Below are 72,089 nucleotides of genomic sequence, written 5' to 3'. Positions count from 1 at the left end.
GCATTTCACTTCTTTCTTATGAACATTTTATCAACTCGTCTTTGAGATATTAGGCTACTAGAGTTCTTACTTTGCGTTTTGGTGTACTGAAAAATACTCTGATGTCCGTCTTTTTACCTTTTTCTGCCATTTTTCTACCTGGCTGGCTGGCTGGCCGGTCTAGCTGCACACACACACATTTACACAACAAATGCTACAACCTTTTCTAATTTTAATATAGTTTGTTTCATATTGGCTGGCTTCCAACAATAGCTGAATTTGTAAAGCTAGCGAGCACCAATTCCGTTTCTGTGGTGTTTGCTATAATCTTAAAAAAAAAAAAGGTGGAATAAAATACATTTAAAAAAGTTCACTAGCGACAATTTAGCTTTTGCAACGAGACCATTAAATATATTTAAGACAATGGTATAAGAGAGTGTAGTTCTGTTCAGTTTGGACTTCAGTTTATCGCTAACCTTATCACAGGGACTTTGAAGCACTACAGCTGCATGCTGATCTTGGAATAAACTGACGATAGCAAAGATCCCATCTTTGACGACGCCACATTAATGGAATAGGTACTAGCTAGCTTGCTAGTTAATGTTTGCTTTAGTTTGCGCGCTAGCTCTGAAAATTCAGCTAGTGAGTGAACCCTGCCAACATAAAAATTTAAACATTGCTATGGCGCGATTGACTGGATTAACCTCACGTCAGTTACGTACATGTGCCTTTCGGACAGTAGATACGAACCCTCTATTACCTTGCCAGCTAAAGAACTGGCAGTGGATCAAACCATTGTGAGGCAAAGGGCGGGGTGGTCGCAATCTTTTGAAACTTAAAAAGGCGCTATTAAGTGTCTATAATCAGCACAACTGCTTTCATTGCGTATTATTAATATTATTGAAATTACATAGTTATGTTTACAGTGATAGATTGGGGGGGACAAATCATATTTTTCCCAGGATGGGGGGGTCGTGTCCCCCCCGTCCCCCCTGGGATTTCCGCCTATGCTGTGAGTATAACAAAACTCATATGGCAGGCAAAAACCTGAGAAGTTCCACTTCCTGTTTGGATTTTTTCTGAGGCTGGTAGATTTTCAACCAAGATCCCATTGACATTACAGCGAGATATAGATGAGTTTTCACTTCCTACGGCTTCCACTAGATGTCAACAGTCAATAGAACTTTGTCTGATGACTTTAATGTGAAGAGGGGCCGAAGGAGACAGGAATGATTCACCACTGCCATGAGGTGACCACGCATTGAACACGCGTGTTCACGTGAGAGGCAGCTCCGTTCCATCGCTCAACTGAAGTCAATGTAATTTTCCAGTTGGAACGTTATTCAAGATGCATGTTAACAACATTCTAAAGATTGATTCAATACATCGTTTGACATGTTTCTACTGACTGTTACGGAACTTTTGGACATTTCGTCACGTTATAGTGGACGCGCTTTGTGACTTTGAAATTGTTTACCAAACGCGCTAACCAAAGTAGCTAATTGGACATAAATAACGGACATTATCGAACAAATCAAGCATTTATTGTGGACCTGGTATTCCTAGGACTGCATTCTGATGAAGTTCATCAAAGGTAAGGAAACATTTATCATGTATTTTCTGGTTTCTGTTAACTCCAACATGGCAGCTAATTTTACTATTGTTCTGAGCTCCGTCTCAGATTATTGCATGGTTTGCTTTTTCCGTAAAGTTTTTTAGAAATCTGACACAGCGGTTGCATTAAGGAGAGGTATATCTATAATTCCATGTGTATAACTTGTATTATCATCTACATTTATGATGAGTATTTCTGTTGAAACGATGTGGCTATGCACCATCACTGGATGTTTTTGGAACTAGTGAATGTAACGCGCCAATGTAAACTCAGATTTTTTTTATATAAATATGAACTTTATCAAACAAAACATGCATGTATTGTGTAACATGAAGTCCTATGAGTGTCATCTGATGAAAATCATCCAAGGTTAGTGATTAATTTTAGCTATATTTCTGCTTTTTGTGACTGCGATCTTTCGCTGGAAAAATGGCTATGCTTATTGTGGTTTGGTGTGACCCAACATAATCGTTTGTAGTGCTTTCGCTGAAAGGCATATTTGAAATCGGACACGTTGGTGGGATTAACAACAAGATTACCTTTAAAATGGTATAAGACACATGTATGTCTGAGGAATTTTAATTATGAGATTTCTGGTTTTTGAATTTGGCGCCCTGCACTTTCACTGGCTGTTGTCATAATCCCGTTAGCGGGATTGCAGCCATAAGAAGTTTTAACCTTGCTTTTATTCATCATCAATTGTTTCTGAAATATTACATATACCTACAACTATATGACAGACTGGAAATTGAGGCTAGGTATAGTTTGTCCCTGGTACTGTGGCTGTGATAGGATGTGTCTACATTTGTTTGTTTTGTCCTTTTTCAATAATAAAAAAGATTTAAACTTGTGTGATAACATGTCAGCTTTCCTTTTAAATCATGCCACATTGCACTTAAGACAAAATAATCCTGACCTGGAAAAAAAGGACAGGATCCACATAAAAGCAGAACAGGCCCCACATAAAACAATGCCAGCTTAAATTAGAGAAACCAGGATTAAATATTTTGTCACATTCTCTTTGTATCATCTCAGTAATGGATAATAAAACCACAAACATGCTGTTATGTAAAGAGAGTAAACAAGGACAGGGATAAACATGAAATAAAAAAACGCAACATGACAGACTAACTAGAGACTCATTACACTACTGCTCCTAATGCGGAGGAAAAGAGAGAGAACTTAATGATGACAGTGTTTAGTAGTGCTGCCACTGAACCCAGCTCAGCACGTGCGCACGCACGCACACTCACACACTACAAAGACCCATCTATCGGTGGTGGGAGTGGGACAAATGAGAGCGGAAACAGCAATGCAAACAGAGATGGGGAAACTGTAATATTGTGCTCCAACACACACTGTTATAAGCGAGGCCATTAAAACCTCTTACTGGTGCATAATTGCATGTCAACTGATTAAATTTGGTGTGTATAGTGCACTGCACCATAGCAGTCTGCTGCCCCCAGCCCACTTCTCCTCTGTGTGTTTTAGTCAAGCCCAACATTTCACTCCTATGAGGAATACAGACACGGTTACTAGTTTGAATATAGATTATACTATTTTGTACATTATTTAAGTCAAGAATAGACATTGATTTTCTCATTTGACTATAACACTGCAGCAACATTCAACTTGATTTGATGTATGGGGGAAAGATATGCTCTATATTAGGGTGTGGCAGGCTTTATGGTAATCGATGCTGTACTATCTGGGTGATATCAAGCGATAACAAAGGAATGAGGTCTGGTAAACATTGACATAACAGGAATTAAAAGCCACATGTTTTCAGAAGATATAGGCCTATAATATTATTGTTGCACAATCAAAACACGGATCACAGTAAATTAGCACATTAGGCAGTGGTGGGTGGATTTCAAACACTAAATGCTACTGCCACCATATGGATAGAACCAGAACTGCAGCTCAAGAATTAATAAAGATTTTGTTTGCAAGAATCAAATCAAATGTTATTTGTCACATACAAGTGTTTAGCAGATGTTATTGCGGGTGTAGCGAAATGCTTGTAGCTCTAACAGTGCAGTAATATCTAAATCGACAATTAGAATCCCTCCACAGCCTCATAGAGGATCTAGATGTTTTTTCTAACCTCTGGATTAAAACCAAATTATGATAAATGTACTATATTATGTATTGGATCACAAAAAAATACAACTTTTACATTACCGTGTAGTTTACCAATAAAATCTGACGGGGATGTGGACATCTCCCGAAAGAAAGAAATGATCTCGCTCCAATGCATTGTTATAGAAAGTTCGCAAAAATAGATAAGATCTTGCTACCATGGAAAGGAAAATACCTGTCTATTTGTGGGAAAATCGCCCTGATTAACTCTTTAGTCATATCCCAGTTTACCTATTTTCTTATGGTTTTGCCTACACCTAGCGACCTGCTTTTTAAATTATATGGGCAAAAAATATTACATTTTATTTGTAACGGCAAGCCAGACAAAATTAAAAGGGCCTATTTAAATAATGAATATGAATTCGGATGGGCAGAAATTATTAAATATTAAAGCATTAGACCTCTCACTAAAGGCATCAGTTATACTTAATAAATCCGAAATGGTTTTCTAGTCAATCAGAAAGAATGTCTCACCACATGTTCAAGAATGGCCTTTTTCCCTTTATTCAGATTATACAACCGCTCACTTTCAGTTATTTGAAAACAAAATAATCTCCAAAATATCGTTATTTTTTAACAAGCCATAGAAAGTTGGTTGCAATTTCAATTTAATCCACCTAAAAAGACAGAACAAATAATTCAAAAAATACTGTGGTTAAACTCAAAAATACTAATTTATTAAAAACACTTTATATTTTGATAACATATTTAAAAGAGGTATAATTCTTGTAAATTAAATAATAAATAGGATTGGTGGCGTCATATTGCACATGCAGCTAACACAGACATATGGAAATATCTGCTCTACCCAAAATTACAACCAACTAATTGCAGCATTACGACAAAAGTGGAAGGGGGAAAAGTAAGTAACTTGTCTGTTGGCCCTGCATTAAAAACCCAAATTGGTTAAAGAAAATTGTGATAAATAAAAATATATACCAGTTTCATTTAAGGACCAAAAAATTGACAGCTGTGGTATATAAATAGCCAAATAGTTGTGAAGAGATTTTCTTAGTACAGATTTTATGGCACATGGTTTATCAATTGACACGCAAAATGGCGCCACATTCAAAGCTTAGAATTTTTCTATTTAAATTACTAAACAAAATTCTTGCAACCAGTAGAATGTTATATATATATATACAGTGGGGAGAACAAGTATTTGATACACTGCCGATTTTGCAGGTTTTCCTACTTACAAAGCATGTAGAGGTCTGTAATTTTTATCATAGGTACACTTCAACTGTGAGAGACGGAATCTAAAACAAAAATCCAGAAAATCACATTGTATGATTTTTAAGTAATTAATTTGCATTTTATTGCATGACATAAGTATTTGATCACCTACCAACCAGTAAGAATTCCGGCTCTCACAGACCTGTTAGTTTTTCTTTAAGAAGCCCTCCTGTTCTCCACTCATTACCTGTATTAACTGCAACTGTTTGAACTCGTTACCTGTATAAAAGACACCTGTCCACACACTCAATCAAACAGACTCCAACCTCTCCACAATGGCCAAGACCAGAGAGCTGTGTAAGGACATCAGGGATAAATTGTAGACCTGTACAAGGCTGGGATGGGCTACAGGACAATAGGCAAGCAGCTTGGTGAGAAGGCAACAACTGTTGGCACAATTATTAGAAAATGGAAGAAGTTCAAGATGACGGTCAATCACCCTCGGTCTGGGGCTCCATGCAAGATCTCACCTCGTGGGGCATCAATGATCATGAGGAATGTGAGGGATCAGCCCAGAACTACACGGCAGGACCTGGTCAATGACCTGAAGAGAGCTGGGACCACAGTCTCAAAGAAAACCATTAGTAACACACTACGCCGTCATGGATTAAAATCCTGCAGCGCACGCAAGGTCCCCCTGCTCAAGCCAGCGCATGTCCAGGCCCGTCTGAAGTTTGCCAATGACCATCTGGATGATCCAGAGGAGGAATGGGAGAAGGTCATGTGGTCTGATGAGACAAAAATAGAGCTTTTTGGTCTAAACTCCACTCGCCGTGTTTGGAGGAAGAAGAAGGATGAGTACAACCCCAAGAACACCATCCCAACCGTGAAGCATGGAGGTGGAAACATCATTCTCTGGGGATGCTTTTCTGCAAAGGGGACAGGACGACTGCACCGTATTGAGGGGAGGATGGATGGGGCCATGTATCGCGAGATCTTGACCAACAACCTCCTTCCCTCAGTAAGAGCATTGAAGATGGGTCGTGGCTGGGTCTTCCAGCATGACAACGACCCGAAACACACAGCCAGGGCAACTAAGGAGTGGCTCCGTAAGAAGCATCTCAAGGTCCTGGAGTGGCCTAGCCAGTCTCCAGACCTGAACCCAATACAAAATCTTTGGAGGGAGCCGAAAGTCCGTATTGCCCAGCGACAGCCCCGAAACCTGAAGGATCTGGAGAAGGTCTGTATGGAGGAGTGGGCCAAAATCCCTGCTGCAGTGTGTGCAAACCTGGTCAAGAACTACAGGAAACGTATGATCTCTGTAATTGCAAACTAAGGTTTCTGTACCAAATATTCAGTTCTGCTTTTCTGATGTATCAAATACTTATGTCATGCAATAAAATGCAAATTAATTACTTAAAAATCATACAATGTGATTTTCTGGATTTTTGTTTTAGATTCCTTCTCTCAGAGTTGAAGTGTACCTATGATAAAAATTACAGACCTCTACATGCTTTGTAAGTAGGAAAACCTGCAAAATCGTCAGTGTATCAAATACTTGTTCTCCCCACTGTATATATATATATATATGGTGGATACAATCTTCCCAGCTCTGCAGATTTTTCTGCGAGGAGGCAGTCATTAGATAATTTTTTGGGGGAAATATAAAATATAAACAAATACATATAAATTCACATCAATATAAAGTAAAGGAATTAAGAATATAGAAATATTTGGGCGAGCAATGTCAGAGCGGCACAGACTAAGATACAGTAGGATATGATAGAATACAGTATATACATATGAGATGAGTAATGCAAAACATTTAAATATTATTAAAGTGACTAGTGTTCTATTATTAGTGGCCAGTGATTCCAAGTCTATGTATATACAGTGGATTGCAAAAGTATTCACCCCCATTTGCATTTTTCCTATTTTGTTGCCTTACAACCTGGAATTAAAATATATTTTTTGGAGGTTTGGATCATAAGATTTACACAACATGCCTACCACTTTGAAGATGCAAAATATTTTTTATTGTGAAAAAAACAAGAAATAAGACCAAAAAAATGAACTTAAACGTGCATAACTATTCACCCCCTCAAAGTCAGTACTTTGTAGAGCCACCTTTTGCAGCAATTACAGCTGCAAGTCTCTGGGGTATGTCTCTATAAGCTTGGCACATCTAGCCACTGGGATTTTTGCCCATTCTTCAAGGAAAAACTGCTCAAGCTCCTTCAAGTTGGATGGGTTCCACTGGTGTACAGCAATCTTTAAGTCATACCACAGATTCTCAATTGGATTGAGGTCTTAGGCCATTCCAAGACATGTAAATGTTTCCCCTTAAATCACTCAAGTCTTGCTTTAGCAGTATGCTTTGGGTCATTGTCCTGCTGGAAGGTGAACCTCCGTCTCAGTCTCAAATCTCTGGAAGACTTAAACAGGTTTCCCTCAAGAATATCCTTGTATTTAGCGTCATCCATCATTCCTTCAATTCTGACCAGTCCCTGCCTGTCACGTTCCTGACCTGTTTTCTGTTAGTTTTGTATGTGTTAGTTGGTCAGGACGTGAGTTTGGGTGGGCAGTCTATGTTTTGTGTTTCTATGTTGGTTTAATGGGTACCTGATATGGTTCTCAATTAGAGGCAGGTGGTTTTCATCTCCTCTGATTGAGAATCATATTAAGGTAGGTGGTGTCACATTGTTTGTTTGTGGGTGGTTGTCTCCTGTGTCAGTGTCTGTTACGCTACACGGGACTGTTTCGGTTTGTTTGTTCGTTCGGTTTATGTAGTCTGTTCCTGTTTCATGCGTTCTTCGTGTCATGTAAGTTCTTATGTTCAGGTGCGTCTACGTCGTTTGTTGTTTTGTAGTTTGTTAAAGTGTTTTCGTGTTTTTCGTCTTTACTTTAATAAATCATGTCATATCACGACGCTGCATTTTGGTTCAATCCCTGCTCCTCCTCTTCAGAGGAAGAGGAATATCGTTACACTGCCGATGAAAAACATCTCCACATCATGATGCTGCCACCACCATGCTTCACTGTGGGGATGGTGTTCTCGGGGTGATGGGAGGTGTTGGGTTTGCACCAGACATAGAGTTTTCCTTGGCCAAAAAGTTCAATTTTAGTCTGATCCATCTTCCGGCGCCGAAAAGAGATGGCCGCCTCGCTTCGCGTTCCTTGGAAAATATGCAGTATTTTGTTTTTTTACGTGTTATTTCTTACATCGGTACCCCAGGTAATCTTAGGTTTCATTACATACAGTCGGGAGGAACTACTGAATATACGATTAACGTCAACTCATCATCGTTCCTACCAGGAATATGACTTTCCCGAAACGGATCCAGTGTTTTGCCTTCCACCCAATACAATGGATCTGTTCCCAGCCGGCGACCCTGTGCGACGCCGAAAAAGGGGAAAACGAGGCGGTCTCGTGGTCAGGCTTCGGAGACGGGCACATCGCGCTCCACTCCCTAGCATACTACTCGCCAATGTCCAGTCTCTTGACAATAAGGTTGATGAAATCCGAGCACGGGTAGCATTCCAGAGAGACATCAGGGATTGCAACGTGCTCTGCTTCACGGAAACATGGCTAACTCAAGGGACGCTAACGGAGTCGGTGCAGCCAGCTGGTTTCTTCATGCATCGCGCCGACAGAAACAAACATCTTTCCGGTAAGAAGAGGGGCGGGGGGGTATGCCTTATGATTAACGAGAAGTGGTGTGATCATCATAACAACACACAGGAACTCAAGTCATTCTGTTCACCTGATCTAGAACTCCTCACAATCAAATGTCGACCGCATTATCTACCAAGGGAATTCTCTTCAATCATAATCACAGCCGTATATATTCCCCCCCAAGCAGACACATCGATGGCCCTGAACGAACTTTATCTGACTCTTTGTAAACTGGAAACCACACACCCTGAGGCTGCATTCATCGTAGCTGGGGATTTTAACAAGGCTAATCTAAAAACAAAACTCCCTAAATTCTATCAGCATATCGATTGTGCTTCCAGGGCTGGAAAAACACTAGACCATTGTTATACTAATTTCCGCGACGCTTATAAGGCCCTCCCCCGCCCCCCTTTCGGAAAAGCTGACCACGACTCCATTTTGTTGATTCCAGCCTACAAACAGAAACTCAAACAACAAGCTCCCGCGCTCAGGTCTGTTCAACGCTGGTCCGACCAATCTGAATCCACGCTTCAAGACTGCTTCGATCACGCGGATTGGAATATGTTCCGCATCGCGTCCAACAACAATATTGACGAATATGCTGATTCGGTGAGCGAGTTCATTAGGAAGTGCATTGACGATGTCGTACCCACAGCAACGATAAAAACATTCCCAAACCAGAAACCGTGGATTGACGGCAGCATTCGCGTGAAACTGAAAGCGCGAACCACTGCTTTTAACCAGGGCAAGGTGACCGGAAGCATGACCGAATACAAACAGTGTAGCTATTCTCTCCGCAAGGCAATCAAACAGGCTAAGTCTCAGTACAGAGACAAAATCGAGTCGCAATTCAACAGCTCAGACACAAGAGGTATGTGGCAGGGTCTACAGTCAATCACGGATTACAAAAAGAAAACCAGCCCCGTCGCGGACCAGGATGTCTTGCTCCCAGACAGGCTAAACAACTTTTTTGCCCGCTTTGAGGACAATACAGTGCCACTGACACGGCCCCCTACCAAAACCTGCGGGCTCTCCTTCACTGCAGCCGAGGTGAGTAAAACATTTAAACGTGTTAACCCTCGCAAGGCTGCAGGCCCAGACGGCATTCCCAGCCGCGTCCTCAGAGCATGCGCAGACCAGCTGGCTGGTGTGTTTACGGACATATTCAATCAATCCTTATCCCAGTCTGCTGTTCCCACATGCTTCAAGAGGGCCACCATTGTTCCTGTTCTCAAGAAAGCTAAGGTAACTGAGCTAAACGACTACCGCCCCGTAGCACTCACTTCCGTCATCATGAAGTGCTTTGAGAGACTAGTCAAGGACCATATCACCTCCACCCTACCGGACACCCTAGACCCACTCCAATTTGCTTACCGACCCAATAGGTCCACAGACGACGCAATCGCAACCACACTGCACACTGCCCTAACCCATCTGGACAAGAGGAATACCCATGTGAGAATGCTGTTCATCGATTACAGCTCAGCATTTAACACCATAGTACCCTCCAAACTCGTCATCAAGCTCGAGACCCTGGGTCTCGACCCCGCCCTGTGCAACTGGGTCCTGGACTTCCTGACGGGCCGCCCCCAGGTGGTGAGGGTAGGTAACAACATCTCCACCCCGCTGATCCTCAACACTGGGGCCCCACAAGGGTGCGTTCTGAGCCCTCTCCTGTACTCCCTGTTCACCCACGACTGCGTGGCCATGCACGCCTCCAACTCAATCATCAAGTTTGCGGATGACACTACAGTGGTAGGCTTGATTACCAACAACGACGAGACGGCCTACAGGGAGGAGGTGAGGGCCCTCGGAGTGTGGTGTCAGGAAAATAACCTCACACTCAACGTCAACAAAACAAAGGAGATGATTGTGGACTTCAGGAAACAGCAGAGGGAGCACCCCCCTATCCACATCGACGGGTCAGTAGTGGAGAAGGTGGAAAGTTTTAAGTTCCTCGGTGTACACATCACGGACAAACTGAATTGGTCCACCCACACAGACAGCGTTGTGAAGAAGGCGCAGCAGCGCCTCTTCAACCTCAGGAGGCTGAAGAAATTCGGCTTGTCACCAAAAGCACTCACAAACTTCTACAGATGCACAATCGAGAGCATCCTGTCGGGCTGTATCACCGCCTGGTACGGCAACTGCTCCGCCCACAACCGTAAGGCTCTCCAGAGGGTAGTGAGGTCTGCAGAACGCATCACCAGGGGCAAACTACCTGCCCTCCAGGACACCTACACCACCCGATGTCACAGGAAGGCCATAAAGATCATCAAGGACAACAACCACCCAAGCCACTGCCTGTTCACCCCGCTATCATCCAGAAGGCGAGGTCAGTACAGGTGCATCAAAGCAGGGACCGAGAGACTGAAAAACAGCTTCTATCTCAAGGCCATCAGACTGTTAAACAGCCACCACTAACATTTAGCGGCCGCTGCCAACATACTGACTCAACTCCAGCCACTTTAAAAATGGGAATTGATGGAAATTATGTAAAAATGTACCACTAGCCACTTTAAACAATGCCACTTAATACAATGTTTACATACCCTACATTACCCATCTCATATGTATATACTGTACTCTATATCATCTACTGCATCTTGCCATCTTTATGTAATACATGTACCACTAGCCACTTTAAACTATGCCACTTTATGTTTACATACCCTACAGTATTCATCTCATATGTATATACCGTACTCTATACCATCTACTGCATCTGCCATGCCGTTCTGTACCACCACTCATTCATATATCTTTATGTACATATTCTTTATCCCTTTACACTTGTGTGTGTGTGTAAGGTAGTAGTTGTGGAATTGTTAGGTTAGATTACTTGTTGGTTATTACTGCATTGTCGGAACTAGAAGCACAAGCATTTCGCTACACTCGCATTAACATCTGCTAACCATGTGTATGTGACTAATAAAATTTGATTTGATTTGATTTGATCTGACCAGAGTACCTACTTCCATATGTTTGGGGAGTCTCCCACGTGGTTTTTGGCGAACACCAAACATGTTTGTTAATTTTTTTCTTTAAGCAATGGCTTTTTTCTGGCCACTCTTCCGTAAAGCCCAGCTCCGTGGAGTGTACTGCTTAAAGTGGACGGATACTCCAATCTCCGCTGTGGAGCTTTGCAGCTCATTCAGGGTTATCTTTAGTCTCTTTGTTGCCTCTCTCATTAATGCCCTCCTTGCCTGGTCCGTGAGTTTTGGTGGGTTATTTTTATAACCCAACCCTGATCTATACTTCTCCACAACTTTGTCCCTGAACTGTTTGGAGAGCTCCTTGGTCTTCATGGTGCTGCTTGCTTGGTGGTGCCCCTTGCTTAGTAGTGTTGCAGACTCTGGGCCTTTCAGAACAGGTGTATATATACTGAGATCATGTGACAGATCATGTGACACTTAGATTGCACAAAAGTGGACTTTATTTAACTAATTATGTGACTTCTGAAGGTAATTGGTTGCACCAGATCTTATTTGAGGGCTTCATAGCAAAGGGGGTGAATACATATGCACGCACCAGTTTTCCCTTTCAAATTTTATTAAACAAGTTATTTTTTTCATTTCACTTCACCAATTTGGACTATTTTGTGTATGTCCATTACATGAAATCCAAATAAAAATCTATTTATATTACAGGTTGTAATGCAACAAAATAGGAAAATTGGCAAGGGGGATGAATACTTTTGCAAGGCACTGCAGCAGCCGCTAATGTGCTAGTGATGGCTATTTAATCTTCTGACCTTGAAAGAGAAGCTGTTTTTCAGTCTCTCGGCCCATCTTTGATGCACCTGTACTGACCTCACCATCTGGATGATAGCGGGGTGAACAGGCAGTGGCTCAAGCGGTTGTTGTCCTTGATGATCTTTTTAGCCTTCCTGTGACATCGGGTGCTGTAGGTGTCCTGGAGGGCAGGTAGTTTGCCCCCGGTGATGCGTTGGGCAAACCGCACCACCCTCTGGAGAGCCCTGCGGTTGCGGGGGTGCAGTACTAGGCGGTGACACAGCACGACAGGATGCTCTCAATTGTGCATCGGTAAAAGTTTGAGGGCTTTAGGTGCCAACACAAATTTCTTCAGCCTCCTGAGGTTGAAGAGGCGCTGTTGCGCCTTCTTCACCACACTGTCTGTGTGGGTGGACCATTTCAGTTTGTCATTGATGTGTACGCAGAGGAACTTGAACCTTTCCACCTTCTCCACTGCGGTCCCATCAATGTAGAAGAGGGGTGCTCCCTCTGCTGTTTCCTGAAGTCCAAGATCAGCTCCTTTGTTTTGTTGACATTGGGTGAGGTTATTTTCCTGGCACCACACTACCAGGGCCCCCACCTCCTCCCTGTAGGCTGTCTCATCGTTGTTGGTGATCAGGCCTACTACTGTTGTGTCTTCTGCAAACTTGATGATTGAGTTGGAGGTGTGCGTGGCCACGCAGTCATGGGTGAACAGGGAGTACGGGAGGGGGCTGAGCACGCATCCTTGTGGGGCCCCAGTGTTGAGGATCAGCAAAGTGGAGGTGTTTTTTTCTTACCTTCACCTTCACCACCTGGGGCGGCCCATCAGGAAGTCCAGGACCGAGTTGCACAGAGCAGGGTTCAGACCCAGGGCCTCAAGCTTAATGATGAGCTTGGAGGGTACTATGGTGTTGAATGCTGTGTCAATGAACAGCATTCTTACATAGGTATTCCTCTTGTCCAGATGAGCTAGAGCAGTGTGCAGTGCGATGGCAATTGCATAGTCTGTGGATCTATTGGAGCGGTAAGCATATTGAAGTGGGTCTAGGGTGGCAGGTAAGGTGGAGGTGATATGATCCTTGACTAGTCTTTCAAAGCAATTCATGATGACAGACGTGAGTGGTACAGGTTGATATTCATGTAGTTCAGTTACCTTTGCTTTCTTGGGTACAGAAACAATGGTGGACATCTTGAAGCATGTGGGGACAATGGAATGGGATAGGGAGAGCGAATATGTCTGTAAACACTCCAGCCAGCCGTCAGGGCCAGTAGCCTTGCAAGGGTTAACAAGCAAGACGTCAGTGTCTGAGAAGTGGCTAGTATTCCCTTTGTAGTCCGTGATTGGCTGTAGACCCTGCCATATATGTCTGGTGTCTGAGCCTTTGAATTGCGACTCCACTTTGTCTCTATACTGACGTTTTGCCTGGTAATGAATATGAACATTTCAAATCAGTAGGTCTACAATTGTAGCGACAATTTAAGATAATTTGCTGATTTTGGAGGACATGTATTAGTCATAGGAATGCCTGAAATAGCATAGGACTGCTTTTTAACATTATTACCTCAAAACGTAACAAGGACATGTAGAAGTACTTTCTTCTACTTGATATGTTTTTAAATTTAGTGGGAAGACCAATCGACAAAAACTACTTTGCAACATCGAACGCGAAGTTGTGGATTTGACCGGGTCATGGCTAGAAGTGATCCAGCTTTTGTCAAATAACGTCAGATTTGACTTTTCGTAGCAGGTTAGGATAATTAACGTAGCTGGTTAGGGTTAGCTAAAACGTATTAAATTGACAAAAACTGGATCCCTTCTAGCTGTATCCCGTTGTCCGAGGTGACTAAAACGTGTATTTATTTTCTGACTACTCATCATCTGAAACGTACTGCGCATGTCAGGTTGGTTGACAACAAGAACTGCATGACCTGAAAGGATTGCTAGGAAAAACACAACTCGTTTTCTGGTAAGACGGACAATAATAATTTCACGTCACCGTAGAATAAATAGTTAGTATGCTGTTAAATACATTTTATTCCAGCGCATATAGCAAACAAGACTGACCTGCTTTGCTGATGCTAGCTAGCAGCGGGTGGGTATGCTTTGGAACGTTCCAACAGGAATCTGTTCCAAAAACTAAATAACAAGGTTGTATAGCGGCAGAATAAGATACCGGGTAGGGAGTGGGCTATTTCATTACGTTTTTCACTCACCACGTTTATTCCGAAAAAAATGTCTGTCATTACTCTGGTAGCCTATGGACAAACATTAAGAATAGGCTACGTTGTGAGTTGATGCCTATTCGGCAGCTAGTTAGCTAGGCGAATTGAGCATGCTACTTTATATATGCGTTGTTTGTTGGCAACCTTGTACTTTACCAAGTTTTTGGAACATATTCCTGTTGGAACGTAACACAATTTATACCCACCCGCTAACAGCTGCTATCGTTAAATAACCTCCTAACGTTATCCTTTTGCTTCCATTTTCTGCTAGCTAGTTATCCAGTTTGTTATGATAGTGCATTTACTAGCTAACTTAGTTTACAAACAAGTCGACAGTCAACTGACTTTCTTGCTAACTGATGAGTAATTTTAATTAATGGCAATGCCATATAACTAGCTAGTTAGCATAATTGGCACGATGAGGAGTGGAGCAGTGAATTAAACAAAGATTAACTTGCCCGTTTGTTAGCCAAATCCCGTTATCATGTTAGCTAACTTATCTAGCTATAGACCTTGTTATTTGGCAATTTCTTGTTGACTTGAAGAAGCCAGCCTGCCAATGTTACCCAATCAATGTCTAGATAGCTAACTAACTTCTATTTCTGCCTTAGTTTGTCAAATCCCGATTGATGTGTAACGTTAGCTACGAGCACATCATTGGTTGGCTAACCCTCCTCCTGGAGAGCTACTGCTGGCTGTACAGTAAAGGCTTTTTTATTTTTTTTTATCTAGCCCTGTTCTAATAGGCATCCAGTAAGACAACATATAGGGATGAAAGCCGTCACTTAGTTAACGAACATTTTTGAAAACATTTATTGTGGGACTTTTCCCAACAAGGTACTCTTGAAGAAAACAAAGGTACAGTATATGATTTAAAATGCTTTTATTATCGTGGCATTTCGGTATGTGTATATACAGTTGAAGTTGGAAGTTTACATACACTTAGGTTGGAGTCATTAAAACTAGTTTTTCAACCACTCCACAAATGTCTTGTTGCCAAAACTATAGTTTGTTAAGTCGGTTAGGACATCTACATTGTGCAGGGTACAAGTAATTTTTCCAACAATTGTTTACAGACAGATTATTTCACTTATAATTCACCGCATCACAATTCCAGTGTGTCAGAAGTTTACATACACTAAGTTGACTGTGCCTTTAAACAGCTTGGAAAATTCCAGAAAATGATGTCATGGCTTTAGAAGCTTCTGAGAGGCTAATTGACATAATTTGAGTCAATTGGAGGTGTACCTGTGGATGTATTTCAAGGCCTACCTTCAAACTCAGTGCCTTTTGCTTGACATCATGGGAAAATGAAAAGAAATCAGCCAAGACCTCAGAAAAAAAATTGCACACCTTCACAAGTCTGGTTCATCCTTGGGAGCAATTTCCAAACGCCTGAAGGTACAACGTTAATCTGTACAAACAATAGTACGCAAGTATAAACACCATGGGACCACGCAGCCGTCATACCGCTCAGAGATTAACGTACTTTGATGCGAAAAGTGCAAATCAATCCCAGAACAACAGCAAAGGACATTGTGAAGATGCTGGAGGAAACAGGTACAAAAGTGTGTGTATGTATATATATATATATATATATAATCAGTAAAATGCTCAGCAAGGAAGAAGCCACTGCTCCAAAACCGCCATAAAAAAGCCAGACTACGGTTTGCAACTGCACATGGGGACACAGATTGTACTTTTTGGAGAAATGTCCTTTGGTCTGATGAAACAAAAATAGAACTGTTTGGCCATAATGACCATCGTTATGTTTGGAGGAAAAAGGGGGAGGCTTGCAAGCCGAAGAACACCATCCCAACCGTGAAGCACGGGGGTGGCAGCATCATGTTGTGGGGGTGCTTTGCTGCAGGAGTGACTGCAGGAGGCATGTCACAAAATAGATGGCGCCAGGAAGGAAAATTATGTGGATATATTGAAGCAACACCTCAAGACATCAGCCAGGAAGTTAAAGCTTGGTCGCAAATGGGTCTTCCAATTGGACAATGACCCCAAGCATACTTGCAAGCAAAGTTGTGGCAAATGGCTTAAGGACAATAAAGTCAAGGTATTGGAGTTGCCATCACAAAGCCCTGCCCTCAATCCTATAGAAAATTTGTGGGCAGACCTGAAAAAAGCGTGTGCCTGACTGAGTTACACCAGCTCTGTCAGGTGGAATGGGCCAAAATTCACCCAACTTATTGTGGAAAGCTTGTGGAAGGCTACCCAAAACGTTTGACCCAAGTTAAACAATTTAAGGCAATGCTACCAAATACACTCAATTAGTATGTAAACTTCTGACCCAGTGGGAATGTGATGATAGAAATAAATCACTCTCTACTATTATTCTGGCATTTCACATTCTTAAAATAAAGTGGTGATCCTAACTGACCTAAAACAGGGAATTTGTACTAGGATTAAATGTCAGGAATTGTGAAACTGAGTTTAAATGTATTTGGCTAAGGTGTATGTAAACTTCCGACTTCAACTGTGTGTGTGTGTATATAAACGCAGCAAAAAAAGAAACGTCCCCTTTTCAGGACCCTGTCTTTCAAAGATAATTCGTAAAAATCCAATAACTTCACAGATCTTAATTGTAAAAGGTTTAAACACTGTTTCTCATGCTTGTTCAATGTACCATAAACAATTAATGAACATGCACCTGTGGAACGGTCGTTAAGACACTAATAGCTTACAGAAGGTAGGCAATTAAGGTCACAGTTATGAAAACTTAGGACACTAACGAGGCCTTTCTACTGACTCTGAAAAACACCAAAAGAAAGATACCCAGGGTCCCTGCTCATCTGTGTGAACGTGCCTTAGGCATGCTGCAAGGAGGCATGAGGACTGCAGATGTGGCCAGGGCAATAAATTGCAACGGCTGTACTGTGAAACGCCTAAGACAGCACTACAGGGAGACAGGACGGACAGCTGAGCGTCCTCGCAGTGGCAGACCATGTGTAACAACATCTGCACAGGATAGGTACATCCGAACATCACACCTGCGGGACAGATACAGGATGGCAACAACTGCCCGAGTTACACCAGGAACGCACAATCCCTCCATCAGTGCTCAGACTGTCCGCAATAGTTTGAGAGAGGCTGGACTGAGGGCTTGTAGGCCTGTTGTAAGGCAGGTCCTCACCAGACATCACCGGCACAAACCAACCGACGCTGGATCAGACAGGACTAGCAAAAAGTGCTCTTCACTAACGAGTCGCGGTTTTGTCTCACCAGGGGTGATGGTCAGATTCACGTTTATCGTCGAAGGAATGAGCGTTACACCGAGGCCTGTACTCTGGAGCGGGATCGAGGTGGAGTGTCCGTCATCATCTGTGGCGGTGTGTCACAGCATCATCGGACTGAGCTTGTTGTAATTGCAGCCCATCTCAACGCTGTGCGTTACAGGGAAGACGACATCCTCCCTTATGTGATTTCTTTCCTGCAGGCTCATCTCCAGCATGACAATGCCACCAGCCATACTGCTCGTTCTGTGCCTGATTTCCTGCAAGTGAGGAATGTCAGTGTTCTGCCATGGCCAGCGACGTGACCGGATCTCAATCTCATTGAGCACATCTGGGACCTGTTGGATCGGAGGGTGAGGGCTAGGGCCATTCCACCTCAGAAATGTCCGGGAACTTGCAGGTGCCTTGGTGGAAGAGTGGGGTAACATCTCACAGCAAGAACTGGCAAATCTGGTGCAGTCCATGAGGAGGATATGCACTGCAGTACTTAATGCAGCTGGTGGCCACACCAGATACTGACTGTTACTTTTGATTTTTACCCCCCCTTTGTTCAGGGACACATTATTCAATTTCTGTTGGTCACGTGTCTGTGGAACTTGTTCAGTTTGTCTCAGTTGTATAATCTTATGTTCATACAAATATTTACATGTTAAGTTTTCTGAAAATAACCGCCATTGACAGTGAGAGGATGTTTCTTTTTTTTGCTGTGTGTGTTTGTCTCAAACATGACAAACAAACGCCAACCGGTAACCTCTGACCCTCCAAGCGTCACCATGGGGAAAGCCCTCTCCCTCCTGCCCAAGCAGGCATGCCACAAAGACTCCCAGGACAGCCTGACCACCAGCCAGGAGGATGATGGGAAGAGAGAGGATGTGTCCCAGTTCCCCTACGTAGAGTTCACAGGCCGGGACAGCGTCACATGTCCCAGCTGCCAGGGCACTGGGAGGATACCTAGAGGTGAGAAACACACACACCTATGTACAGACCGGATACCTAGAGGTTAACAGGATTTAAGATGCTATACCATTTGAATGAATATGACTGGGTAAGAGTTTTGTTCTGTTCAGTGTCATAGTCAGACTGCAGTTGATGTGTGTGATAAAACCACAAAGGTGCTCTCTTGTGGATAATGGATAGTGTGACTGAATCACTCTATTAGCTTGAGGGAACCAATGACTGAATTTGGCATATGAATGACTTATGCTTTGCCCGTAAACTCACTGTAATCAAAGCTGTGTTATTTGTGGTTCATGATTTTTATCCCCGGAGCCTGGTGAATTTCCCCTCTGATGGATAATGTTGTACAGTATTGCATAGGGATGTGAATCTCTTCTTTCAAGCAGGACTCAATAAGTATCTAGATAAATACATTAGCTCTGACACAATACGGGAACGATACTTTTAGTTTGGAAGGATTCGGTTTGATAAGTGGAACGAATCGATTCTGTAAAATTAAAATCTGATTCTGATGGAGGTCAGGAGCTGGACCTCTTTGAGCTGGATCTGTGAGATTTGGTCTGTGTGTGTGTCAGAGAATTAATTATATGGTGTGCAGGCAGCTGAGCTGAGCCATAGGGCAGACTGAGCATTTAGGCCTTTTGTCCCCCCCCTTTTATCTGAAATCCCCATCATCCACTGATTAACTTGTCATTTTATCAGATCAAAAATGTTTTCAGAAAGTAATATGTTTATATTTATGTATAGAACTTAGCTACGATTTTTTTGGTAGGACAAAATGTACCGATATCAATATATATCTGCCGATTTATAGCCTACTGTTTTTACAGTGAGGAAGAAGTGAAATTTTCCCACTAAGTTCTCATAAATTGCCATTGTGCTCCAAATGTTAATTTGTGACATTGTGACAATGAGATATCATAGATGTCATAGTTGAAGTGTACCTATGATGAAAATTACAGGCCTCTCATCTTTTTAAGTGGGAGAACTTGCACAATTGGTGGCTGACTAAATACTTTTTTGCCCCACTGTAGCTATATTTCAGTAAAAGGCCAATATCAACCGATGATATCGGTGAAACTACATATCGGTTGAGCCCTAAGTTTATAGGCTATCAGTTGGTGGTTCAAACCAACTGCTAGAGCAGGCTGTCTCCACTGGTGGGTGTGATGTGACATGCCGTAATATCCTCAAACAAGTGTATGAATATCTTGTTCCAAAGTTCAAATACTTTTCTGTTTTGTGTGCCAAAACTATGGGTTCCGCGCTGGGCTTTGTAGCCTAAGGAGAAACTGTCAGGACAGTAAGGCTGTTTTGAATATAGGTGATTCTGTTGGAACTTGTATTCCCTCTCCCTTTGACTGTCATAATGCCAATAATCATTATATACCTATATTCACAACAGTCATTGATTATTTCACAATTTAATGAAACAAGTCTTATGGATAATAAACTATTTTCTAGATTTAATTGTTTTCCCTCCCCCACCCAAGGCTACACAGGTGCCAATAGCATAGGAGAAAAATCAACCAACACCTAGGAACACCACATGATGAAACACAGACCAAAACCCACACACAGATTCTGACACAACATGAACACAAACATGCACACACCGGCACAGTTATTAAAAAACCCTGGGTTTTAAAGGAAAAACACTGCAGCTGTGAAGTCACTCCTTCATGTCTGTATAACAAATAACTTGACTGTGCTACTTCACAGCTCTGTTCTCTTCCCTGAAGCACATGCATATTTGGAACCAGGCTAGCTCTGAGGTTTAGCTGAGTGTTTTCCTGCTATCCTGTAATAACCTCTTCTTTAAGCCTCCTAGCCTTAATGATCAAGTAAAAAAAATAAACTGTCCTTTCTCATCCAATTTATCGAATATTGTCCGATTTCGATCAATTGGTAAAATAGCCTTATTCGCCAATAATATTGGTGAAATTATTTATCGGTCAGGTTCTTGCTGTGAATTAATATAACACAGCTTCAGATTTCATTAGAACTTTACAGAGGAGAGCTGCTCTTCTCCCGCTCCGACCATAGGCCTACAGTGCAGCTCACAAAAATGGTGTTCTTGTTATGAAATTACAACTCCCCCCTGTTCATGTAAAAATGACCAAATGCACTGACTGTTAAAAGCAAAACTATTTTATGGTGAACCTGGCAATCGGAAAGTCACCCAACTAATAAAGCCTATGATTTTACATTGCCAAAGCCATTTTACAATAATGTGAATGCTGAAGGTGCTGCGCAGATATTAGAGGCTCTCGTTGGTGCGAGCAGCTGAGCTCTGTACAGTTATCTGACTTGGAGGTCAATGACTGACATGCTTATTTAAATAGCTACTGAAGGAGAGGCCGCATCAATTCGGTCACAAAAGTTTGAGGTATTTTTGTATAGGGAAATAATATGTTATGAGTAAAAAACATTAGTGAACCGGCAATTCATAACATTTTAAACGGTTTTCTGACTGATTCATGCCACGTTTGGATCAGTTTAGGCTCCTGCGAACCGATGCACTCGTATCTTAAACCATTGAACCAGGGACTGATGCCCATCAGTGAATCGTTACATCCCTAGTGTTGCTGTTATGTTGTGCTGTAGTTGTATCCGATGATTAGCCTAAGTGTTGTAAATGTTTCCTTGCATTATGCAGGCCAGGAGAACCAGCTTGTAGCATTGATCCCATACAGTGACCAGAGACTCAGGCCCAGGAGAACGTAAGTGGAATGTCGTTGTTGGGTTGGTATCTCTAGGCTAAACATCACAATAATGCTTGCAGATGCAACTGTGCAAGTAGCTATTCATTTCTTGTTATAATGTTCTTTGTACCCTGCCATTGTCAAACTGCTATTTAACTTCTGACCCTGCCTTTTGTTCTCCCGCCTCTCCACAGAAAACTGTATGTGATGTCCTCGGTGGTTGTGTGTCTGATGCTGTCCAGCCTGGCTGTCTTCTTCCTGTTCCCTCGTACCATAGACGTCTCCTACGTGGGCGTCAAGTCGATCTTCGTCACCTATGACGAGGACAAGAGGATTGTCTATCTCAACGTGACGGTAAGCCTCTCTCCTCTGGTCTAGCCACATGATGATTTGGTTCACATTGTGGACAGTCACAGGAGGAGACTGCTTTTCCTTATCAACTTGTACTATCCTCCTAAAGTTGGCCATGTTTGGGCAAATGAGTTTGGTCACAAATGTTGCAAGTTCTAGGTATCCTGCCATCCCCTGTAATTTTGTATTAACTCCTAAACTTCCGGGTTTGCTGCACTGGCTAACTCTGGCTTCAAACTGCTCAGTGTGTGTGTTTCTCTGAGGGTAAATTTAAAAGACAAATTTCTGTGATTATAAAATGACAAAGTATTCCTCTTCCTTCCAGAACACTCTGAACATCACCAATAACAACTACTACAGTGTAGAGGTGTCCAACGTCACAGCCCAGGTCCAGTTCTCCAAGACGGTGATCGGGAAGTCCCGCATCAATAACATCACTGCTATCAGTCCTCTGGGCATGGAGCAGGTACACAACTCTGTAATAGCATGGTAACAAGGTGTTAACAGGGCGCTAGCAACAATGTAAAAAATGGTGGTAACAACTTTGTCATCATTATTGGACATGCAGCAGAAAGTCCAGTTTCTCTAAATTCAAGAGCCAACAAGCCATAGCAAATTTTTAGTGGACTCAGACCTCTATTCCTGGTCCTAAGTTGCTCAACTTGTCACATTATGTATTTTGGCACTTCAAGTACTTTCTCCTAGTCACCTTTTTGATCATAACCCTGTGTGTTGTTCCCAGGTTGACTACATGGTTCCCACCATTCTAGCAGATGAGATGAGCTACATGTAGTAAGTACACCACACCCCAGCACACCACACCACACCCCAGCCCAGCACACCCCAGCCCAGCACACCCCAGCCCACCCCACCCCAGCACAGCACACCCCACCCCAGCCCAGCACACCCCAGCACAGCACATAGCTTTTTGAGAACACTGAACCTGATAAAGACCCTAATGGTCGAGACTTTGTTTCAATAAATCCTATGGGAGTACAGATTGCAGTGTGCAGTCTGCTTTTAGTTCTTGCTTAACCTCGTCCCCAGGCTCATATAGAGCCTGGAAACGGTGTGGAACAAAGTCAGACTTGAAAGGGGCATGTTGTAACTGAGGCGGGAGAGGGACAGCCTGCCATTGCTGGATTAGATGAATTTGGGCATATGAAGTTTATATGTGAAAACAAATTCTTAGATGCATACTTTCTGATTTCCCCAACTCCCTTCGTACATTATTTAGCCAATCACTTGTGCTGCTCCTGCTTTAAAATCCACAACATGGAGGGGAGGTTCAAGGGTTACGCTAGATGGTGATGGACTGAGAGATCAGCCAATGAAAATCCAGCGGGACCTTTTCCCGCTCTTGCCATAGGCTCCATTCAAGTCCCTTTCTGAAACCCAATGAAACCAGACGGTTCGACAGAGTAAGAGCCGGCTGGTGGACAAATGTAACTTTTTGCTCATCACATGAAACTGACTGAAGTGTCTGTTCTTCTGTGTTCTAGTGATTACTGCAGCCTGCAGACCATAAAGGTGCACAACATCGTTGTCATGATGCAGTAAGTACCTCTCTTTTATCATTCTCACAGGACCCCGAAGCCTGGCTCCCATGTAATACGTATTAATGTACTCAGAACAGTTAGTCAACCTTGTTCTGTGTGGTTAATGACCTCCCCTTATTAATAAGGAACTTTTCTGATACCGTCTTCTATCCTTCCAGAGTGAAAATTGACCTAATCCAATATCCTCTTCTGTATGTTTCTATATTGACTGGATGTGATCACATCCCTGCTTGTTATTGTCCTAAAGGGTACAAAAAAAAGCCAATTAAGTGAAATCCTCTTGTTGTTTCCAGGGTGACGGTGACGACGATGTACTTTGGCCACATGGAGCAGGTCACGCAGGAGATGTACCAGTATGTAGACTGTGGAGGTAACACCACCACTCTGAGGGGTGCCCAGCCCAAGGTGTCTAATGCCCCAATACCCCCAGAGTAACCCCTTTGCCCTACCTGACCTGACCTGACCTGGAGAAGGTCCTTGGAAGCTAGTCTTACATCAGAGATCTGGCAGAACTACTGGTTGTTTAGGCTTCTCTAACACGGCTGGTCAGTTGAAGAAGGTATGTTCGAACAGGGATACGCGTTTGCACCCAGTAGCTCTCCTGGAGGAGAGTTGGCCACCCCAGCCGTAGATGGATTACTGTGTTTCTCCCTCCACCACCCGTCTACCAATGAAGACCCCACTGTAGATGTCATGTATTTCTGTGTTCGCTTACCATTGTGTTGGGAGTATATGCCAGGTGTGCAGTGGAAGGGGAAAATGTGTCTACTGACAAAAATAATTGTTTTTAATGTCTAAAAAACACCATAATGTTTCAGTACCAAACCATTATGCACTTTATTAATGCATTTAACATTCAACTTCTCATTGTGTTAATGGAAAATGTTATGAAGCCACTCCACACTCCTCCAAACCACTTGTCTGAACTAATAATCCTGTCTATGGATGAGGATAACCTCAGAGTTCTCTCAGTAATCTGGTCTCAAATCTGTATCTCTATGATAGTCGAAGGAGTTGAACCAACCGATCTGGGACCAGTCAACTAGTCTCAAAGTCAGACCTCACGTAACACATTAATAATGTGTATTATTATGACAGGTGAATCTAGTGTATTATTTAATTCTGCTGAAAAGTCAAAGGCACAGTGAGCCAAGTCTGAAATGACACCTATGACTATAGAACACACTACTAGGACTCTAGCCAAAGCTAGTGCGCTATATAGGTTTCTCAAACTAAACTCTGGACCTCGAAGCCAGTTCCACTGTGTTTTGTTCCCTTCTAATCTGGGACTGATTTTAGACCTGGAATACCAGGTGTGTGCAATTTAATTATCAGGTAGAACAGAAAACTAGCAGGCTCCGGACCTCGTAGAGAGAGTTGAATACCCCTGGTATAGGGGATAGGGTGCTGTTTGGTTTGAAGCCAGAATGTGGCATTTCTCATATGTATAAGCTTGTAATGACCGGGCTCTCCTCTAGAGGGCTCTCTGTACAATCTGGATTTGGACCAGTTGTTTACTAATATTACCCTCTGTTGGGTGATCCAACTGTGTTAATGTGTGATCCATTGATTGAATTGAAAGGCTTATGTCCCTAAAATGGAGTCATTTGAAAGAAATTAAGATATTAAAAGTTCCTTCTACCACTCTGTTCCCAATTGGTACAATAACAAGATTGATTGATAGTGATTCATTATCAGAATTTGACCTCTTCCTTCTGAGTTCGTGCCTACGAGGGACTCGCATAATGTTTTGTGATACCAACCTACTGCTGACTTGAATTCGACCAACTTAGTTTTTACATGCATAAAGAGGATAACCTGCAAGGGACTTTGTACGTTTTTGATAAATGACTTCCCTGCATATCAAACTCAGTTGAAGAGTTTAGAACTACCTAGATTTAATACCACATTTGTAATATGATTCCTTCCGACATTGCGGAAAACCTTTTTGAAATGTACAACTCAAATAAACTACCCTCTGTCATAGAAATATACCTTGAATATCTTTATGAATTCTCATAACGGCAAACTACTAGGTATCTAATTAGCCGTTTCCTAGGTTATCGTAGAGCACAACATTTAACATGTGTACAGTCATTTGTTCCTAATCAATGAATCTTGTATGGAAGAGTGGATCAGCTTTTGAATGAATGTTAGGATTGAGTGAAGACTTGCAGTACTACTGACACATCAACTAGAAGAGTGGTTTATCTGATTAAGTTGTTCTTTCCTAATGTCTACTTCTGCTGTGGGGGTACTGACATTTATTTTGATTAACGGTATTTGACTAAATGTAAATACAAGCATTTTTTTAATGTAGTTGATGTGTTTTTATTGTTTGCTTTTCATCATGATACATTCAAAATGGTTGATCACGATTTGTCCTACCTAGTTTTATTGCGTGGTTACCCTTTCTGAAAGTGTGAATAAAGTTTTCGACATCTCATTTGTCTGTCTTGTATTTTCTTCTGTCTTCGTTCATGCCTTTTTATTTATCCAGCCTCAGAGGAACTGGTAAGAAATGGAACACTCCCATGCAAATTAGCACATGAATCAGTGTGACATCACAATTCACTCACAATGCACTCATGAACCCATAGAATTGTAATCATACTGGAATTCTGACTCTATGCATGTTTGCAAAACTTGTCTCCTGAGCAGAAGTGAACTCACACAATGTTGCCATGGGGACAGTTGACAGCCAGTGGGGACAGTTTTTACATCATAAACACCATATGTGACGTCAAACACCTGTCTGCATAAATAGCCTGTTTGGGTGGCATTTGGCACATTTAATTTCCCTAGGTGGCTGAAGGTACGTTGGTAACCATGCACTTTCAGCCCAATTTGGAAGATGATCTTCCTTTTGCCTTACAGCTAGAACATGGTAAGTTGATATTACTGATGACATGTTGATGCAAACTTGTTTCGTAAATGACTTGTACACTGTCAGATGAGCTGTAACATGGCTGTAGCCTCAAGGTTGTTTGGCTTGACAGCAATGGAGCAAGAGTACCAATAGATCCTGGACCAGGCTAGTAACCAGAGTTTGAATCCCAGGGCAGACAGGGAAATCTGGAGGAATTTGCATCCAGAGTGTAGCTGGCTTCAATTTAATATGTTCTATACCCAGGACTATTGTGCCCATGGGCAAAGCACTTACCGCCAGCTGACCCTATGCTGCTCCCAGCCTGTCGTGTGTGTGGTGCGTGTGTCAGGTTGGGTCTTTTGCTTTGACAGCAAATATGAAAAGAATGTTTCTGTGAATAGTATTGTATATTACACATATTGTAGTTTATTTTTGCATTTTGTATATGCAGGATCAGCAGTGACATTACTTGTGAACAATGCTGCCCCTGCCCCTTACAGTGCAGGTGGGGTATACCAGATGTACCACGCAGCACCATCGGCCTCCTGGCACGGTCTTCCTGTGTACCAAGGTCCCCCACCTCACCAGCTGGCCTTGACCACTTCAGAGATACACGGGGAGACTATTCCCATGGGTCCTGTTGAAACACCTGAGACAAGCCAGCATCAGGACGTTTTAGACTTGAGCCAGTGTTCAGAGTCTTCTGAGCCACCCAAGAGGAAGAGAAAGAAAAAGAAGAAGCATGCTGCACCTAAACAGAGGAACCCACATGGCAGCTTTGATTGGACCAGCCAAGAACACAGCACTACAGAGAAGTACAAGAGGATAATGTCACTGCTGAGGAAAGACGGGGTGGAGGTGGTGGATGAGACAGGTAATAAGGGACTAACAGACACTGACAGTGAGTCTGACCAACATGTGAATCAAATGAGGAGAAAGAGAGTGAGTAAAAGAAAAAAAACGAGCACCAGAGGGAAAAAAGCAACGGTGAAAAGTAGGAGCCGAAACCAGGCAAACCGACTAAACCGAGACAATGATTTTCAGCAATCTGACATATCCTCATCTCTGCTGGAGACACAGGCCATTGGGCCTGCACTGGAGCGGTTATTCTACCTACCAGCAGGGGGCAATGATGAGGAAGACCTGCTCGCCAAAGTGTTGGAAGAGCTCTCAGGGGTTCCAAGATACCCAGACCTCTCAGAGGAAGCTTTGAGCAACATGACCCTTTCACAATATGCCACTCTCATGAACATGTTCCCCCATCCGCAGCTTCCGCCCTTACCCGTACCCTCCTTCCTCCCTCTGCGACCTGACGTCGGCCCAGTCTATAGAGAGACTCCAGAGTTAATCACACCATCTACCCACTGCGACTGGGTCACCCATGTCAACCCCAGTGATGCCAGCTACACCAATACAGTTGGCCATTTTGAGGACCACTATCCTGCCTCTCCAGAACCTCAGCAGCCAGGTGATTCCGACTACACCAATACCTACAGCCGTTTTGGCAACCCTTTAGCTATAACTCCAGAACCCCTGCAGCCAGGTGACTACACCAATACAGGCAACCATTTGGAAGACCAATACATTGCCTTACCTGACAATGTGGTTAGCCAGTTTTTGGAGTGTGACTGTATTTCCCCTGAGCCTGCCTCCTCCACAGAGCCAGAGCTTCAGCCTTTAGTGCTGAGTGTAGAGAGAGAGCCAATGAAGAGAGAGGCCCAGAGACTGAGGCAGCAGACAGCCAGGATGACGTTATATTGCCTGGACCACAACCCACTGGCCGACAGAGAGGACTTCACACTGGAACGCTACCTGGACATGTTCACTGACTGAAACACAGTGACTGTGACTACAGAACAATAACCTCAGGAAATTGTATTGGGATTTTTCACCAATAAACATTTGGAATAAAGGCAACGCTTTGCTGTTGTTAATTCTAATCTAACGTACATTTGTTTGCACTTTATATAATCTGTTGTAGGGAATATAATAGAATACCATCCTAATAGATTAGCTAGTGTACATACCGTCCCACTGTTGGCTAGTTAATTTGCTAGTCATTTTGATATGTCCATGTCTCAGGGAAATGAAATGTAGTTGGTGGATTTACAATTGATATCAGGCAGCAATGATGATAACATATCAAGATAAGGGAGAAAGACAAAATGCTAGATTTATCTCCGCACTCGTTTTCTGCTGTTGGAACAGTGGCTGTTGTTCGAAACAGTCCTCTGATTTGAAGGCCTGTGTGTGTAGGCCTTGTCCTCTTAAGGCTGAGCGCCCCAAAGGACACAACAGGACAGGGCAAGACTTTTGTTCACATGAAGACCCAATACGAAGACATAATATCGAACCCAATCAAGCACATGATTCACCTTGTGAAACATGCTGACTCAGAAGAAAGCCTAAATGTCCTTAATAAAATTGATTACACTCAGTGGTGAAAAAAGTACCCAATTGTCATACTTGAGTAAAAGTAAAGATAACTTCATAGAAAATGACTCAAGTAAAAGTGAAAGTCACCCAGTAAAATACTACTTGAGTAAAAGTCTAAAAGTATTTGGTTTTAAATATACTTAAGTATCAAAAGTAAATGTAATTGCTCAACTACACTTGCGTATCAAAAGTAAAAGTATAAATCAGTTCACATTCCTTCTATTAAGCAAACCAGACGGCACAATTTAAAAAAAATAGTTTTTATTCACGGATAGCCAGGGGCACACTCCAACACTCAGACATAATTTACTACATCATAGCTAGTTATGGTAGTGTTATCAGTGCTTGACATGGACTGAAATAGGTGCCGGTACTCATTTCGGTTGCTGGTACTGTTTATATTTAGGTGCAGGAGCTTCACAATACTTTTTAACTAATATTCTAGAAGAGGAATAGGGGCTCAAGCAGTAGAAAATGTGAGGTGCAGGAACTCTGCTCTGGTGAGCTCCTACCCAAGTCGAGCACCGAGTGTTATGCCTATTCAATGGGTAAGATTCAGTATGGTGATGTTTGGAGTTTAGCTGGTATTTATGATGTCGTAGTTGTTCTTTATGAAAGAAGGAATTAAACCTCTCAAAGATCCAATTCCCAGCAGATGTTGATGTTCCTTTCTACCCTTTAACATTGAAACAGTGCCAATAAGAGGTTATTGAATTCCAGTAAATGATTGATTTAATAATGAGCCATCTAAAATACTTGACTGAGAACTTGGTTGCTTAACTGCACGTAATCACTAACTGGTGGAGACATCACAGCCTGTCTTTGACTCTAACACAGACTTTTACTGCGCTACATTTCAATGTACTATTTCTTGTAAACTTCCCCTAAATGGCCGACCTTGACATTAACATTGTAGGCTACGCCACCAGTGTAAAGAACATACTATGAGAAAATAACAATGTAAAGCTGAAGAGCGTCTTTTTAAGTGACACTGATGTTTTGGTGTATAATGCAGATAGAGTAACAAAGAGAATTGACACCCATAGCTTGCACTTTGATATCGGATCCACACCAAAAACAGGATAGCACATGACACTGTGGTTTGACATATTGTTTATAGTGCTAAGCAGCAGCACTGTTTGCTCTATTTATTTTCTGAGATAGGTAGTATATTTTCCCTGTCCATCTTTGATATGCCCGTAGAGAATATTATGTTCAACAATACATAGAAAAATTGCCCAAATAACATATATTAATGTTTATATTTTTCAATATTAATAAATTAATGTATGAACATTGTTATTGAAACCAAAATGCTGCTCTTAGAGCAAGCGGTAAATCTTCATATGACACCACATTTTGATTTGTAGCACTTACATATCAAATATTATGGAGACTTAAAGGAGGCCAAAATGTCATAAATATGCCAACTTTGATTATTTCTCAACTATGCTTTTAGATACAAATATCAACTCTATGTCAACAATCCTTCCTCCAAAGGACCATTCTACACATGACCAAAAGTATGTGGACAACTGATCGTCGAACATCTCATTCCAAAATAATGGGCATTGGTCCCCCCTTTGCTGTTGAAACAGCCTCCATGTTTCTGGGAAGGCATTCCACTAGATGTTGGAACATTGCTGCGGGCACTTGCTTCCATTCAGCCACAAGAGCATTAATGAGGTCGGGCACTGATGTTGGGCGATGAGGCCTGGCTCGCAGTTGGTGTTCTAATTCATCCCAAAGATGTCCAATGGGGTTGAGGTCAGGGCTCTGTGCAGGCCATTCAAGTTCTTCCACACCTATCTTGGCAAATCATTTCTGTATGGACCTCGCTTTGTGCACGGGGGCATTGTCATGCTGAATCAGGAAAGGGCCTTCCCCAAACTGTTGCCACAAAGTTGGAAGCACAGAATCGTCTAGAATGTCATTGTATGCTGTAGCGTTAAGATTTCCCTTCAAGGGCCTAGCCTGAACCATGAAAAACAGCCCCAGACCATTATTCCTCCTCCACCAACCTTTATAGTTGGCTCAATCGATTCGGGCAGGTAGCGGTTTCCTGTCATCGTCCAAATCCAGATTTGTCCTTCGGACTGCCAGATAGTGAAGCGTGATTCATCACTCCAGAGAATGCGTTTCCACTGCTCCAGAGTCCAATGGTGCCGAGCTTTACACCACCTCAGCCGACGCTTGGCATTGCTCATGGTGATCTTGGGCTTGCTTCCAACGAACAGTTATTGTGCTGATGTTGCTTCCAGAGGCAGTTTGGAACTCAGTAGTGAGTGTTGCAACTGAGGACAGACGATTTTGACGCTCTTCAGCACTCAGCAAGAAGTTAACAAACTGCCTTGTTGGAAAGGTGGTATCCTATGACGGTGCCACGTTGAAAGTCACTGAGTTCTTCAGTAAGGCCACTCTACTGCCAATGTTTGTCTATGGAGATTATATGGGTGTGTGCTCGATTTTATACACCTGTCAGCAACGGGTGTGGCTGAAATAGCCAAATCCACTCATTTGAAGGAGTGTCCACATACTTTTGTATATATAATGTATTTATTAAGTGTTGTAAACTCCCCCAAATCATGATTTTTTTATCCTGGTTTTGTGAGCAATCAACCTACTGCATCCACCCTCACAGCTGGCCATGTCCCTTAAAGTTGATGATGTGGTTGCTACTGACAAGAAGCACATGGCTGAGCTCTTTAATCACCACTTCATTAAGTCAGGATTCCTATTTGACTCAGCCATGCCTCCTTGCCCGTCCAACATTTCAAGCTGATCCTAACTGTTATAGGCATATTTCTGTTTTGCCCTGTTTATCAAAAGTGTTGGAAAAACTTGTCAATAATCAACTGACTGGCTTTCTTGATGTCTATAGTATTCTCTCTGGTATGCAATCTGGTTTCCGCTCAGGTTATGGATGTGTCACTGCAACCTTAAAGGTCCTCAATGATGTCACCATTGTCTTTGATTCTAAGCAATGTTGTGCTGCTATTTTTATTGACTTGTCCAAAGCTTTTGATACGGTAGACCACTACATTCTTGTGGCGAGCTTGTGTCTCTGAGGGTTCTTTGGCCTGGTTTGCTAACTACCTCTCTCAAAGAGTGCAGTGTATAATGTCAGAAAATATGCTGTCTCAGCCACTGCCAATCACCAAGGGAGTACCCCAAGGCTCGACCCTAGGCCCCACGCTCCTCTCAATTTATATCAAATCAAATCAAATCAAATGTATTTATATAGCCCTTCGTACATCAACTGATATCTCAAAGTGCTGTACAGAAACCCAGCCTAAAACCCCAAACAGCAAGCAATGCAGGTGTAGAAGCACGGTGGCTAGGAAAAACTGCCTAGAAAGGCCAAAACCTAGTAAGAAACCTAGAGAGGAACCAGGCTATGAGGGGTGACCAGTCCTCTTCTGGCTGTGCCGGGTGGAGATTATAACAGAACATGGCCAAGATGTTAAAATGTTCATAAATGACCAGCATGGTCAAATAATAATAATCACAGTAGTTGTTGACAACATAGCTCAGGCAGTAAAAAGCTCTCTCATTCATTTATATGCAAGTCTTATACTCAGCTGGCCCATCCCCGGATGTTGTGTTAAATGCTCTACAACAAAGATTTCTTAGTGTCCAAAAAGCTTTCTCGACCCTTAACTTGTTCTGAACACCTCCAAAACAAAGGTCATGTGGTTTGGTAAGAAGAATGCCCTTCTCCCCACATGTGTGATTACTACCTCTGAGGGTTTAAAGCTTGAGGTAGTCACCTTATACAAGTACTTGGGAGTATGGCTAGACGGTACACTGTCCTTCTCTCAGCACATATCAAAGCTGCAGGCTAAAGTAAAATCTAGACTTGGTTTCCTCTATCGTAATCACTCCTCTTTCACCCCAGCTGCAAAACTAACCCTGATTCAGATGACCATCCTACCCATGCTAGATTACGTAATTTATAGAAAGCAGGTAAGGGTGCTATCTAGTGGCTAGATGTTCTTTACCATTTGGCCATGAGATTTGCCACCAATGCTCCTTATAGGACACATCACTGCACTCTATACTCCTCTGTAAACTGGTCATCTCTGTATACCCGTCGCGAAACCCACTGGTTGATGCGCATTTATAAAACCCTCTTAGGCCTCACTCCCCCATTTCTGAGATACCTACTGCAGCCCTCATTCTCCACATACAACACCCGTTCTGCCAGTCACATTCTGTTAAAGGTCCCCAAAGCACACACATCCCTGGGTCAATCCTCTTTTCAGTTCGCTGCAACTAGCGACTGGAACGAGCTGCAACAAACACTCAAACGGGACAGTTTTATCTCAATCTCTTCGATCAATGACTCAATCATGGACACTCTTACTGACAGTTGTACCTGCTTTGCGTGATGTATTGTTGTCTCTAGCTTCTTGCCCTTTGTGCTGTTGTCTGTGCCCAATAATGTTTGTACCATGTTTTGTGCTGCTACCATGTTGTGTTACTACCATGTTGTTGTCATGTTGCTAATTCCAGGCCCCGTTCCCGCAGGAGGCTTTTTGCCTTTTGGTAGTTTGTTTTGGTAATTTATTTAAAAAAAAGGTTAAATAAAATAAAAAATAAAAATAAATCCATGATAAAGGATCCATCTCTTGACTGTCTCCTCTTCTATCGCTCACATTAACAGACACTAAGTGGAAACTGGTGACAAGCTCCACCGACTTGAAAAAAAAATTACTTTTAGGGGGAAAAAAACTTTACAATAGTCAAAACAGATTAGTTGCACAACATTAACAGATCGGTAATCGAACACTTACGTAGTAGTTAGTAGTGAGTAGTTGTACTACACACTATCATAGTATTTCAAGACTTGCGAGGAAAATGCTTGTGAAATGTGTTGGAATGGAGCAGGTATGGCTGGTAAATCTATACGTTTCGAATACCATTGCAAAGACCTTGAACTCCCCTAAGCCATAACCTTCAGAGACCAGTCTAATATTAAACAACTGATCCAATTGTGGGGATTTCTTTTCTGGTTCTCTATATTCATAAGTGCAGAGACAAATAACCACCCACTGCTGAGCTGTGTTGAAACTACAAGATACACATCTCTATCGGCCTGATCTTTAAAGCCTAATATTATGATGTGATACATTTATTAGAGCAGCACCTTAACTGGAAATACTGAGTATGAATAGAGACAGTAATATGCATGTGTAGTGAAAACAAGTGTAAAAACCACACACAGACTGTGTGTTTGTGTGTGTGTGTGTGTACTTTGGCAGCATCTAAGACACACCCACCCCTTCTCAGCCTCCAACTTATAGCCCTGCACACTGCTGCTATTGACTCACTCCTCCCCATGACCAGATAGAGAACAGAGCAGCAGTCTGAGCTCCTCTCTCACACTACGCTCTTCTCACCACACCTGGGATCCACATCCAGCCGTCCCTCTTCTGCTTTCAGACAACCAGAAGAACCATGGTGCTCTACCACAGGGAGTTTGACAAGGCAGGCAGGGCAGCCGGTCTCCAGATATGGAGGATAGAGAAGATGGAGCTGGTCCCTGTGCCTGAGAACCTACACGGGAACTTCTATGTTGGGGATGCGTATGTGGTCCTCCACACTGTCAAACAGCGGGAGAGCTGCTTCTACGACCTGCACTACTGGCTGGGTGAGTTTGTGTGTGTATGTGTGTGTATGTGTGTGTGTGTGTGTATGTGTGTGTGTGTGTGTGTGTGTGTGTGTGTGTGTGTGTGTGTGTGTGTGTGTGTGTGTGTGTGTGTGTGTGCGTGCGTGCGTGCGTGCGTGCGTGCGTGCGTGCGTGCGTGCGTGCGTGCGTGCGTGCGCACATGCATGTGTGCTTTAGTCTGTGTTTCCTCAGGCTGTTCAGCAGGATGTCACATGCTGGATGATTTGTTTACTGACGGAGGCTTATCAAACATTGGAGATTAATGTGAACATATTTAGGGAGTGCCTCATAAATGTTAAAGTTTTATATCTACAGGCTGAAATCAACGGCATCATTTTATCATAATATTGTCATTAACATTAATAAATACATTGGCAAAAGATAAAGCAACTTAGCATCAAAGGGCATACGGTACTAACGGTGTACACATTCACTTATTTATAGATTCACATCTGTGTAGATGTATTCATATAGGAGAAGAACAGGTTGTACATAGAAGACAGAACAAGAGAGATGGTTTGGCTTCTATTGAAGAAGGAATGGTGACACCACAAGTTCAGATATAGGATGCTGAGGATGTTGAGAAAGATGGTTGAGAAATGGACACAATAATCACTCTTATGTGGTTTTCAGTTAAATGTTTCAGTTAATATTCCGTGTCCATTCACCCTCTGAATGACACACATACATAATCCATGTCTCAATTGTCTCAAGGCTTAAAGATCCTTCTTTAACCTGTCTCCTCCCCTTCATCTACACTGATTGAAGTGGATTTAACAAGTGACATCAATACGGGTTCATAGCGTTCACCTGGATTCACCTGGCCAGTCTATGTCAAGGAAAGAAGAGGTGTTCCTAATGTTTTGTACACTCAGTGTATGTGCTGTATGTGTTATTGTCCCCCATAGTAGTGTCACTGTCATTTCACAACTGTGTGAGGTCTCGAAGTGCTGTTGTCTGTTACTGTAGACAGAAGAAAGTCAACCCATCTTGTCATCAGCTGAAAACAAATGGTTTGCCTGAAGTAGGAAGTGATTATCTGGTTAAAGGCCAGGCGAGTTGCCATATCCTGACGCTTCCTGGACAATTCTCAGATGTTAAGATTCTGAGATAAGGACATTCCAGGCAGAGGTCGTAAACTATATCAGTCATCGTTGCACACATCATGGGACGGTGATGTTTTCCCTTCCTATCAGGACTATAGCCACTCTGGAAAACAATCAAGACTTTTCATGAACCTTTGAGTAACTACTCTGTTCAGCTGTCTCAGAGTACACACTACCTGAAAGTACTGTCAGATTAAGATAGATTATTGTAGAAACATGGTGTTGTACAGCTGTTGTGGTGGAGCTATGGAACCATGCAAGTCAAGACTACTGATCTGTAACACTAGCTTCCTTCCTTGACACATCTCTCTCCTCCTCTCTCTCTTTCTCTCTCTCTCCCCACTCACCAACTCCCATCTGAATACAAACATCAATAGCACCACTAAGATGTTAGGTTGTCCTTCCTCTCCTCCCGCACCCCCCCCATCATCATCATCATCATGAATCATTAACCAGTAAAGACACTAATGGGCATCCAATAGGTTTCCTTCCCATTTTGCTTGCTGCTATGGGCTTTAATTTCTTCCTCAGTTCCGCAATTCAGTCACCCATTAAATTAGAATGGCCAAATGCTATAGACTAATGTTTAATGTAGGTTAGTCACACCAAAATAGCAGGTATGACTTGGACTGTTTACCATCAGCCTACAAGGTATCACTAACAGGATGCCAGATCCTGGGATTAAACCCCTGTAGTGGTGTTTATTTTGTATTTAACCTTTATTTAACTAGTCAGTTAAGAACAGTTTCTTATTTACAATGACGGCCTACCAAAAGGCAAAAGGCCTCCTGCAAGGACGAGGGCTGGGATTAGAAATAAAAATATAGGAAAAAACACACATCACGACAAGAGAGACACCACAACACTACATAAAGAGAGACCTGACAACACATGCAACACATGACAACACAACATGGTATAGTAGCAACACCACATGACAACAACTTGGTAGCAACACAACATGGCAGCAGCACAACATGGTACAGTAGCAGCACAAAATATGGTACAAACATTATTGGGCACAGACAACAGCACAAAGGGCAAGAGGGTAGAGATAATAATACATCATATGAAGCAGATACAACTGTCAGTAAGAGTGTCCAGGATTGAGTCTTTGATCGAAGAAAGTGTTTGTTGCTCGTTCCAGTCGCTAGCTGCAGCGAACTGAAAAGATGAGCGACCCAGGAATGTGTGTGCTTTGGGGATCTTTAACAGAATGCGATTGGCAGAACGGGTGTTGAATGTGGAGTATGAGGGCTGCAGTAGATATCTCAGATAGGGGGTGGTGAGGCCTAAGAGGGTTTTATAAATACGCATCAACCAGTAGGTTTTGCGACAGGTATACAGAGATGACCAGTTTACAGAGGAGTATAGAGTGCAGTGATGTGTCCTATAAGGAGCATTGGTGGCAAATCTGATGGACGAATGGTAAAGAACATCTAGCCGCTATAGAGCACCCTTAACTGCGATCTATAAATTACATCTCCGTAATCGAGCATGGGTAGGATGGTCATCTGAATCAGGGTTAGTTTGGCAGCTGGGATGAAAGAGGAGTGATTATGATAAAGGAAACCAAGTCTAGATTTAACCTTAGCCTGTAGCTTTGATATGTTCTGAGAGAAGGACAGTGTACCGTCTAGCCATACTCCCAAGTACTTGTATGAGGTGACTACCTCAAGCTTGAGACCCTCAGATGTAATAATCACACCTATGGGGCATTCTTCTTACCAAACCACATTACCTTTGTTTTGGAGGTGTTCAGAACAAGGTTAAGGGCAGAGAAATCTTTTTGGACACTGAGAAAGCTTTGTTGTAGAGTGTTTAACACAAAATCCGGGGAGGGGCCAGCTGAGTATAATACTGTATCATCTGCATATTAATGGATGAGAGAGCATCCTACTGCCTGAGCTATGTTGATGGCAACATGCAAAGCTGGTAGACTCTGTTGCAGAGTGAGAATGCATTAAAGTATTAAAATAAAGCATACTATGAGCATTAGAGGCATAACATCAACCAGGCAGTTTGTGCTGAAGTTGTGCTAAAGTTCCTCTGTCTAAACTTGAATACTCTCTCATTTCATACGAACATTTATCATATTGTATTTAAGTACTGTACCACTCATGCTCTCTCCTCAGGTAAGGAGTGCAGCCAGGATGAGAGCACGGCGGCGGCCATCTTTACTGTTCAGCTGGATGATTTTCTTGGAGGGAAGCCTGTCCAGTACCGAGAACTGCAGGGGTTCGAGTCCACTGCCTTCACACGATACTTCAAGGGAGGAATCACATACAAAGTACGGTATTGTTTTACTGATGCATTTTATTTCAGTTTATTTCACTAATATTAGATTTATTCCTTTATCTGTGTTACTGCTATTTACTACGAGAATATATGGTGTTATACTGAACCAGAACGCACCCTTATTTTTTAGCAGTGAACATTCATTCCATTTGCCACATTTCACATTTCAGACCCTGGGCATCATATGCTGAAGGTGTGCTATTAAATAATCACTTTTTGCAACGTTTTATTTGGCCCTGACCATGGGCAGCAACAGTGACTCATGGGATGGAAAAGGAGCTTGGCGTAGAGGGAAAAGGAAAACAGTTATGTGTTCCACACATTGTTTGTTTTCTTGGTCCTGAACATTTCTTGGTTTTCTGTAATATTGCCTAATCGCTAGAAGGAAATACTTGACACGCTACCCTTGTTTATCCTCATAGGGTACTTATAGGCCCTGACATTGCCTTTTGTATGTTGTTTCAGGGATGTTTGTGTTGGGTACTACGTAACTGTGTACCTTGTTTTGTATGTGATGTATAATATGCATGTACATCTGCGTCTTGAATTGCTTTTAAACTGGGCAAGACAAATTCCCTCTTGAGGGCATTAAAGTATTCGATTCTATCCTAATCTACTCTTTTCTATTCTACTCTATTTTATTCTATTCTATTCTGTTCTATTCTAGGCCGGAGGCGTGGCCTCTGGGTTCCATCACGTGGTCACCAATGACCTGTCAGCTCTGAGACTATTCCACATCAAAGGTCGCCGTGTCGTCAGGGCAACCGAGGTCACCCTCAACTGGTCCAGCTTCAACAGAGGGGACTGCTTCATCGTGGACCTGGGAGCAGTATGTTTTCATTGATTGATCTACTGGATCAGTAGATTGTACTCTGGCCTCCCTCTATGGGAGAGTTTACCATATAGATATAGAACATGTATCAGTGATATAGTGTCTATGGTGGTAACACTGCCTCTGCCAAGAGGTCCAGACTTTCATGGCACGTATGGTAGTGCCCTCAGTGGCCCTGTAACAACAGTTAATTTGTTTGACTGTCACTTTCCTGAGAAACCTGACTGATTGTCTAGACTTCACTCTGTAAGCAAACTTCAAATTCTGCTGAAACACAAACATTGTCCGTTCGGCTTGAGTTCTTATTAAATCAAAAACATATGAAGGCCTATGGTATGTTGACTTAAGGTGGGTATCAAGATCATTTGATATACAAGGTATTCTAATGTTTACCAAATTAAATTCGAAAGCTATTCTCTTCACTCCTGTTTGAATATTGCCAGAAATCAGGATGTATTGCCACACAACAGTGATCCACTGGTTTTGAACCGGGGTTGTCTGCTTGCCACAAGATTGTGTTAATTAGCCCTCGAAGCTAAAGCCTTTATGCACCTGGAACTACATAAAGTGTGCAACAGCCCTCTTTTCAACTGAACCATATCTGTTACCTGTCTCTAGGTTATCTACCAGTGGTGCGGTTCAGAGTGCAACAAGTTTGAGCTCCTGAAGGCAGCACAGGTGGCTGCCGCTATCCGTGACAACGAGAGGAATGGCCGAGCAAAACTGGTTGTCGTGGAGGAAGGGAGCGAGCCGTCTAAGTTAACTGAGGTGACAGATGTTCATTCAACACAACATTTAACTTTCATTCCCTAGTCTAGTGTTTGCACTCTTGAATTGAAATTAACTGCAAAACTGTATGACAGTTAAGTAATCTACTTTTGTGTGCCATCATTTCGCTATCTCCATTGTCAATGTTATCTTTGTGGTTTTTGTCTTTGTGTTTTTACCTGTCAATCCTAACAGGTACTCGGCAACAAGCCAAATCTACCAGAAGGTGATGACAATGACGATATGGTGGCAGATATCTCCAACAGGAAGATGGCCAAACTCTACATGGTATGGTCACACTCTTACACAGACACACACACACATACACACACACAGTCAAACTCATCTCGTTGTTGTTCCTTCCAGGTATCTGATGCGTCCGGAGCGATGCAGGTGACCGTGGTCTCAGAGGAGAACCCGTTCTCTCAGAGCCATCTGCTGTCTGACGAGTGCTTCATCCTGGACCACGGGAAGAGCAGGATGATCTTCATCTGGAAAGGTACATATTTAAACTGCTGAACATCTTTATCTTGACAAATCATCTAAATTCCTCACTCATCCTTTTATACCTCCCACCTTTTTTGTACCTCTTCTTCTGCATGAATCATCCAACATCACCCATAAAGGCCGTAACGCCAACCCCAGCGAGAGGAAGACTGCCATGAAGACTGCTGAGGGCTTCATCAAGCAGATGGGCTACCCACCTAACACACAGGTTCATGCTCGTTATCATCCATCTAGCATCAGTCATAATTGCTATGTTTGGATCTCGTGACTCAAATATCGTGTCAGTTCATGTCCTGCTAAACTGATCGGGACTGAAGGGGAGTTGATCCCCAACCCTGACGTTCATAGGAACAACTCTTTACCTCCAGATCCAGGTACTTCCAGAGGGTGGGGAGACTCCCATCTTCAAACAGTTCTTCCAGGGGTGGAGGGATAAGAACCAGAGCGAGGGGTTCGGGAAGGTCTTTGTGACCGAGAGGATCGCTAAGATACATCAGGTGGAGTTCGATGCCTCCAAGCTCCATGAGTCCCAGAGCATGGCAGCCCAGCATAACATGGTGGATGACGGCACAGGGGACACTCAGGTACAGGACCAAGTGTTACCACCACAAGACATGGTTAGCCCACTGAGCTAAGGTCTAAGCAATAGATCGGGACACTAACACAGGCCTTCATGTATCAGGCAAGCTTCCTCATTACGCAAGTGTTACAAGGAGTGAATAAGTATTTATTTTTTATTTTATTTAACCTTTATTTAACCAGGAAGGGCTCATTGAGATTTAAAATCTCTTTTTCAAGAGCGTCCTGGCCAAGATAGGCAGCACCAAGTCATTACAAAAATTACAGACAGACATGAAAAACTACAAGTAATCTAGTAAAAACCATTGAATTCACAAGAGTATAACAAAATCAAAAACAGCAAATTAAAAACATTGACAGGTCAGGGAATCAGCCTCAAAATCCTTCATCAGTGATTTAAAAACACCAATCGGGACAAGTTCTTCCAGTTTTATATTATTTTGTAAGGTGTTCCAAGACGATGGCGCAGAGTACATAAAAGACCTTTTACCAAATTCAGTTCGGACATTTGGAACAGTTAGCAGGATAAAGTCTAGCGAACGAAGAGAGTACCCACCACATTTCTGAACAATAAAAATGCCCAAATAAAAAGGTAGTAAACCCAAAATGGCTTTGTAAATAAAAGTATACCAGTGACTGAGCCTACGAGTGACTAGAGAAGGCCAGCCAACCCTGGTATACAAAGTGCAGTGGTGCGTATGGGTTTTGCAGTTTAAAATAAATCTCAAAGTGCCATGGTAAAGAGTGTCAATTGATCTCAAACACTGAGCGGAAGCATTCATATATAAAATATCCCCATAGTCTAGTAAAGGCATAAATGTAGCTGATACTAGCTTCCTTCTGGCTTCAAAAGAAAAACAGGCCTTATTCCTAAAATAAAAACCCAATTTCAGCTTCAATTTTTTTGTAAGTGGTTGAATATGCAATTTAAAAGAGAGGCCGTCATCAATTAGAATTCCAATATATTTATATGAGGTTACAACCTCAATCTCCTTGCCCTGACAGGTAGTAATAGGTGAAAGGTTCAGAGTTCTATTTCTTGCATTAGAAAACACCATTAGTTTAGTTTTGTCAGTATTGAGGATAAGCTTCAATTGACACAAGGTATGTTGAACAGTATAAAAAGCAGTTTGCAAGTTCTGGAAAGCTTTTGTAAGAGATGAGGCACAACAGTAAATAACAGTATCATCAGCATAAAAATGAAGTTGTGCATTTTGGACATTTTTGTCTAAATCATTTATATAAATAGTGAATAAGAGAGAACCAAGTACAGAGCCTTGGGGCACACCATTCAGGACAGACAATTTAACAGACATAAGCCCATCAAATTGAGTGCACTGAGTTCTATCAGACAGATAGTTAGCAAACCATGCAACTGCATGCTCCGAAAGACCTACACTCAACAATCTCTGCCTTAGTATAGCATGATCAACTGTATCAAAAGCCTTAGAGAGATCAATAAAAAGTGAGACACAGTGTTGTTTTTTGTCAAGGGCTTCAGTGATATCATTTAAAACCTTCATGGCTGCTGTAATTGTGCTATGCTTCTTCCTGAAGCCCGATTGGTACATTGATAAAATAGAGTTAGTAAATAAAAACTCTTTTAGCTGTTCACTTACAAGGGTTTCAAGTATTTTCACCAGGGGTGACAGCTTTGAGATTGGCCTATAATTATTTAAAAGAGTTGGATCTCCCCCTTTTAAAAGTGGTAGGACAAATGCTGATTTCCAGATCTTTGGAATTTCATTACATTCCAGGGTTAGATTGAACAGATATGTAAGTGGTTCAGCTATGAAATCAGCTGCCAGATTTAAAAAGCAGGGATCCAAAAGATCAGGACCTGCAGGCTTTCTTTGATCTAAGGATTTCAGGGCTTTATGTACCACCTGCACTGAGAATGGCAAAAAGCTAAAAGTTTGACCAGCTCTCACTGGTTTATCCACACAGGGTTGTACAGAGACAGAGGACACTGGTTCATCCACACAGGGTTGTACAGAGACAGAGGACACTGGTTCATCCACACAGGGTTGTACAGAGACAGAGGACACTGAATCAAACAGCCTACCAGATTATACAAAGTGCTCATTGAAATAATTCAGCATTTCAGTTTTGTCATATATAGCAACAGAGTCCTTCAAAACACATGACGGTAATTCATTAACATTACTGTTACCAGACATAGACTTAATAGCATTCCAAAACTTTCTAGGGTCATTCAGGTTATCAGTGGTAACAGACATAATATATTCAGACTTGGCCTTCCTGAGAAGAAAATAACACTTGTTTCATAACTGCCTAAAAATAAGCCAATCAGCATCAGAACAAGATTTCCTTGCTTTAGCCCAGGCTAGATTACGGTCGTGAATAATACAAGACAGCTCAGAAGAAAACCATGGATTATCCCGCCCTTTAACCCTGAACCTGCGGAATGGGGCATGTTTGTTTACTATTTGGAAAAAAACATCATGAAAGAATATCCAGGCAGTTTCCACATCAGGGATAAGCTCAGTCTTGCTCCAGTCAAAATAAAACAAATCATGAAAGAAAGCCTGCTCATTAAAACACTTCAAATTTCTCTTACGAATAAAACGTGGATTTGTCTTTGGAACCTTAGTATTTCTAACAGCAACAACAGCACAATGGTCACTTAAATCGTTACAAAAAATACCAACCGCAGAATATTTATGTGGAACATTTGTCAATATCAAATCAATCAGGGTAGATTTATCTGGGCATTTAAGATTTGGGCGAGTGGGTGAGTTAATCAACTGGGTAAGATTCATAGAATTACAAAACATTTGTAAATCATCAGACACCGGCTTTAACCAACACCAGTTGAGATCACCAATCAAGATCATTTCACTGTAAAGAAGTTTAGACATAAGGTGCGTCAAAGAAGAAAATGCATCACCGAGAGCAGAGGGGGGTCTATAACAGCCAGTCACAGTTATAGAGAGCAGAGGGGGGTCTATAACAGCCAGTCACAGTTATAGAGAGCAGAGGGGGGTCTATAACAGCCAGTCACAGTTATAGAGAGCAGAGGGGGGTCTATAACAGCCAATCACAGTTATAGAGAGCAGAGGTGGGTCTATAACAGCCAGTCACAGTTATAGAGAGCAGAGGGGGGTCTATAACAGCCAGTCACAGTTATAGAGAGCAGAGGGGGGTCTATAACAGCCAGTCACAGTTATAGAGAGCAGAGGGGGGTCTATAACAGCCAATCACAGTTATAGAGAGCAGAGGGGGGTCTATAACAGCCAATCACAGTTATAGAGAGCAGAGGGGGGTCTATAACAGCCAGTCACAGTTATAGAGAGCAGAGGGGGGTCTATAACAGCCAATCACAGTTATAGAGAGCAGAGGGGGGTCTATAACAGCCAATCACAGTTATAGAGAGCAGAGGTGGGTCTATAACAGCCAATCACAGTTATAGAGAGCAGAGGGGGGTCTATAACAGCCAATCACAGTTATAGAGAGCAGAGGTGGGTCTATAACAGCCAATCACAGTTATAGAGAGCAGAGGGGGGTCTATAACAGCCAGTCACAGTTATAGAGAGCAGAGGTGGGTCTATAACAGCCAATCACAGTTATAGAGAGCAGAGGGGGGTCTATAACAGCCAGTCACAGTTATAGAGAGCAGAGGGGGGTCTATAACAGCCAATCACAGTTATAGAGAGCAGAGGGGGGTCTATAACAGCCAATCACAGTTATAGAGAGCAGAGGGGGGTCTATAACAGCCAATCACAGTTATAGAGAGCAGAGGGGGGTCTATAACAGCCAGTCACAGTTATAGAGAGCAGAGGGGGGTCTATAACAGCCAATCACAGTTATAGAGAGCAGAGGTGGGTCTATAACAGCCAGTCACAGTTATAGAGAGCAGAGGGGGGTCTATAACAGCCAATCACAGTTATAGAGAGCAGAGGGGGGTCTATAACAGCCAGTCACAGTTATAGAGAGCAGAGGGGGGTCTATAACAGCCAATCACAGTTATAGAGAGCAGAGGGGGGTCTATAACAGCCAGTCACAGTTATAGAGAGCAGAGGGGGGTCTATAACAGCCAATCACAGTTATAGAGAGCAGAGGGGGGTCTATAACAGCCAATCACAGTTATAGAGGGGCCCTTTGAAACCTCAATATTCAAAGCAAGAAATTCCAACTGTTTACAAATAGTTTCAGACTTTGCCACACTTACATGGAATTTAGATTTTACATATATAGCCACACCCCCACCTTTCTTAACCCGATCAGTGCGATAAACATTGTAACCACTTATACAAATATCCTTATCAAAAATAGACTTGCTGAGCCAGGTTTCAGAAAACACAATTACATCAGCATCTGTTGATTTAGCCCAAATCCTAACCCCATCAATTTTTGACAACAGGCTGCGTACATTTAAATGAAAAATACCAAAACCAGATCTTGATTTAAAATCAGAGGGGGTTTGGAGACATTGCATATCAGGGCCAGGGTTAGGTTGCACGTTACCTGATATCAACAACAGAAGAATAACTAGGCACCTCTGTTTAATAACCTTGCACGGCTTCTCTTTTTTAAGAGACCTACTGCAAGCGAATTCTACAAGTGAGTTTCCAGACAATACAAAACAGTCATTTAAAACCATTAGACTTTGGTAGTGACACAAATTCGTACTGTTCATGTAACGGATGTAAAATGGCTAGCTAGTTAGCGGGTACGCGCTAATAGCGTTTCAATCGGTTACGTCACTTGCTCTGAGACTTGAAGTAGGGTTTCCCCTTGCTCTGCAAGGGCCGCGGCCTTTGTGGAGCGATGGGTAACGATGCTTCGTGGGCGACCGTTGTTGATGTGTGCAGAGGGTACCTGGTTCGCGCCCGGGTCGGGGCGAGGGGACAGTCTAAAGTTATACTGTTACATTCACATCATGCCACAAATGCATCGGCACTTGGATGAGTGGACCGAGTAAAAAAGAGCGAGTTCCTGCAGACAAAATGTCTAATGGACGGGAGAGCACATTGTCAGATGTACTCACCCTGCAACAATGTTCGTTTTCTCCAGAGTTCAGTAAAGTCAGTGCACAAAGCAATACCACGTAAATTGGCATTTTCTCTGACAAAAATATAAGAGGCCAGCGAAGGTAAGGGGAGAGAGGGACAGCGTGTATGTGAGTCAATGTGAGTGTTTGCGCGTGTGAGTAGATTGGGTGTTGAGGGTGATAGAGAGAACGGGTTGAGCTGCCACTGACAGCCAGGCGAAGAGCAAAAAGGAGCAGCTTGGACAAGACACTCCGCGGACGAAGGAGGAACTCAGGCCAGCCAGAGATAGGGTTACTTTGGTAAACTTCAAGTAATGAAGTGCCGAGTTGAGGAGGACCCGTGATCTTTACACCAGCAAAAATACAATTGTTTGCATTACACAACAACGAAGTTACGCAACCATAAATAAATAGACTATTAGTAGGTTAAAATGTACTAGTCACAGACAAACGACTTGACATCCTGCCATCTTGGATTAGACATCATTTGAGTGTATATGCATATATGCTAATACATGCTAATGTACAAATGAGTCAGGTGTTTTATTCCACTGACAATCCCAATCACATAGATTGTTAAACAAATGATAGTAGAATAACCTGCCAGATGCATGTTTCATGTTCCAGATCTTCAGAGTGGAGAGCAGTGGTCGAGTCCCAGTTGACCCAAAGACGTATGGTCAGTTCTATGGAGGAGACTGTTACATCATCCTCTATACATATAAGAGAGGACAGATCATCTACACCTGGTCAGTCTGGTAGACCTGTACTCATATTTTCAATTAGATTGATTGGTTGGTTGGTTGATTGGATGGGTGGGTGGATGGATTGATCCCTATACTTCCTGTGGCAGGCAGGGGGCTAGCAGCACTCTGGATGAGCTCACAGCTTCAGCCTTCCTAACTGTGGAGCTGGATCGCTCTCTGGGAGGGAACGCAGTTCAGGTAGGACTAACCCAAATTAAGATGAGGATCTCTTATTGTCCAATGTCCATGAATGTCCAATGGAAATGTGTGTTCTGCTTTATCCCAACCCTTCTGAAAGACACCCACACACACACTGAGGCTGAAGAGGTTGGAGCAGATCGCCTCGGTGGAAATGTGTCAAAACTGTATAAAGTTTGTAAATTCATTTTTTTTTATATCACAGTAGTAAAGTGTGATACTAGAGGATGTCATTCTCTCCAGTCTACTGTGTATTAAATCCCCTAATTTGACTACCGTATCAGGGTTTACTTTCCATGCCTTCGGGGCAGGACGGAATCTTTTCTCTGTATGTGGAATTGGCATCCCTTAATCTGATTCAATGATTTATGACCAATAGGTAGCACAGGGTGCTGCTTGTAGAGAGACACTGGGAGATTCTCAATTGGTTTTACTAACTCCCCCATCCCCTCCATTTTTTGAAAAAGTTGAAAGGTAATCAAGAGGAGGGGAGGAAAGGAAACGTGGAAACGTGGAAACAAATTCACTTGTATGAAATGAGACTCTCCTTCTCCACTCGTGCAACATTAAGCAAATTGAGAGAGTAGGATTGTAAGGTTCTATCTGAAAAAAGATGATTCTGAGATGATTGGTTTTAACCTTTCTAGGACACACGTTCCGCTAGCGGAACCCCCCCCCAACATTCCGCTGAAAAGGCAGCACGCGAAATTCAAAAATATTTTTGGGAAATATTTAACTTTCACACATTAACAAGTCCAATACAGCAAATGAAAGATAAACATCTTGTGAATCCAGCCAACATGTCCGATTTTTAAAATGTTTTACAGCGAAAACACAACATATATTTATGTTAGCTCACCACCAAATCCAAAAAACACACAGCCATTTTTCCCAGCAAAGATAGCTTTCACAAAACCCAGAAATAGAGATAAAATTAATCACTAACCTTTGAACATCTTCAACAGAAGACACTCATATGACATCATGTTACACAATGTTTATGTTTTGTTTGATAATGTGCATATTTATAGCCACAAATCTTGGTTTACATTGGCGCCATGTTCAGAAATGGCTCCAAAATATCCTGAGAAATTTTAGAGAGCCCCGTCATCTAACATAAATACTCACTTTGATGAAAGATACATGTTTTACATATAATTAAAGATACACTGGTTCTTAATGCAACCGCTGTGTCAGATTTAAAAAAAACTTTAGTAAAAAGCACACCATGCAATAATCTGAGACGGCACTCAAAAATACAAAACATTACTCCTCCATGTTGGAGTCAACAGAAATACGAAATTACATCATAAATATTCCCTTACCTTTGAATATCTTCATCAGAATACAATGCCAGGAATCCTAGTTCCTTGTTCGAAGTCCATTACTTATGTCATATTAGCAACTTTATCTAGCATGTGTAGTACACGTGTCCAAACACCGGCGCATTGAAGGCAAACGTCGGATGAAGTCTTCAAAAAGTTATATTACTAGTCGAATAAACTAGTCAAAATTAGTAGAGAATCAATCTTTAGGATGTTGTTATCATATATATGCAATAACGTCCCAACCGGAGCATTTCTTCCTGTCTATATAACTCATGGCAAACATGGACATCACATGCCTAGCGTGCGTGGCCAGGAACTGGCAATCTGCCAGACCAGTCACTCCAATAGCTCCCATCTGGCCCCACATCATACTATAGGCTTCATTCCATGTTCTACCGACTGTTGACATCTAGTGGAAGGCGTATGAAGTGCATACAGATCCATAAATGACAGAGATTTGAATAGGCGATGACTTTCCCATCGACCTATTTCAGATTTGTCACTTCCTGTTTGGAATTTTGCCTGCCAAATTAGTTCTGTTATACTCACAGACATAATTCAAACGGTTTTAGAAACTTCGGAGTGTTTTCTATCCAGTAGTAATAATAATATGCATATATTATCATCTGGGACAGAGTAGGAGGCCGTTCAATTTGGGCACCAATTCATCCAAAGGTGAAAATGCTGCCCCCTATCCCAAAGAAGTTTTAAAGTTCCAACCACTCTTTGGTTTGCATGGTATCAGCAATTTTTATCTTGTATTATTTTAAACTTAATTACATGAATTGGGGGAATTTACAGTGCTACTGTTGAAGTCTGAAGTTTACATAAACCTTAGCCAAATACATTTAAACTCAGTTTTTCACAATTCCTGATATTTAATCAGAGTAAAAATTTCATCTTAGGTCAGTTAAGATCACCACTTTATTTTAAGAATGTGAAATGCCAGAATAATAGTAGAGAGAATTATTTATTTCAGCTTTGATTTATTTCAGCTTTAATTTCTTTCATCACATTCCCAGTGGATCAGAAGTTTACATACACTCAATTAGTATTTGGTAGCATTGCCTTTAAATTGTTTAACTTGGGTAGCCTTCCACAATAAGTTGGGTGAATTTTGGCCCATTCCTCCTGACAGAGCTGGTGTAACTGAATCAGGTTTGTAGGCCTCCTTGCTCGCACACGCTTTTTCAGTTCTGCCCACAAATTTTCTATAGGATTGAGGTCAGGGATTTGTGATTGTCACTCCAATACCTTGACTTCGTTGTCCTTAAGCCATTTTGCCACAACTTTTCTTGCAAGTATGCTTGGGGTCATTGTCCCTTTGGAAGACCCATTTGCGACCAAGCTTTAACTTCCTGACTGATGTCTTGAGATGTTGCTTCAATATATCCACATCATTTTCCTACCTCATGATGCCATCTATTTTGTGAAGTGCCTCCTGCAGTCCCTCCTGCAGCAAAGCACCCCCACATCATGATGCTGCCACCCCAGTGCTTCACGGTTGGGATGGTGTTCTTCGGCTTGCAAGCATCCCCCTTTTTCCTCCAAACATAACGATGGTCATTATTGCCAAACAGTTCTAATTTAATTTCATCAGACCAGAGGACATTTCCCCAAAAAGTACGATCTTTGTCCCCATGTGCAGTTGCAAACTGTAGTCTGGCTTTTTTATGGCGGTTTTGGAGCAGTGGCTTCTTCCTTGCTCAGCGGCCTTTCAGGTTATGCCGATATAGGACCCATTTTACTGTGTATATATATATACTTTGTACCTGTTTCCTCCAGCATCTTCACAAGGTCCTTTGCTGTTGTTCTGGGATTGATTTGCACTTTTCACACCAAAGTACGTTCAACTCTAGGAGACAGAACACGTCTCCTTCCTGAGCGGTATGATAGCTGCGTGGTCCCATGGTGTTTATACTTGCATACTATTGTTTGTACAGATGAACGTGGTACCTTCAGGCGTTTGGAAATTGCTCCCAAGGATGAACCAGACTTGCAGAGTTCTAATATTATTTATAGGTCTTGGCTGATTTCTTTTGATTTTCCCATGATGTCAAGCAAAGAGGCACTGAGTTTGAAGGTAGGGCTTGAAATACATCCACAGGTACACCTCCTATTGACTCAAATGATGTCAATTAGCCTATCAGAAGCTTCTAAAGCCATGACATCATATTCTGGAATTATCCAAGCTGTTTAAAGGCACAATCAACTTAGTGTATGTGAACTTCTGACCCACTGGAATTGTGATGCAGTAAATTATAAGTGAAATAATCTGTTTGTAAACAATTATTGTAAAAAGTACTTGTGCCATGCACAAAGTAGATGTCCTAACCGACTTGCCAAAACTATAGTTTTTTGACAAGAAGTTTGTGAAGTGGTTGAAAAACGAGTTCTAATGACTCCAACCTAAGTGTATGTAAACCTCCGACTTCAACTGTATATTCTGTAGGTAAACATTGAACAGAACAAGGCTATGCCAATAGCTGAATTTGGATAAAAATTCAGTTGAAAAACGAGTTCTAATGACTCCAACCTAAGTGTATGTAAACCTCTGACTTCAACTGTATATTCTGTAGGTAAACATTGTACAGAACAAGGCTATGTCAATAGCTGAATTTGGACAAAAATGCAGATGGAACCTTTTAGTCCCAAACTCTCAAAATTATATTTACAGGGGAGGATTCCCAAAATAAATGTGTAAAGTGATTAAACAAATGTAGCTAGTTGTGGCAGACATTTTATAGATAAACATTAAGTAGAGTATTGTTTTTAAATGTGTGCATGCTTTTCTCCTTCAAGAAAACAACAGCTGATTCAAAGGGGTGTGGCATATTGTAAAACACTGTGCTAGACGCCATGAGGATACTCTTGTGCATCCTCTGTCAAAGTAGGTAATTGAGGAGTGGCACAGACGCCTTCGTTTGCCTACTAACGAATTAACAATCCCCTCGACCACTTATCAGTTTCTGGGTCATGGAGGAGAGAGGACGGAGGAGTCCAGGAGAGAACGTTCTTTTTGGCCAAATGAGAATCTCCCACTGTATATGTGTTATAGTGCCCCCTAATGACTGTCTGTACAGCATAGGTCTCTGCCTTGCCCTCCAGCTATGGCTTCGCTATCCATGACCTGTACCAAATTGCATATGCGTTAATAATCTATTGTGGTTTCCTAGGTGAGAGTGTCCCAAGGTAAAGAGCCTGCCCATCTCCTGAGTCTGTTCAAAGACAAGCCCCTCATCGTGTACAAGAGTGGTACCTCACGCATCGGAGGCCAGGCATCTGCAGCCCCCACACGCCTGTTCCAGGTCCGACGTAACCTGGGCACCATCACACGCATCGCAGAGGTTAGAATGTTCTCCCACACAGACACACACCTATGGTTGTTTCATTGGCAGTGATGGAAGGTAAACACACATAAATGCAGTTTACACACATTTTTCTGAAAAGGGTTTATGCACCGATCATGCTAAATTACAGTTTTTGCATTGGCATTTATGATGCTCGTTTGTCGTTTCCTGTCATCTAGATGGAGGTCAGCGTTTCCTCAGCTTTTATTCTCGCCACTAGATCCTAGTTGCTTTGTCTGTTGTGTGTTGTGGTAGGTGGATGTGGAGGCTGGCAGCCTGAACTCTAACGATGCCTACCTGCTAAAGATGCCCACGGGGCAGAGCTACCTGTGGGTGGGTAAGGGCGCCATCGAGGACGAGGAGCGGGGAGCCCAGTACCTGAGTCAGGTGCTGAAGTGTCAGACACAACGCATCGTAGAGGGACAGGAACCAGGTGAGAACACAGATTCCTTGGCCTGGGCCCATATTCAGAAAGCGTCTCAGGGGAGGAGTACTAATCCAGTACCAGTTTTCCTTTTAACTCATAATAAGTAAGAGTATATGTACAGGGTCCTGCTATTGGATCAGAACTGCTGCTCTGAGAAGCTTTATGAATATGGGACCTGATATGGTACCGTGATAATGATGTGTGATGTAGTACTCAGGAGAGTCACCAGGGGGCACACTGAGACAAGGAATGTTTTGAGGCAGATGGAGGATTTTAGTCCTAAAATGTATATCACAAGTTCAAGATGCACAGAATCATGTATTATGTTTGGATGTAGCGGACCTCTGGGCAGCGTTAGGGGGGAAGAAGGAGTACCAGACATCAGAGAGACTGGAGAGTAGCCGCACTCAACAACCTCGCCTGTTCGCCTGCTCCAACAAGACTGGCAGGTTCATAGTGAGTACCACACACACATGCTCACCCACACACACACACACGCACACGCACACGCACACGCACACACACACACACACACACACACACACACACACACACACACACACACACACACACACACACACACACACACACACACACACACACACACACACACACACACAAATAGCTAGATAGATAGATTATAGATGCTGTCTGCAGATTGAGGAGGTTCCAGGGGAGTTCAGTCAGGAGGACCTGGCAGAGGATGACGTGATGCTGTTGGACGTCTGGGATCAGGTATGGAGCTTGTTACCCTTCCCCAAATTAAAATGTTCAGCACATTTTTACCTCTATGCAGGTTGAATTATATTGATGTTAATGTTTTGTGATAGGTGTTTATCTGGATTGGCAAAGATGCCAATGAAGTTGAGAAAACTGAATCTGTAAAATCTGGTGAGTTTTGGTCTTTGTCTTATGTGTGTATAGGGTAGTTAATTTTTCGTATAGTAAGTTTAATGTGTAGTTTAATATATATAGTATATTATATATTATATTTATATATATATATACTACCGTTCAAAAGTTTGGGGTCACTTAGAAATGTCCTTTTTTTTCTCTCAACGTCAACAGTGAAGAGGTGACTCCGGGATGCTGGCCTTCTAGGCAGAGTTGCAAAGAAAAAGCCATATCTCAGACTGGCCAATAAAAATAAAAGATTAAGATGGGCAAAAGAACACAGACACTGACCAAGGCCAGCATGCCGGAGTTGCCTCTTCACTGTTGATGTTGAGACGGGTGTTTTGCGGGTACTTAATAAAGCTTCCAGTTGAGGACTTGTGAGGCGTCTGTTTCTCAAACTCTAATGTAATTGTCCTCTTGCTCAGTTGTGCAACGAGGCCTCCAGCTCCTCTTTCTATTCTGGTTAGCGCCAGTTTGTGCTGTTCTGTGAAGGGAGTAGTACAAAGTGTTGTACGATATCTTCAGTTTCTTGGCAATTTCTCGCATGGAATAGCCTTAATTTCTCAGAACAAGAATAGACTGACGAGTTTCAGAAGAATGTTCTTTGTTTCTGGCCATTTTGAGCTTGCAATCAAACCCACAAATGCTGATACTCCAAATAATCAACTAGTCTAAAGAAGGCCAGTTTTATTGCTTCTTTAATCAGAACAACAGTTTTCCGCTGTGCTAACATAATTGCAAAAGGGTTTTCTAATGATCAATTAGCCTTTTAAAATGATAAATTTGGATTAGTTAACACAACGTGTCATTGGAACACAGGAGTGATGGTTGCTGATAATGGGCCTCTGTTTGCATATGTAGATATTCCATTAAAAATCAGCCGTTTCCAGCTACAATACTCATTTACAACATTAACAATGTCTACACTGTATTTCTGATCAATTTGATGTTATTTTAATGGACAAAAAAAAAAAATCTTTCAAAAGCAAGGATATTTCTAAGTGACCCCAAACTTTTGAACGGTAGGGTATATATATCAGTATATCCCTTTTAATATACACTGAGTGTAAAAAATATTAGGATCACCTGCTCTTTCCATGACAAAGACTGATCAAGTGAATCCAGGTGAAAGCTGTGATCCCTTATTGATATCACTTGTTAAATCTACTTCAATCAGTGTAGATGAGCATTGAGACATGGATTGTGTATGTGTGCCATTCAGAGTGGCAAGCAGTAGTAGGCGGCAGGCACATTGGTTTGTGTCGAGAACTGCAACGCTGCTGGGATTTTCACACTCAACAGTTTTCTGTGTGTATCAAGAATGGTCCACCACCCAAAGGACATCCAGACAACTTGATACAACTGTGGGAAGCATTGGAGTCAACAAGGGCCAGCATCCCTGTGGAACACTTTTGACTCCTTGTGCAGTCCATGCCCCTACGAACTGAGGCTGTTCTGAGGGCAAAGAGGGGGGCAACTCAATATTAGGAAGGTGTTCCTGTCTGTTTTGTACACTCAGAAAAGAGTGTGTTCCCACTTCAAATACACTATGGTTTATCCCATTGACAGTGTCTATGTGCTCCCTTCCTTACAGCCAAGACATACATAGAGACGGATCCGGGGGTTCGGGATAAGAGGACCTCCATAGTGATGGTGAAGCAGGGTCATGAACCCCCCACCTTCACAGGGTGGTTCCTGGGGTGGGACACGGCACGCTGGGACTCACACACCGTGGCCAGGACCATGAAGACACTGCAGATTTAGCATAAATGAATCCCAACGGTTATAACAATGTAATAACACAGTTTAGACATGTATAACATTCACTCTGTATTCAGCCAAGGGTTTACAAATACTAGTGTGAAATGAGGGTTAACTAGCCATTCATGGACTAGTGTTGGGGCCAAGAAAGCGCAAAGTACTTTACTTTTATTTGTATTTTTTGCTTTACTTTTAGGCCTGCTATGTGTCATTTTATTTTACATTTGAGTCATTTAGCAGATGCTCTTATCCAGAGCAACATACTGTTGCAAGTGCATACATTTTTTTAATTTTTACTTACTGGTCTCCCGTGGGAATCAAACCCACAACCCTGGCGTTGCAAGCACCATGCTCTACCAATTGAGCACACGGGACATCGTCTGATGTGCACTGCTTGGACATCTTTGTTGTTTAGTTTGTTGTTTAGTTTTTTTCTCGTTACAGAGATGAAAACCAAAAATATATGATATATTATGTTAATTTGAATGCAGGTCTTGACATTTGGACTTCTATAACTGTCTGGAAATGAATGTTGCTATTTGCTGTATTATTATATATTTTTTGAATGATAGAAAATGCGTAAAGCCTGCTGAGAGTTTTTCTTCTAATTTCACATTTCTGAAGTTCTTCTCAAATCTAGCCTAGCCTCGCGAGCTTATGTGAAGGATTTGATAATCAGTCTGGTAATTACGAGGCTAAAAGTCTAACCCAGGGGTTCCCAACATTTTTTGGCCCACAACACCATTTTGATATCTGAAAATTCTTGTGACCCCAACCGTGTAAAAAAAGTATGTAATTATAACAGCCAATGTTAACTTTTCTTATTTGGCTCTGTGGCAGACAATTGAAAAACATTCTAACAGCATTTCTGATTGTCTTCTCAACTCACCATAGCATACTTTTAATGGGAGGCTATGACAGTCAATTGCAAATTAGTCTGACATATAATGTCTCTAACCTCACCACCACTAATGTGCTTGATGAATGTCGCGTTGGAGCTTCTCATAGTCAGGGGGCTTGGTCAACAGTGGTCAAGCTCAGACTGTGCTCATCCCTGCTGACACATCCAACCTGGGTCGATATTTGGTTTTAATGCAGATGAGAGCATGGTTTGCTTTTGAAAGACTCTAAATCAATCAATCAAATTTATTTATAAAGCCCTTCTTACATCAGCTGATGTCACAAAGTACTGTACAGAAACTGAGCCTAAAACCCCAAACAGCAAGCAATGCAGGTATAGAAGCACGGTGGCTAGGAAAAATTCCCTAGAAAAGAGTTGCTCCGGTTCGTTGCTCTAAATAGTTCTATCCTCTGAATCCACTGATTTGGTCACTCATCTGTAGAACGTTTTTCTATTTCCCCTGCATGCTTGTGTTCAGTTTACCAAAATGTCTCTTACATAGGCAAGGAGACACATTAAATCCATTGTGAATGACAACATTTCATCTCTCAATGCGAAAAACCCCCTCAATAACCACCAAGCCTCTGTATGAAATAAAACATTGTCATGCTCTGATCCCATATCTCCACATAGTTTTGTGAACAGGCGTGATCGCAATGGATGTGGTTTGATGTAGTTTCCAATCTAAGTTACCTGCTGCAGTGCCTTCGGAAAGTATTCAGACCCCTTGACTTTTTCCATGTTGTGTTATGTTTCAGCCTTATTCTAAAACTGATTCAATAAAACAATTTCCTCAGCAATCTACACACAATACCCCATAATGTCATAAGTGAAAACAGGTTTTTAGAAATGTTTGGAAATGTATTAAAAACAGAAAACAGAAAAACCTTATTTACATAAGTATTCAGACGCTATGCTATGAACCTCTATATTGAGCTCAGGTGCATCCTGTTTCCATTGATCATCCTTGAGATGTTTCTATAACTGGATTGGAATCCGCCTGTGGTAAATTCAATTGATTGGACATGATTTGAACTCTTTGGCCTGAATGCCAAGCATCACGTCTGGAGGAAACCTGTCACCATCCCTACGTGAAGCATGGTGGTGGAAGCATCATGCTGTGGGGATGATTTTCAGCAGCAGGGACAAGGAGACTAGTCAGGATCGAGGCAAAGATGAACTGAGCAAAGTACAGAGAGATCCTTGATGAAAACCTGCTCCAGAGCGCTCCGGACCTCAGACTGGGGTGAAGGTTCACCTTCCAACAGGACAACAGCCCTAATTACACAGCCAAGACAATGCAAGAGTGGCTTCGGGACAAGTCTCTGAATGTCCTTGAGTGGCCCAACCAGAGCCCGGAATTGAACCTGATCGAACATCTCTGGAGAGACATGAAAATAGCTGTGCAGTGACGCTCCCCATTCAACCTGACAGAGCTTGTGAGGATCTGCAGAGAAGAACGGGAGAAACTCCCCAAATACAGGTGTGCCAAGCTTGTAGCATCATAACCAAGAAGACTCAAGGCTGTAATCGCTGCCAAAGGTGCTTCAACAAAGTACTGTGTAAAGGGTCTGAATACTTATGTAAATATGATATTTCAGTTTATTTATTTTAATTTGCAAGACTTTCAAAAAAACTGTTTTTGCTTTGACATTATGGGGTATTGTGTGTAGACTGATGAGGGAAAAAACTATGTAATACATTTTAGAATAAGGCTGTAAAGTAACAAAATGTGGGAAAAGTGAAGGGGTCTCATTACTTTCCGAATGCACTGTGTGCTGGGGAGTTTCCTCTTGATTGCATAAATTCTTCGTTTAAACAGCGTTATCTGACTTTGGCGATTTTCACCATGTCAATTGCAGGCGGTAATATCAAAGTCTCTGTAATAGTGTATGGTTTCATAGCGTAGCGGGCCTAGACATTCACCATGGGAATGGCTAAGTGCAGTGGTCAAGTGCGGCCTTTTTTCCATGATCTGTGGGTGCACTCTAGTTGAATTTTATCTTTTAGATTTTAATAATTCTAATTAAGATTTTTAAGGTTAACCACATTACAATGATTTTGAGATATAAGGACGATATTATCATATATGTATTTTTTTCCCCGGATTTTAAAAATTCTCCTATGACCCCATTTTCATATCAGGCGACCCCTAGTGTGGATAGCCTATCAAATTAACTTGTAATTCATATCTGACAATATTCTAGAACTTGAAAACGTCCCTTTTGCTCACTTTACGATATTGAAAGAGGGACATAGGATTTCCAATGGGGGATATCAGTTTCACTAGTAAATTGAGTGTACCATCCTACTGGACACATACGTCAATTCAACATCTATTCCACGTTGGTTCAACGTCAAATTATGTGGAAACAATGTTGATTCAACCAGTGTGTGACCTGTTGTATTTCACTGCATTCTCATTTCAAAGGTTAATTTCCCGCCATTCCAATGTCTGGCGTCTGAGGAGCCTAATTTCAGATAGAACTATTGAAACCGCTAAGAAATCAGACCAGATCTGAGAGACCACCCAAACCACAGTAAATGTGTTATTGATGGTCCTCTCCTCCTTAAATAAAGGAAATCACCCTGCTCTATGATCTTGCATGATTGCTTTTTTTCGCACATTGCACAGATATTCGGATCTAATTATTTAAAAAATATATAATAATCGTCATACATTGGCCCTATCTTTATTTAAAAATATAAAGTTAGGCAGAACACATCTTTAAACAAATATATCTAGATCTTCATATTCTTCATATTCGTGACGTTTGTTGCAATCAAAGAAACTTGAAAGTGAAAAATGAGCTAAATCTATCACCAGCCACACGTGTAGCCTATAGATGAGTTCCAGATAAGAGACAGACACGGCTCTCCACCAATCGTACAAGGAGAAAACGTTCCACCAATCGGACAAGGAGAAAACGGAGCGCGCTGGGACGTTAACCAACCAGAGCTCACACTAGAAATATTCTGGGTTGAACCCGGGGTGCGGGAATGGAATAGAGAGGGAGTCAGTCTACTTTTATCTTTCAGTAGTCGTATGGTCGTGATAGTGAGCAAGAGAGAGGAGATCATACAGGAAACCCTGCAACGATTTCGCTTTCATGTTTTGGAAAGTCCATATGTCTACATCACAAAGGTAGGTGTGCAGTATACAAATTATATATATTTTTCCATGCATAGAGATTATGCACAGTACAATATGTGGAATAAATTAGCCTATACCCAACCCATCGTCTGCAGTTTTTCATGACAGCTTGCATTGGTGTCTACCTAGACTGCCTGTTATTGAGTGCAAGATGATTGAGTAGCAAACTAGCAATAGCCTGCTAATATATCAGAGCATTCGATTCATCGTTTTCTTTCATAGCACTTGTTGGTATAACACCTGTCTGCTTGTCAAGCCATTTGTTTTACAATTAGTGGTAGTAGGCTGATGTTGCCGTGTAACAGCTTCTTGATGGCCAGCAAGTCAGTCTTGTGTAGCCTAGATAATTCCTAGATAATTCTCTCAATTTAGGATTTGGCAGAATAATGCCATTCCACGCTCTTGTGCTAACAGCAATGATCATCAACCCGAAGACAGTTCAAATAGGATTTTGGTTGGGAGCGCGCCGGCGTACTTGTCATTCAATGTCGATAGCCTACTGCCTATGAATGAGAATTAGCGTGTGAAATCCACCGAGCTCCGAGCGCTAATCAATACGCTACATGTGCAAATAGTCTCCTCTCATTCATCTCCTATGTCCCGAAATATTAAAGATGTAAAGGCGTAAGAATAACAAAGAGGGGGGAGAGTGAGTATATTCACTTACAATGAGAAAGAGAATAAAGAGTCTGTATAGGCCTAGGCTATATTCACGCACAGTTTAAAGCCCCTCCAATTATAAAGCAGTAGACTGCTGTTCTTGTTGGTTGTGGAGTGATTTTCACAGCTGCTTACATTGTATCCTCTCCTTTATTTCCAGGTGAATGCTGCAGCACAGCCCCCTCTGAAGGGAATGAGAAGCCTTGTGATTATTTGTTGACGCAGCACCAGCACGACACTCCCCTGTCTCCCTCAAAACGTGAATAACAAGATGGGGAATGGATTATCAGACCAGATCTTCCCCAGCCTTCCGTCCTTCCAGGCCCTCCATATTGTCATCCTGGGTCTGGACTGCGCTGGGAAGACCACTGTCCTCTACCGCCTTCGCTTCAATGAGTTTGTGAACACGGTCCCCACTAAGGGATTCAACACAGAGAAGATCAAAGTATCCCTGAGCGCAGGTGGAAAGTCCTGGCGGAAAGCGGCGTTCCACTTCTGGGACGTGGGCGGTCAGGAGAAGCTCCGCCCCCTGTGGCGCTCGTACACACGGTGTGCTGACGGCATTGTGTTCGTGGTGGATTCCGTCGACATCGAGCGCCTAGAGGAAGCCAAGACGGAGCTCCATAAGATCACGAGGTTAGCGGAGAATCAAGGGGTGCCGGTTCTAGTGGTGGCCAACAAGCAGGACCTGAGGAACTCTCTGCCGCTTCACGAGATGGAGCGCTCTCTGGCGCTAGGGGAGCTGGGTAATGGAACGCCCTGGCACCTGCAGCCCGCCTGCGCTATCATAGGGGAGGGGCTACAGGAAGGTCTGGAGAAGCTCCACGCCATGATCAACAAACGGAAGAAGACACAGAAAGCTCAACAGAAGAAGAGATGATCTGAAGAGTCGCGCACACACAACCGCCATCTTGTTGGAGCTACACAAGGACTTAAGCTAACAATGGTGGTGGATGGGGACTCACCTGTTGTGGTGTTAACCATGAGCAGGACACGTGGTGTTGACTGTAGCATGATGTACTACAGTACCCATAATGCTCAGTGTCTCGTGGAGCCCTCAGTGATGGGTCAGCTGCTTGCCTGCCTCTCTTTTGGCTGAGTTGTATTAGTCATATGGAATGGGACTAAGTCTGTTCAGGGCTGTTGTCACTCTGTCCTCACAGGAACTGATGGAATAGATTTTCATGGACTTTGGAAGGCAACTATCTTGGCTGGCACAGCATCACAGGACAGTGTACACTGATGTATGTTTAAACAAAGTGTTATTCTATACCATGAGGCACACAGGGGTTCTCAGAGACAAAACAATCAAAACACTGTTGAAGTGTCAGAAGTCAAATATATACACTTGATTGTGTTCTGTCTATACTCTCAAGTGTTACAAATGTATGTAGCCTGCTTTTCAATCAGTTTGAAGCATGAAAACACATTGAAATGATCGGTTTACCAAAGCCTTTGTTGACAATGAGATTACATGTGGAAAACACAAAGGACAATCAAGTTGCAGTCAGTCACTTGTTAGTGTGACCTCAAAGTTGGTCTTACAATCAGTCAGTATTCTGTCTCCATGTTGCTCAATGGAAGTCGAGAGGGTCTAGATAGACGAGTTTAGCATAAGCTTGATGATTCACTGAGAAGAGAATACAGAGATGGATGTTTTTAAACGATATGTAACAACCTTATTGTTTCATCAGTGATACATGATAAGAATCTACAGCACTTAGTCACATTAAATAGCCTATCATTTGGGTTAGGTGGGAGGTAGGGGTAAAAACGGCTGTCAGGCAGGGTGGTTGTCTTGTGTAATTCTGTTGATTTGACATGCTGTTGGCTCAGCATACCCTGAATATTCCTTCCTGGCTTGGCTAGCTGTCTGATCTGGATCCTGTACTCCAAGTGTCAGGCTTCTGTCAGATCCAATCCTAGTACCTGCCTAAGACTTTGGGTGCAAGGACCTAAGTAGAGTGAGTGTATCTGGAACGCACCCAAAGTTTTAGGTAGATGGCGAAGTAGGGCTGAATCTGTAGATTTAGCCCTTCGCTATCTACCTAAAACTTTGGGAGCGTTCCAGATACTCATTCTACTTAGGTCCTTGCAGTTTATAGGTTTGTTATATCATGTTGATGTGGTTCCTAAGACATTAAATAGTTCCGCAGATATAAAGATCTGATCAGATCTCAGACTTGTGCAGAGTTTGTGTACCTGGAACGCACCCATGGACTTCCATGTTGATAGACAGTCAAATAAAGGCACTTTATTGGTCTGTTTTCTGACCTTAGAAATTGCATCAGATTTTTGTATGAGGTTTATTATGATACTTAAAGAAGTGAAATGTTGATATTGCTTCGAAGGAAGCGTTAAAAAAAAATTGTTATGTATGCTGTTATCACATTGGAATGTCAGTTGTCCCCCTGTTTACTCTGTCTGTGTGTGAGGGGGAGGGGTGCTCATATTTATGTATTTGTTTGTATAAATGTGTTCACATTGAATAAAGCAACAATTAAACACTAACATGATATTGAACAGTTTCTCATCAAAAGTGGTAAATTAATTTCCTAGATGGCATTAGACATTGGGTAACAGGTTTGTGAATACTATTTTCAGAGGAAGAATATTTATGTTGCGCTTCTGTCCTAGCTTATCAGCAGTTATATGGCATTTACACTGCATCAGATTTTGGGGGCAAATAAAATGTCGACTCACTGATATTTCCTCATGCAATAGGTTCCTGCCCTCATGTTCAGTGTAGAAACAGAATAACAAACTAGAGCGGCTGCACTGCAATCCGAATCAAGTGCGTTCATTACACCGTCTACTTTACTGTTCTCACACACAGACACACTGTTTCACTTTTCACCAACCTGGTCTCACTGACTACGCCCCAAACACCCTGAATTCAGTGGTGAAACTAATTCAGGTTCAACAGCCTCTCACTGTTAGCTAGAATTGAGGCTGGTGTTCTAAGGCTCATGAATATTCCTGAGAAACACAGGGAAAAGCATGATATGCATAATGGACAGGGTCCTAATGGTGGGATTTTAAGCTGGGCACAGAACTAGAACTCTGGATCAGGTGGTCTTGGGATCGAGGCTACTTACAGAAGAAACAGTATAACACGTTCACATTACCAGCTGTTGAAATGTCTTGTCTTATCTGGGGCTGGTTTCAATGGTGTTGGTGACTGTGTTTGGAGAAGAGACAAGCGGACACCGTCAGTTCTAGCCCAGGAGAACCCGCCCTCCTCAGAACAATAACAGACTAATAGGGGGGGGGAGGAGAGGGGGCATTGGTCAGAGATGACCCAGTAAGGAGTGATCTCTCTGGAAGCATTTACCCTGTTAAGCCCTTTCCTGGTTATTGGATGGATGGAGGTGAGGGCACAGTCATATGAGGGGAGGGCACACACACATGCGCAGGCACACCCACAGGTACACACATACACACACACACACAGCGGCTCCAGGTCACCCAGGTATCTATCTGACAGGTATGGATAATGGAGGTGAAACTGAAAATGTCTCACAGTTAATTGTTTCAGAGATTTAAAAAAAAAAGTAACTTTTATTTTACTAGGCAAGTCAGTTAAGAACAAATTCTTATTTACAATGACGGCCTACACCGGCCAAACCCGGACGACGCTGGGCCAATTGTGCGCCGCACTATAATGAAATATGCAAACAAATTCTCTCTGTATGTATGTTCTCTCACTGCATGTTTGTCTACAGAAAACCTGGTCCTGCACCAACATTTTTAAGAATTGAGTATTAATTTAATGGAGGAGCAACATGAACATTTTTGCAACTAAATAAGCGGCAGGGAACATAAGTAATATTGATTTGACTTGTAAAGCTCCATACTACTCTTTCAAACTCCCATTGGCTCTGCTGTAAACATTTGGATGAAACATTTCAATACTACATCTAACCAAGTTTTACTTCCTATTACATGTGTAAATGACTGAACGATCGGCCAGGGCCTTGCCATGTCAACGGTGGCACACACTTTCTGTGACATCTCTTCTCCAGGCGAAATGGCCGTTTGCCCAGTGCCCATGTCAATGTTTCCATCATAGTGACGTCAGACAGGTCCGTGTGGCACCAGAGGTTAAGGCCTCTCTGTTCCCATGGCCAGGGGTACACACATACACATACACACAGGGTTGGGTAGGTTACTTTCTAAAAGTAATCTGTTACAGTTACTAGTTACCTCAAATCAAATTTATTTATATAGCCTTTCGTACATCAGCTGATATCTCAAAGTGCTGTACAGAAACCCAGCCTAAAACCCAAACAGCAAGCAATGCAAGTGTAGAAGCACGGTGGCTAGGAAAAACTCCCTAGAAAGGCCAAAACCTAGGAAGAAACCTAGAGAGGAACCAGGCTATGAGGGGTGGCCAGTCCTCTTCTGGCTGTGCCGGGTGGAGATTATAACAGAACATGGCCAAGATGTTCAAATGTTCATAAATGACCAGCATGGTCAAATAATAATAATCACAGTAGTTAACGAGGGTGCAGCAAGTCAGCACCTCAGGAGTAAATGTCAGTTGGCTTTTTTAGCACGTCCGGTGAACAGGTCAGGGTTCCATAGCCGCAGGCAGAACAGTTGAAACTGGAGCAGCAGCAAGGCCAGGTGGACTGGGGACAGCAAGGAGTCATCATGCCAGGTAGTCCTGACGCATGGTCCTAGGGCTCAGGTCCTCCGAGGGAGAGAAAGAAAGAGAGAGAGAAGGAGAGAATTAGAGAGAGCACACTTAAATTCACACAGGACACTGGATAAGACAGGAGAAGTCCTCCAGATATAACAAACTGACCCTACCACCCCGACACATTAACTACTGTCCCGAATTGTAATCAGTAATGTATCTTTTGGGTTACCCAAACTCAGTAACGTAATCTGATTACATTCAGTTACTTTTAGATTACTTTCTCCTTAAGGGGCGTTAGAAGAAGACAAAAATGTATGTTACCAATTGAACGACATCTATTGCAGGATAAATCAATGTTAAAGTTTACATAGCTGGCCATATATGGATGTTCAATTTTACTTTATGGGTTGGTTATGTAGGCTTCTTCTAACCCATCACTTTCTACTACATATAATAATATGATTAAATTATATCTTTACATTAAAAACCAAAGTCTATCAGAATTCCAGTCATTCCAATAAATGTTATACCCCTTGATCTTCAAGAATAGGACTTGGAAATATGGAAGAATAGATTAAACAAATAGTTTTACCTGAACATAACCCAAAACATAGGACTTAATAGCCAGCTGTGGTGTAAAGTATACTTTAAAGTACTACTTAAGTCGTTTTTTGGGGTATCTGTACTTTACTTTACTATTTATATATTTGACAACTTTTACTTTTACTTCACTACTTTCCTAAAGAAAATAATGTACTTTTTACTCCATACGTTTTCCCTGACACCCAAAAGTACATTTTGCATGGCAAGCAGGACAGGAAAATGGTCAAATTCACACACTTATCAAGAGAACACCCCTGGTCATCGCTACTGCCTCTGATCTGGCAGACTCACGAAACACAAATGCTTAGTTTGTAAATTATGTGTTGGAGTGTGCCCCTGGCTATCCGTAAATAGATAAAAACTAGAAAAGGGTGCCGTCTGGTTTGTTTAATATAGGGAATTTGAAATGATTTATACTTTTACTTTTACTTTCAATACTTAAGTATATTTTAGCAATTACATTTACTTTTGATACTAAAGTATATAAAACAAATATACTTTTACTCAAGTAGTACTTTACTGGGTGACTTTCACCTTTACTTGAGTAATTTTCTATTAAGGTATCTTTACTTTTACTTAAGTATGACAACTGGTTACTTTTTGCACCACTGTTAGCCGCCCTACTCAAAGCAAAACAAATCAAATTTTATTTGTCACATGCTCCGAATACAACAGGTGTAGACCTTACCGTGAAATGCTTACTTACAAGCCCTTAACCAACAATGCAGTTCAAGAAAGAGTTAAGAAAATATTTGCTAAATAAACGAAAGTAAGTAGCAGCAGTGTGTGTGTGTGGGGGGGGGGGGGGGGGGGGGTAAATAGTATGGGTGGCCATTTGATTAATTGTTCAGCAGTCTTATGGCTTGGGGATAGAAGCTGTTAAGGAGCCTTTTGGGCTTTTTCAGTTCTGCCCACAAATTTTCTAAGGATTGAGGTCAGGGCTTTGTGTTGTCCTTAAGCCATTTTGCCACTACTTTGGAAGTATGCTTGGGGTCATTGTCCCTTTGGAAGACCCATTTGCGACCAAGCTTTAACTTCCTGACTGATGTCTTGAGATGTTGCTTCAATATATCCACATAATTGTCCATACTCATGATGCAATCTATTTTGTGAAGTGCCTCCTGCAGTCCCTCCTGCAGCAAAGCACCCCCACAACATGATGATGCCACCCCCATGCTTCACGGTTGGGATGGTGTTCTTCGGCTTGCAAGCATCCCCCTTTTTCCTCCAAACATAACGATGGTCATTATGGCCAAACAGTTATATTTTTGTTTCATCAGACCAGAGGACATTTCTCCAAAAAATACTATCTTTGTCCCCATGTGCAGTTGCAAACGATAATCTGGCTTTTTTATGGCGGTTTTGGAGCAGTGGCTTCTTCCTTGCTGAGCGGCCTTTCAGGTTATGTCGATATAGGACTCGTTTTACTGTGGATATAGATACTTTTGTACCTGTTTCCTCCAGCATCCTCACAAGGTCCTTTGCTGTTTTTCTGGGATTGATTTGCACCTTTCGCACCAAAGTACGTTCACCTCCAGGAGACAGAATGCATCTCCTTCCTGAGCGGTATAACGGCTGCGTGGTCCCATGGTGTTTATACTTGCGTACTATTGTTTTTACAGATGAATGTGGTACCTTCAGGCATTTGGAAATTGCTCCCAAGGATGAGCCAGACTTGTGGAGGTCTCCAATTATTTTTCTGTGGTCTTGGCTGATTTCTTTTGATTTTCCCATGATGTCAAGCAAAGAGGCACTGAGTTTGAAGGTAGGCCTTGAAATACATCCACAGGTGCACCTCCTATTGACTCAAATGATGTCAATTAGCCTATCGGAAGCTTCTAAAGCCATGACATCACTTTCTGGAATTTTCCAAGCTGTTTAAAGGCACAATCAACTTAGTGTATGTAACCTTCTGACCCACTGGCATTGTGAAACAGTGAATTATAAGTGAAATAATCTGTCTGTAAACAATTGTTGGAAAAATTACTTGTGTCATGCACAAAATAGATGTCCTAACCGACTTGCCAAAACTATAGTTTGTTAACAAGAAATTTGTGGAGTGGTTGAAGAACTAGTTTTAATGACTCCAGCCTTTTAAAATGATAAACTTGGATTTGCTAACACAACGTGTCATCGGAACACCGGAGTGATGGTTGCTGATAATGGGCCTCTGTACGCCTATGTAGTTATTCCATAAAAAATTGTCAGTTTCCTGCTACAATAGTCATTTACAACATTAACAATGTTTACACTGTATTTCTGATCAATTTGATGTTATTTTAGTGGACAAAATATGTGCTTTTCTTTCAAAAACAAGGACATTTCGATATGACCCCAAACTTTTGAACGGTAGTGTATATATATATATACTTTTTAAGTAAAAAAAATAGATGTAGCAACTACAGATTGCCTCTTTAAGTTTATCAAAAGTGTGCGAGTTTGAGCATATGTCCATTAGGCCTATGGATTTTATTTTTTTATAGATAGGCAGCATAAAAACTTATTGAATTCAACCATTATTGGGTTCAAATACACATTTAGATGTGTGAACAGCCATCCACAACAACTACAATCCGTAAATCGCAAATAGCCAATTCTATCACTATTACCAGTCATTTGAAGCCTGTCTGTCTCACAGGTCTAGCACAGTCAATACTCCAGAGCTGTGAATCATTCCTGTTGGATGGGTGTGTGTGTGAAGCTCAGATGTTCCCTCACCTCCAGTGTGTGTGAACTGTGGCAGCCAGGGTGTGGCTGGTGAGGCCGTCGGGCAGAGGAAGGGACTCATTGATAAGAGAGGAACCAGAGTAACCACTCCCTGCAGCATGGCTTTCCTGAGAGGAGGCCTACATCGGCTCGCCCTTGCTAACACAGGACATTACAGTAGAGCATATGTCCATTAGGTCTATGGATTACATTTTTTATCAGCATGAATTAGATTGAGAAATAAAAGCCCAACTTTTATTCCATAGACTGGGATCCGCACTATGCAGCTGTTGCAAGAGCACATTTTTCACTGCCTGTTCACTGGTTTCAAAAACAATGTTAGATAGGCAGCATAAAAACGTATTGAATTCAACCAGTATTGGGTTCAAATACACATTTAGATGTGTGAACAACCATCCACAACAACTACAATCCGTAAATCGCAAATAGCCAAATGATAGAGCAGCAGTGTGATTCACATCAATGCGCCATGTAGATATCAATAAGTGATATCTGTATCGCCGTAGACTACCCCACTGCTGTCGTCCTTACCTCCAAGTGCTTATTGAAGTTGGATAATCTTTGGATGCCGACCGCAGTCGCACCATTGGAAGACATACATTGGACTGTAGCCTAAAAAAGTTTCTTCCTGCGTTTTTTCCGCGATCGATCAAACACATTTGGTGTGTCATTTTAGCGTTGACTTGTGGTCAGACGCGTTCAGGTGGAACAAACTTAAGCTTGCGCCTTTTTCAATGCTGATTTCAATGTCATTGAGAAAACAGCAAAGTGTCAAAGATTTTTTTTCGCAAACATGCTATCTGAAGTAATCATCTAGTTTTTCAAAAATATCTGTAATCTGATTACAATATTTTAGCTGGTAACATAATGGATTACAGATATCGTTTTTTGTAATCCCTTACACTACCGGTCAAAAGTTTTAGACCACCTACTCATTCAAGGGTTTTTCTTTATTTTTACTATTTTCTACATTGTAGAATGATATTGAAGACATCAAAACCATGACATAACACATATGGAATCATGTAGTAACCAAAAATGTGTTAAACAAATCTAAGTATATTTTCTATTTCAGATTATTCAAATATCAACCCTTTGCCTTGATGACAGCTTTGTACACTCTTGGCATTCTCTCAACCAGCGTCATCTGGAATGCTTTTCTAACAGTCTTGGAGGAATTCCCACATATGCTGAGCACTTGTTGTCTGCTTTTCCTTCACCCTGCAGTACGACTCATCCCATACCATCTCAATTTGGTTGAGGTGGGGTGATTGTGGAGGCCAAGTCATCCGATGCTGCACTCCATCACTCTCCTTCTTGGTAAAATAGCCCTTACACAGCCTGGCGGTGTATTGGGTCTATCGGGAATCAAGGTAAGTCGAATTGACAATGGTTTAATATTCCAACAGTGGCAGGCAATAGACAGGTCAAGGCAGGCAGGGGTCAGTAAACCAGAGGTGGGGCAACGGTACTGGACTGCAGGCAGGCTCAGGGTAGGCAGAGATCAACAATCCTATCAAGGCACAAGGCGAGACCCAGATGCAGACACAGGAGGCAGATGGTTGGAGTCTTACAATGTTTATTAATCCAAAAAGGGGTAGGCAAGAGAATGGTCGTGTACAGGCAAATGGTCAAAACCAGTTAAGAGTCCAATAGGTACCAAAGGGCAGACAGATTCAAGGTCAGGGCAGGCAGGATGATCAGGCAGGCAGGAAAGTAGTCCAGAGTCAGGCAATGGTCAAAACTGAGAAGACTAGCAAAAGACAATAGAAAAAGGAGTACGGGGAAAAAACACGCTGGTTGACTTGACTAAACATACAAGATGAACTGGCACAGAGAGACAGGAAACACAGGGATAAATACACTGGGGAAAATAAGCGACACCTGGAGAAGGTGGAGACAATCACAGGGACAGGTGAAACAGATCAGGGCGTGACAAATCCAGAGGTGGGGCAAAGGTACAGGTCGGCAGGCAGGCTCAGGGTCAGGGGCAGGCAGAGTGGTCAGGCAGGTGTGCTCAGAGTCAGGACAGGCAAGGGTCAAAACCAGGAGGGCGAGAAAGAGGAGAGACTGGAAAAAGCAGGAGCTGAGGACAAACACGCGGGTTGACTTGACAAACAAGACTAACTGGCAACGGACAAACAAAGAACACAGGTATAAATACACAGGGGTTAATGGGGAAGATGGGTGACACCTAGAGGGGAGATAATCACCAGGACAAGTGAAACAGATCAGGGTGTGACAGGGTCATTGTCCTGTTGAAAAACAAATGATAGTCCCACTAAGCCCAAACATGTAATCCGTTACTTCCCAACCCTACACACACACACACACACACACACACACACACACACACACACACACACACACACACACACACACACACACACACACACACACACACACACACACACACACACACACACACACACACACACACACACAGTTTATTTATCACATTGGGGTGTAAGGTTCAGTCGTTCCCATACCGTCCTATCATTCTCCCTATCTTCCTACTTTCCTGCTTTCCTGTACCACTACAACACCTGCCTGGGCCCTTGCCCTCTAATCTTTTGATGTAAGTAATATGGTATTAGTGGGCTAAATAAAAAAGCACGGTCTCCAAGCCCCTTCAACTTGAGCTGTGCTTGAAATCAAATCAAATTGTATTTGTCACATGCGCCGAATACAACAGGTGTAGACCTTACAGTGAAACACTTACTTACAAGCCCTTAACCGACAATGCTTTAAGAAGTTAATTAAAATAAGCATTAAGTAAAAAATTGAAAATATAAGTAACAAATAATTTAACAGCAGCAGTAAAATAACAAGCGAGGCTATATACAGGGGGTACCGGTACAGAGTCAATGTGCAGGGGCACCGTATAGTTGAGGTAATTGAAGTAATATGTACATGTAGGTAAAGTGACTATGCATAGATAATAAACAAAGAGTAGCAGCAGCATAAAAGAGTGGTGGGGGTAGAAGCTGTTAAGAAGCCCTGGACCTAGACTTGGCGCTCCGGTACCGCTTGTCGTGTGGTAGCAGAGAGAACAGTCTATGACAGGGTGGCTGGAGTCTTTGACAATTTTTTGGGCCTTCCTCTGACACCGCCTGGTATAGAGGTTGTGGATGGCAGGAAGCTTGGCCCCAGTGATGTACTGGGCCGTACGCACTACCCTCTGTAGTGCCTTGCAGTCGGAGCCCGGGCAGTTGCAATACCAGGCAGTGATGCAACCAGTCAGGATGCTTAATTTGTCCTGTACGATGGAACCAATGGATTAGTCCCAAAAGTGCAGACTCTGAAATAAATCAAGCTCACCTGCTGACCAGGTCCCTGCGTCATGGGCTTTCTTCCTGCCCTCAGAACTAGCTGATTCAGAAGCTATATGTCAAACCCTGTTCCAGTCACACCCCTCCCTGACCCACTCCCCCCACACCCTCCACTCCTCCTGCGTGACACTGAACAAGGCCTACACTATGGTCATAAAAGAGCAGCTCGAAGCCATAAAAAACACTCTGCACATGGTCATTAAGTGTTTCTGTGGAGGAATGTAATGGCGAGCCAGATCTGGACTGTAAATGCTTTCATCTGCACCAGATGTTTTACTGTACCTTCCTCTCTCTCTGCTATGTTCTACATGACGAGAGACAAAGTCACACCCCCATTAAGTCCCAGTCACCATGTCCCCCATTTACTTCCTCATTTCATTTCATGCCATTTGTATTTATTTAACCAGGATAGTCCACTCACTCACAATTAGCACTTTTATGTTAAAGTAAACAGATAGGCTTTTTGTGTAGTCCACCAACAAACTAGTCTGATCTGATGGCTTCCTGTGGTTGAGGAGATGGACAGGTATTACCAGAGCAATCTCTGTATTATTGTAACGTCCTGACCAGAGTTATTATGTGTTTTGCTTGTTTAGTGTTGGTCAGGACGTGAGCTGGGTGGGAATTCTATGTTGTGTGTCTAGTTTGTCTGTTTCTGTGTCCAGCCTAATATGGTTCTCAATCAGAGGCAGCTGGTAATCGTTGTCCCTGATTGAGAATCATATATAGGAGGCTTGTTTTGTGTTGGGATTTTGTGGGTGATTGTTTCCTGTCTCTGTGTTTGTGTTCTGCACCAGATAGAACTGTCTCGGCTTTCACGTTTGTTGTTTTTGTATTGTTGTAAGTGTTCACCGTTTATTGTCAAATTAAACATGTTGAACACTAACCGCGCTGCATTTTGGTCCTCTCCTTCATCCCAGGAAGAAAGTCGTTACAGAATCACCCACCAAACCCGGACCAAGCAGCGTGGAAACGGGCAGCAGCAACAGCAGCAGTGGTACAAGGAGGAATGGACATGGGAGGAGATTCTAGACGGAGAAGGACCCTGGGCAGAGCCAGAGGAGTGTCACCGCCCCAAAGCAGAGCTGGAGGCATCAAAAGCGGAGAGGCGGCATTATGAGGCGCTTGCAAGGCAGAGCGGCTGGAAACCCGAGAGGCTCACCCAAAAATTTCTTGGGGGGGGGCTAAAGGGTAGTGTGGCGAGGGCAGGTAGGAAACCTGCGCCCACTTCCCATGCTTACCGTGGAGAGCGGGAGTACGGGCAGACACCGTGTTATGCGGAAGAGCGCACGGTGTCTCCTGTACGTGTGCATAGCCCGGTGCGGGTTATTCCACCTCCCCGCACGGGCCGGGCTAGAGTGAGCATTGAGCCAAGTGCCATGAAGCCGGCTCTACATATCTGGCCTCCAGTACGTCTCCTCGGGCCGGTGTACATGGCACCAGCCTTACGCATGGTGTCCCCGGTTCGCCTACACAGCCCAGTGTGGGTTATTCCACCTCCCCGCATTGGTCGGGCTACGGGGAGCATGCAACCAGGTAAGGTTGGGCAGGCTCAGTGCTCAAGGGAGCCAGTACGCCTGCACGGTCCGGTATATCCGGCGCCACCTTCCCGCCCCAGCCCAGTACCTCCAGTTCCAGCACCCCGCACTCGCCTTATGGTGCGTGGCCCCAGCCCAGTGCCGACACCACGCACCAGGCTTCCAGTGCGTCTCCAGAGCCCTGTTCCTCCTCCAAGCACTCTCCCTGTGGTGCGTGTCTCCAGCCCAGTGCCTCCAGTTCCGGCACCACGCATCAAGCCTCCTGTGCGTCTCCAGAGCCCTGTACGCACTGTTCCTTCTCCCCGCACTCGCCCTGAGGTGCGTGCCCTCAGTCCGGTACCACCAGTTCCGGCACCACGCACCAGGCCTATAGTGCGCTT

At 42.6% G+C, this 72,089-nt stretch overlaps 3 protein-coding genes across 6 annotated transcripts; all 3 read left to right on the top strand.

The window, feature by feature from the left end:
• The first annotated feature begins 13,733 nt into the window (after window positions 1-13,733).
• On the top strand, window positions 13,734-25,808 carry LOC139559455 (transmembrane protein 106B-like). Of its 4 annotated transcripts, XM_071375502.1 has the most exons (9): window positions 13,734-14,292; window positions 17,994-18,143; window positions 18,557-18,747; window positions 21,407-21,470; window positions 21,647-21,806; window positions 22,129-22,269; window positions 22,546-22,595; window positions 23,306-23,359; window positions 23,656-25,808. In XM_071375502.1, the coding sequence occupies exons 2-9, from the start codon at window positions 18,064-18,066 to the stop codon at window positions 23,795-23,797; spliced, it is 882 nt and encodes a 293-aa protein (XP_071231603.1). In that variant the 5' UTR covers window positions 13,734-14,292; window positions 17,994-18,063; the 3' UTR covers window positions 23,798-25,808. The 4 variants fall into 4 exon arrangements, with proteins under 4 accessions (XP_071231603.1, XP_071231604.1, XP_071231605.1 ...); XM_071375503.1 differs by lacking the exon at window positions 17,994-18,143 and having other exon boundaries at window positions 13,738-14,292; XM_071375504.1 differs by lacking the exons at window positions 13,734-14,292; window positions 17,994-18,143 and adding an exon at window positions 14,303-15,406.
• Window positions 25,809-34,005: 8,197 nt separating this feature from the next.
• Window positions 34,006-57,647, top strand: LOC139559453 (scinderin-like). Its single transcript, XM_071375499.1, has 16 exons — window positions 34,006-34,320; window positions 37,580-37,734; window positions 38,410-38,571; window positions 39,193-39,342; window positions 39,538-39,630; window positions 39,709-39,841; window positions 39,969-40,057; window positions 40,218-40,433; window positions 46,070-46,191; window positions 46,296-46,386; window positions 50,891-51,061; window positions 51,320-51,497; window positions 51,829-51,947; window positions 52,149-52,226; window positions 52,322-52,382; window positions 53,983-57,647. The coding sequence occupies exons 1-16, from the start codon at window positions 34,128-34,130 to the stop codon at window positions 54,150-54,152; spliced, it is 2,181 nt and encodes a 726-aa protein (XP_071231600.1). The 5' UTR covers window positions 34,006-34,127; the 3' UTR covers window positions 54,153-57,647.
• A 133-nt stretch (window positions 57,648-57,780) lies between these two features.
• LOC139559454 (ADP-ribosylation factor-like protein 4A) lies at window positions 57,781-61,375 on the top strand. The gene is made up of 2 exons (XM_071375500.1): window positions 57,781-58,195; window positions 59,025-61,375. Exon 2 carries the CDS (start codon window positions 59,136-59,138, stop codon window positions 59,742-59,744), a length of 609 nt encoding a protein of 202 aa, XP_071231601.1. The 5' UTR covers window positions 57,781-58,195; window positions 59,025-59,135; the 3' UTR covers window positions 59,745-61,375.
• The last annotated feature ends 10,714 nt before the right edge of the window (window positions 61,376-72,089 follow it).

This window comes from Salvelinus alpinus, chromosome 29 (assembly GCF_045679555.1).
Source record: "Salvelinus alpinus chromosome 29, SLU_Salpinus.1, whole genome shotgun sequence".
In the NCBI taxonomy this organism is placed as follows: Eukaryota; Metazoa; Chordata; class Actinopteri; order Salmoniformes; family Salmonidae; genus Salvelinus; species Salvelinus alpinus.
This window is presented reverse-complemented; position numbering and strand designations above follow the sequence as displayed.

Bases quoted from the DNA above. Each gene is read 5' to 3' on its own strand.
- LOC139559455 (XM_071375502.1), top strand. From the start codon at position 18,064: ATGTCAGTGTTCTGCCATGGCCAGCGACGTGACCGGATCTCAATCTCA. The intron at 18,748-21,406 runs GTGAGAAACACA...TGCATTATGCAG, and splicing joins CACTGGGAGGATACCTAGAG to GCCAGGAGAACCAGCTTGTA. The intron at 23,360-23,655 runs GTAAGTACCTCT...TGTTGTTTCCAG, and splicing joins AACATCGTTGTCATGATGCA to GGTGACGGTGACGACGATGT.
- LOC139559454 (XM_071375500.1), top strand. From the start codon at position 59,136: ATGGGGAATGGATTATCAGACCAGATCTTCCCCAGCCTTCCGTCCTTC.
- LOC139559453 (XM_071375499.1), top strand. From the start codon at position 34,128: ATGGTGCTCTACCACAGGGAGTTTGACAAGGCAGGCAGGGCAGCCGGT. The intron at 39,842-39,968 runs GTACATATTTAA...TCACCCATAAAG, and splicing joins GATGATCTTCATCTGGAAAG to GCCGTAACGCCAACCCCAGC. The intron at 51,498-51,828 runs GTGAGAACACAG...GTTTGGATGTAG, and splicing joins CGTAGAGGGACAGGAACCAG to CGGACCTCTGGGCAGCGTTA.